At 46.1% G+C, this 72,089-nt stretch overlaps 1 protein-coding gene across 1 annotated transcript; it reads left to right on the top strand.

The window, feature by feature from the left end:
* Positions 1-64,908: 64,908 nt before the first annotated feature.
* NKX2-6 (NK2 homeobox 6) lies at positions 64,909-68,794 on the top strand. Its single transcript, XM_045852822.1, has 3 exons — positions 64,909-65,180; positions 65,941-65,945; positions 68,178-68,794. Exons 1-3 carry the CDS (start codon positions 64,909-64,911, stop codon positions 68,792-68,794), a joined length of 894 nt encoding a protein of 297 aa, XP_045708778.1.
* Positions 68,795-72,089: the final 3,295 nt, after the last annotated feature.

The following is a 72,089-nucleotide window of genomic DNA, read 5'->3' as shown; positions in this document are numbered from 1 at the left end:
ACAAGAAAATGTTGGTGAATATGTTAATATATTTCACTTTTTCTACATCTTTATAATTTCACTTCCCAGAAGTTCCATAATGCATACCCAGTGCTTTTATAACAAGATTCTAAGGCAGTATTTAATAATAGGTTGGTCTAAGTCTCATCACACTCAGAACAATCAGTTGTTAACTGTTTAGACTCAGATGAGTTCAGAAACTCTTTTGAGCACTGGAAAGGACATCCCAGTGGGTGTGCTGCATCACGTGGAGAGTACTTTGGAGGTGACTGAAGTTTAAACATGTAAGAATAAATACACCATTCTGTTATAAATTCCAAGGCTTGGGGGGACCCCCCTTGTACACTTGTAAAAAACCTTATCTCCTCTTTTGCATCTCCTGGAGTTTGGCTCTATTTTACAAGGTAACACCTGTTATTTTAAAACATTTCCTACCAATGTGCCTATGGTCAATAACAGTTTTCTACACCCTAATCCAAGGGTATTTTCATTTTAACAGAGAATAATACTTTTACCCACAAGTCATACAGATCTAGGCAAGTTGTAGACGTGAAAAAGAAATGAATGATAAACTCTAAAAGCTGAATATTATCATTTCCATGTTATAGATTTTTAAAGTTATACTATGAATATTTTAGGGATGTTGCCAGAGAGCCACCCACTCATGAATGGCAGACCTAAGGTCCCAATGACTGTTAGACTCTGTACTGCATGGCCCCACCCCTCTGGGTCAGTCACCACTGCCTCGGCCTCCAGACCTTGCATCCTCTCCCTACCCCGTTAGAGTTAACCTTTCCCCCAACACGGCAGCCAAGGAGCTTCATTGTGTTCCCTCTTCCCAAACGGAAGACTGCTCTCAACTCTTTTTTTCATACAAGAGTGTTCAACACTAGTAGATATTATCTGTCCAGTAGGTTGTACATAAAAGAGATCGAAGTGATCAAAAATAGGAAAGCAGTATGGAGACACCTCAAAAAATTAAAAATGAATCTGCCTTTTGATCCAGCAATCCCACTTCTGGGAATATATCCAAAAGCACCCAAAACACTAATTCACAATAATATATGCACCTTTCTGTTCATTGCAGCATTATTTACAATACCCAAGATACAGAAACAGCCTAAATGTTCATCAGTAGATGAGTGGATAAAACAGCTGTGATGTATTTACACAATGGAATATTACTCAGCCATAAAAAAAGAAAATTTTACCCTTTGTGACAGCACTGATGGACCTGGAGCACATTATGCTAAGTGAAATAAGCCAGCCAGAGAAAAACAAATACCATATGATTTCACTCATCATATGGTTTGTTCATATGTGGATTCTAATGAACAAACTGAACTAACAAGCAAAACAGAGGAAGACTCATAGATGGAGAGCAAATGACAGCTGGTAGGGGGGAGTTCGGGCGTGGAGGGATTGAGCAAAAAGGAAAAAGGGCTCATGGACATGGACAACAGTATGGTGATTGCTGGGGGCAAAGGGGTCTAAGGAGGCTAAATGGTAATGGAAAAAATACAATAAAGACTAAATAAAAAATAATAGTAATAAAGTCTATTTTAAATATCAGACTAGAACAAGGAAGAATTCCTCTAAAATTCCACCATGTTTTCCTCCTTTTATTGAAACTGACTCTGCCAAAATGCCTAAAGATTAAGAATGGAGAGCAAAATGTAAATTCTAGGAGCTCTGTCTCTCACTTACCTCCTGGAATCCCTGCATCTAACACGTTGGCAAGCACAAGGTAAGGCTTCAGTAAATACTTGCCGGTCCCCCGCCCCTTTGAAATGTTCTACAGGCTGGTGTAGAATTCCAAAGCTCCTTGCATGGTAGTACTGAACCTCCCGGGAAGGAGAGACCTGTGTGATACGAAAACCCAGGTGAACCTGTGCTCCAAACTTGACTTAGACCACTGACGAAAGAAATGAAAGGTTAGGAAATTCTCATTAAACTTCAGGACTCCTTGCACAGTCCATGGGCATGTATGGAAAGCCCCCCATGAGGCCAGCACTGTGAGAGAGACTGAGAGTAGCAGGATAAATAAAACAGGGACCCTGCTCTCAAGAAGCTCACAGGAAGACTTATCAAAAGATCACTGTATGTGTCAGCCTTGGCTGGCGTAGCTCAGTGGATTGAGCGCGGGCTGCGAACCAAAGTGTCGCAGGTTCGATTCCTAGTCAGGGTACATGCCTGGGTTGCAGGCCATAACCCCCAGCAACCGCACATTGATGTTTCTCTCTCTCTCTATCTCCCTCCCTTCCCTCTCTAAAAATAAATAAATAAAATCTTAAAAAAAAAAAAAAGATCACTGTATGTGTCAACATTAAATGGATCCTGTCCTCCCCCATTCCAAGGAGAAGGCATTTTGGAACTAAGAAAAATCTAATAAAATCTGTTGCCAACTGGCCAGGACTTGAAGGCTTTTGTAGCTACCATACTGCTTAACAAACCAATGGTAGGTTTCACTGCTTTTGCAACAGGGTGGCGAAGAAACAGACTTTCCTCAAAGAAGCCTTCATGGTGTTGCTTATCTTGGCAAGATGGACTTGGTTTTACTTTAAACTGGTGGGGAGACTACACTGAAATTTGAGCACTACTTCCTCCCTTATTTTGAGAAGTAGAGCCCATCTTCACTCCAACCAGAGGTAGCAATAAAAAACTGGGAGGACTCCAGCAGCATGCAGCCAAGGCGAGAGGCATTCACGTCTGTAAGGCACAGGAGTGAGGCCCACACTTCCAGCGGGGGAGAGTTGCAACTGTGAATGGGAATGGCAGGGGACATTCAGAAGGCAGAGGAGGAGAAAGTGGGCTGGGAGACAGGAAGCAGCCACATTGGACACCCTCTTTTCAAAGGCTTCCATCTGCAACGCCCTTCCTGGGCATGGATGGGAGAACTCACCAATTAGATACACATGTACTCTCTACTCAATTGCTTTGTCCTGGTCTTTCGATGGCTACACAATCCCTCAGTAAAGACTTATTCTTCCACTGCAAGGCAGTGTCTGGTTTGGAGAAGACTAGAAAAACTCTAGGGAGACATGGGAACCACCCTGCCATCACACTGCAGAGCCCGGGATGGAGGGGCATCCATTTCTTACCCTTCAATACTCACTCAGCAAAGCTGTCACCACGAGTTAGCAACAGCTGCCTAGAAGAGCCCTATGTCCATGAGCAGTAAGACTAGACTCCCAGGTAATCCTTCATGCATTAATAAAAAGAGTTATAAAGGATGAAAAAAGATCTCTCCCACACCTGGGTTATATAAAATATTGTGGTAGAGACAATGGTACCCATGCAAATTACAACAATAGCTACCATTACTGAGTGCCTACTGTATATCTGGCACTGCATACTCATTATTTAAGATAGTCCTTCCAATATTCTCATGAGTTAAATAATATTATTTTGCCCAAAACTGAGGGTCAAAATGGAAAGTATCTTGTCCAAGGCCCTCCTACTGACGTCCAGGTGAGTCTTCCCCTAAAGTCCTTGTGCTTTTTATCAAACCAAGTGCTCGCATGTGTACCAACTCCAGAGGACTCCAGGCAGAAGCAGTCTCAGGGCTCAAGGGAGGCTTCCTGGAGAAGGTTTCACCCGAACCAGATCTTAAAGGATAAGTATGAATTAGTCAACAGAGCAGCAGGCAAGGGAAAGGGACCGTCTTCACCAAGGAGACAATCAAAGCCAAAGCAAAATGCAGGCAGGAGTCCGGCATGGGTGGGGATGCCGAGGTGGCCGGCACTGTTGGAGCACAACCGTGAGGCAGGCAGGCGGGAAAACAGGGCGAGGCAGAAAGGTCCAGAAGGCTGGTTGCGCTAGGCCTCACCTTGTGTTAAGAAATTTGAACTTTATACTGTAGACAGTGTGGAGCCATGCGAATTTTTATAAAGGGTTTTAAAGAGATCACTATGGCAGATGTGTGAAGATTGGCTTTAATGGGAACAAGAATAAAGGCAGGAAGCCATTATAACAGCAAGTTGAAAATTGAAAAAGATCTGAATTAGGGTGTTCATAACAGAAATAGAGATGAGGGGACAAATTCAAAACCTAAGTAGAAAGAAAACTTGTCAGGTCTTGGTGATTGTTTAGATGCGTCTGAGAGAGGGGCGCACCTGGCCTTCACGTCCCCAGGAAGAGAGCTTGTTTAAGGAGATGCATCAAGAGCTGAAGAGGTGGAGCTGAGGTGTCTACAGGAGCTCAAGCAGAGACACAAAGGCGCGTGCATGTCTGGCACTCCCCAAAGAGACTGGAGGCACCAACATCTAGGTGGCAGCCAAAGCCCTGGATACAGATGAGTTCTTCCAGGAGCCACGGCAGTGGGCAGAGGACAGGGCCCAAGGAAAGAGGAACACTGAAAAAGTGAACAGAAGAAGAGGAGCTCCTGAGGAGACAGTTTATAAATGACTGGAGAGATAGAAAAACATCAGCAGACTGTAGAGTTCTGCAAGACCACAGCATCCTACATTAAGAGAGTGAGGATCACCCATAGTCTCAGATTCTGGATAGAGAAATCACAGGACAAAAACCTGATGGCTGGCACATTGGATACTGCCATTAGGAAGGCATGAGTGTCATCAAAAAAGCAGTGTCAGTGGCCATCTGCAGGAGATGGGAAGTGGCCAAGGGGGCTCAGAGATCAAGGGAGAGTTTGAGGGAGCTGGTGTTTTTAGAATGAGAAAGAACAAACTATGTTTATAGACTGGGAGGAAGGAACTGTTAGAAGAGAGAAAGGCTGGGGATAGTAGCCAAGATGTGGAGGAGGGAGAGGGATGACTAAGGCAGCAGTGCCAGCTGTGAGAGGAGATGTGGTCAGAGCCACTGGCAAAGCCCTTGCACCTGAACATGAAGCACAAGTAAGCTCTAAGAAAATAGACCTTTTCCCTTGCAGAAAATAGCAAGGGAAGGATAGCTGTAGATTGAGTTAGAAAAGTTTATAAGAAAGCCATGCCTTTTGGCCTCAATTTTTCTTGATAATATAGGAAGCAAGCGCCTGTGAATTTGTAGGATGTTAACGCACCCAGTTGTGTGATTAGCTCCAGCAGGACTCAGGAAGCAAGAAATGGGGCAGGGAGAGGTGGGCGCTGTGCAGGAAACTCTGGGAGATGCTAAACGTTGGGAATCCAAAAGTAGGCTGGAGAAGCTCCACGTGGGGCAGCCACAGATGACAAACTTCATTTTGGTAGAATCCCACCTCAGCCTGATCTTAGTCCTGAAGGAAGATGATATTCTTAGAAATACCCTGTCCTCAAGTAAATTGAGCTTAGTCATGCCAATCAGAAGCTGCTCACTCTGTGTTAGCCATTTAAAAAGTATTAAACTGAGAGGGCTGGTCGGATTCCAGCCAACCCCACAGCATGGAAGCTCCCTCATCCTGGCCTCTGTAGAACCAGTTTGCTTGTTTTCTGAGCTGGGGCCTCCTCGGGGTGAGCTTTAGGAGATGCATTACACTTTGCCCTTGTCCCAACCTCATCTGGAGCTCCATTTCTCCTCCAGTAAGAGAAAACATTTCTGCCTCCGAGTTTTTAAATCGAACCCTTAAAACCAGGAAGTTCCATGCCTCTCAGCCATCCTAGACCACGCACTGTGCCCCTTCTCTGCTCCCAGCTGACTCACCTGCTTCCTGTGAACCTCCCCACCCTCAATGCTTCCACAAGGGACCCTTTGGAAACCCTGCCTGCATCTTTGAAAGGTGCTCCCTCCCCCAATGGGCCTCGTCTGATGCTGACTCCTGTCAGGACATGACTCTCCTACCCCCTAGACTGTGGAGTGCATACATTTCTATGCCCCATATTTTAGATCTCTCCCAGTGTTTCACTGTCAGTTTGATCCTCCCTTTGACTTTCGTGCTGTCTGGCTCTACCACTCTGCCTCCCCACGTGGCACTCACGTCCTGACCACCTCATCAGTCTCAGGACACCCATCAGACCTTGGACATTGGCTCACTAGCTTCTCCCCACCATTAAGCACCACCCTGATCCTGAGGTACAACCCTCCCAGCACCCTGGCCTCTTGTCCCCAGGTCCGTTTTCCACACCAGGATTGCCAAAATCTCAGCCTCCTAGGCTCTAGGGCTGGGCTCCAGGGAAGACACCTGCCTCTGACGCTCCCTGGCTCTCTTGTTCCTGACCCTACACTCCAGCTCCACAGAGCGCCCAGGCCCTTGGAGGTCTTCTCTGAGTCTGTGCACACATCTCCACTCCACTCCCTCCTTGTCTAGTCCGACCCTCTGTGGCAGAACATCAACCCCCTCTTGCCCTAACCTCCAGCTTCTCTATCCTGTCCTGTTACATGCTCATCTAGCAAACCCCAATATCCCGACCCCCAGGCCATGTCCCCCAGGTTTGCAGAGATGACTAGAGAAAATTCACAGCTGGGAAGATTTGCCATTCCAAATGTATAGTTTTCAGTCTCGGTTCTTACTGCTCCAGGTCAGCTCTCTGCCCTCACCTCTGCAATAATGATTCCAACTGTTTAAAAAAGATACTAACACTATCCCTAACGTTAACACTCTCGTCAAACCATCTCCCTAACAACGCCTTCCCTGTGACAACACGCCATGCCTCTTATTTTACTGAGAAAATAGGCACCCTTGAGTGGGCGCTCTGTCAGGTTCCCAAGTGCATCTGGGTCTATATCCAGCCTTCCTTCTCTGGACCCTCCATCCAAAGTTAATCCGTCATCTACCTCTGCTTCAGATCCTATGCCTGCAATATTAATTCTCTCTTTTTTTCTGTTTTTTTTTTTGTTTCTATCCTTCCCCTCAGCATTTAGCTTATAAATACTCCTGAGCTTCTCCCATCTTTAAAAAAAACTATGTCACTATAGCTCAAGACCTCCCCTCCCGGTGGATGGCCTTCATGGCCTAGTTGTGTAGTAAACACTCCTCACTTCCTATTTTTTAATCAAAGTAATGTATAGGCAGAGCTTCTGAAATCAAACAATGCTATAAGGCTTAACAGTATTTTAAATATTTTTCCATAATCTCCATTTTTCTAAATAGCACATGTAAACTCTATTTTAACATTTTAAATTTTGACATTATCTTTTGTTTTTCTACTGTGGGAGACAAATGTTCAGCTCTCTTTCCCAACCCATCCCATCCCTCCCGGGCACACCACAGCCCTTTCCCTGTCCCCACCCTCCGCATACGGCTACATCGTGATTAGTGGTGAAATTATCATTCAACATGCATCTGAATGTCTATATATTTTCATATATTTAGTGTACTATGATTATGCTTTTCCTTGTACACATTTTGTTTTACATAATTTTTTAATCTATCCTTCAATGTATTTGTCTATAATTCAGCCCCACACTTTCCAAAAGAACAGTAAAACTCTTGGTCAAGTGAAACACATTAGGAACTCTACCGCATGGGGTGTTTTTCTCATGCAATCCTTCCATCCTCACTTTTACATAGAAGGGCTGCTCTCCAGGCCACGGCCCCACTGTGTCCTGGGCTTCCCTTCACCATCGTCCCTCTAAGTTTTACCCTCGGTGTTATTGCCCCTGATTCCTAGATTCTAAGCCTTCCTGTTTCTTGGTTTATATCCTCATTTTGGTGGAGAACATCCTATAGTAGTTTTCTGAAAAAGGATGCAAAGAAAGCATTTTTGGTTTTGAGAAAAAAAAAATTCCCATTCATTTACTTGTCAGGGCCACTGTCTTCACCCTTGACTGGTCATTTTGTTAGGACCAGCATTCTAGGTTGAAACTATTTTCCTTTGGAATGTTGAAGGCGCTGCTACACTGTCTCCAAATTTTGAGAAGCCCCATGCCGTTCTGATTCCTGGTCCCCTGTGTATAACCTGCTGCATTTCTCTCTGGCAGGTTTCGGAAGGGTCTCTCCATCGTTAGGGTCCTGATATTTCCCAATAATACTCCTTGTGTGAGAATTATTTTTTTATCCATTATGCTAGGCACTTACTGGTTCCTGTTGGACTAGAAATCCAGGACTTTAGAAACTTTGTTCCAATTTCTTTGATAATTAATCCCCTGTTTTGTTTCTTCTTTCTTTCTGGAGTTCCTAACAGCCAGATGTTGGACCCTCTGGACTGATTCTCTACTTTTCCTACCTTTTTTATTTTCCCTAACTTTGTCCTTTAGTTCCACACTCTGGGAGGTTTCCTCGACATTATCTATAGATTTTAAAGATCTCTGCTCTCACGTTTTAACTTTTGAAAGTTCCTTTTTATTCTCTGAATGTTTCTTTATATAACACTCTGTTCTTATTATTTACAGTTATATTTCCTCTATCTCTTGGATGGCATTAATAATTGCATTTTAAATTTTTATCACACCCCCTACATTGTGTCTTTGTTTTCCCATTCATTTACTTGTCAGGACCTCCATTCTACCCATTCTAATCTTGCCTCAAATCTTTGATGAGTCTTCATCTCTTCTTTGCAGGCCTAATGGTGAGGAACTAAACATTTGCTAGAGGTTCTTTAAGCATGGGCAGGGCTAATTGTCTGGTGAACTTCAACAGAGCTTGAGGGGACCTGCTAGTCCGTCTGGCCTTTTGCCTGGGGCAGGACAATGTTCCCAGAATGTCATGTCCATTCTCCTCACCTGGCTGCCCTGTCCAAGTGCAGCAGGAGAAGGGGCTAAGTGAACTCACCACTCGGAGTGCACAACTTCACTTAGAGCCCACTTTCCGCACATGCCTGAGTGTCAGACTGCATCACAATCATGGGGGTGGGAGGTGGAGAAGCAGCAAGTCGAGAGGCAGTTGCCTGGTGGCCTGAGGAGAGAATGAATATGAGTACCCCAGTGGTCTTCATGCAAACTTTCCACCAGCCTTTCCGGGTTTTGTCCCCTCCTAGTACCTCACGGCTCAGAAGTGCCTGGTTCCTACGACTCCTAAGCCTTCCAGGGTTTACACAACAAGAAAAGGCATGCTCCTTACTGATTTCACACCTACCCCACTCCCACTGTTGGGTGTCAGCTTTCTCTGAAGGACAGAGGAAAGGAGAGAGGGACAGAGGAAAAGTGGAAAGTGAAGGAGGGGAAGGGAAGAAAGGATGGAGGAGGCAGAGAAGAAACATTCTGATCATCTGTTATGCACCCTGCCTGTGCTGGGCTCTTTACGTAAAGAAACATATTGTATCCCACTCCCATCGGACCCTTGAAACATTGTTCACAGAGACTAGTTAACAGGCCCAAGGTCACACAACTAGCAAATGGCTGCATTCAAACTTCAGGCTCTGTGAGACCCATGCTCCCCTCCCCCACCTCGTGCTGAAAGATGCTCACAGCCCTGGGGTCTGCAGGACCCCCAGAGCCATGCGGAGCAGGGGCCCTGCCTCTCCCTGCCATCCTGTGGGTCCTCCCCTGACTTACGGCCCTCTAGGGCAGCCAGCGGAGCTTTTCACCTTCTCACTGGAAAGGGACCAAGGCACTGTATTCTCAGCTGCTTGGGCTGAGATCTGACGGCCAGACCCTGGCACTGACGTCACTCAGCGTGCCCTCCACTGCCACCGAGCCGTTTATGCTGGCACGTCCAAGAGCAAGGCTGGCAGGAAGGGGAGCAGCCCAAACAGGATTAATAAGAGGCAGCTGGGCTTTAAAAGCCTTCTTGACAATGTAAAGAAACGAAGTCAGATGTTTTTGGAACAGGCTTTTAAATGAACTTGTCCAGCTCCTCGTCTCTCTATTGCCACTTCCCCACTTCCCCTCCGCTCACTGGAAGCCAGCTTTCTGTTGCCCTTTTCAGCATAATGGATGATAACCCGATTCGCTAAGGCCAGACAGTGGCTGGAGGAAGTTAATGTCCCTGAACTGAACTGCACCCATGGAAAACCAGGGAAGCAGCCTCTCACTCTCCTCTCTGCCCACCCACCAAGCACCATCAGTGCTTCTCCCACCCTCATCACTGCCCTGTGGGGCAGAGGCGTAGATATTTGGGTGGATAAAGAGGAAACGGAGAAACCACAGGGAGACCCAATGGGGAGCAGTAATTCAGAGCACTAGGGAGCCTCAGGTGTGGGGTGGGGGTGGGGGCCGTGGTGTTGCTAAGGAGGTCTTTGTGATGCAGTGTTCCAAGGCATCTGTAGCTAGAACCTCAAAATCAGCCCCCCACCTCACCCCACGGGCTGTGCATTCTCCACCATCCTGGATGCCCTTGCTAAAGCGGCCAGCAGCCCTGCCACCAACTGGAGGTGGCGTTGCAGCAACATGAGCTACTACTAGATACCAATGGTGATACATATACTGCCTGGGAGTTACCCAGGAGCATGTGGCTGGGTCCCAGGAGCCCCAGGTTACCCACCAAACATCCACCATGCCAACAGCCAGAGCTGGGTGGCACAGGGAGCACTGGAGCCATGCGTGGGTGAGCAGCACAGAACCAGAGAAGCCCGCTGTCCGTCAGCTGCGTGGTGAGCTGGCCTCAGCACTCCTGGAGCACACGGAGATCTCATGGAAGTGTATCTGTGACTACAACCTGATGCTAAACCCCTGTGACAGCCCCATCTTGATTATCAGCCAGCACTGAACCCATTGGCCTACTGATAACAGATCCCCAAAGTGGTGTCTGAGCATTTGGGGGTTCCTGTGTCTATATGTCCAGCCAGTGGCTTCCCAGTTGGCTTCGTGATGACTTCAGGCCCTAGGCTTGCTCAGTGTACACCCACCTTTGAAGGTTGTTCTCTGCCTCAGAGTGTCCAGCAGCTAGTTTGGCTGGCCTGGCCCTCATCAACTACCTCATGATGCTGTCGAAGGGCCATGCATGGCACCATCCTGCTTAGTGCTGCGGACAGAAGGAGGGTCACAGGTATTAAGGAAACCTCCTGTTACGTGGCAATGAACTATGAAAAGGAAATGACCAGAGACCCAGTCATATAGAGAAAATTTACCAGCTATGTGACGGGAAGAGGACCATGCTCCGTGGCCAGAGGCCCTCTTCTGTCCATCCCTCACGAACCTGGACAGCCATGGCATTAATAACATGTGCTTCACCAGCACAACAAACTGAGACACAATCCAAGGAATTCCTTTTTCTCTAATATCCTTGCCGGGGGATCGACTGCATTCCTGGTTTAGATGAGTGGCTAGTTAAAGACACAGCAAATGCAGTGCCTGCCAATACCCCTGTGCAGGTTGTCACTCCCCCGAAAGGAAACATCGGTGTGGATGGGAGGCTCAGTGCTCACATCCCTGCCTGCCTTCCAGGACATGCGGATCATTCACTGCCACAGAATTGAAAGAAGTCGGTCCCAACATAGTTCACCAGAGATGCTCCTGAATACAGGTTAAATGGTTGAAGAAAGTGTTTTGAGTATGTGGGCCAGAAAACTTTGGATATTGTGTTTCTGGAAGAACAGACAATATGTCAATAATTGGAATGCCTATTCCTCTGTTGCATTTCTATAGTAGAAGAAAATAATGGTGAAGCCGTCCAACGATAGGTGTTTAGAGAGTGGGACCAAATTAAATGCTAAAAGAAACATTAAAAAATAAATAAAAGAAGATGTGGACAGAGGAGGTGGGCAGGGATTATGCCCTCTGTGGATCAGCCTAAAGGCCGCACTAGAGACCACAGCAGAGGCAGTTGTTACTGAGACTAACACAGACCTTCAGGGACTGGAAAAATCAAATTCAGATATATCAGGTGCCCACTACACACTGGGCAATGTGTTAGGCATTCTCACACGCTCTCATGCCCAGCCTCATCCAGCCCTGCCCGGGCTGTGTTTTTCCCACGCTGTTCCTAATCCCCCCCACCCCCGCCTGCACAGGAGAGGTCCTACTGCTTCCTCTGTGAAGCTTTCCCTGGCCAACTCCTCGCTTAGAGGTCTCTGAGACTGGGACCTGCTGGAATTTTCTGTCCACCTAGTCCACTCTTCATCACATGATGTATGTTGAGGGCAATCTTCCATATATATTAGTCTATGATTCCCAAGCAGGGCCCCATGAAGGAACTCAGTGCCAAAGAACCCCCTCCCCCATGAAGAACTAGCCTGTTCTCTCTTTTGTGAGGACATCTTTGGAACTCATCATGCTTCCTTCTTTGCCTACTGGGGAGCTCCAAGAACAGGGAAGGCCTAATTCAGGTTACGAATTCAGCAAGTTAGTGTCTCTATAGGGAAGTGACACTTAATCTGAGACCCAAACTATGAGTAAGAATTAGCCAGATGGAGATTGGAGGGAACATCCTTCCATTCTGCAAAAGCCTCACGTGCCAAGGTCCTGAGGCAAAAAAGACAATGTCCAGTGTGGCCAGAACAGGCTGAGTGAAGATGACAGTGGCATGAGTGACACTGTAGAGTGGGTTTCAGACTCTTTGAAGTCTCTGGAGAGAGGAGGGCCTCCCTCTGGCCTCTGGGAACTGAAGCAACTCCATTTCACCAGCTTTCCCAGGAAGCTTTCTGCCGGCTTCAGGCTACTCGCTGCTGGAGGCGTGGGCCAACGTGCACCAGACTGAAGCAGTTACATAATTCCCAGTCAGGCTCCCAGAAGCCTCACAAAGCCGCGCTTTCAGAATAACTGCAGCGAATGAGCCCAAATAATACGTGAAATTGTACCGGGCCTGCCACACCTAGAAGGCACACACAGAATGGGAGGGGCACTCCCCAGGCCAGCCCATGACACCTGAGATCTTCTCACCACCAGGGCCATTAGGAAGGGATTAAGATTAAATAGACAGGGTGACTCCAGGGCATGAGGCCAGAGTATGACTGGCAGAGAGGACAGCAGGGCTGCTAACAGCCTGTACACTTAGGGCGGCCACCGTCTATGCCACGAGCTTTGCCTGCATCATTCTTTCTTTTCTTATTGTTGAAGTACAGTTGTCTCCATTTTCCCCCCACCATTGCCCTACACCCCAGCCATCCCCACCTCCTACCCCCCTTTGGCTTTGTCCATGGCTCCTTTATACATGTTCCTTGATGATCCTTCTCCCTTTTGCCCCCATTATCTCCTGCTCCCTCCTTGCTGGTTACTGTCAGTTTGTTCTTTATTCCAATGCCTCTGGTTATATTTTGCTCGCTTGTTTGGTTTGTTGATTAGGTCCCATTTATAGGTGAGATCACATGGTATTTGTCTGTGTCGTGTCATTCAGGCTCACACCGTGCTATGCAACAGCTCCTGAAGACACCAGGCTGCAAACTGTCCCACAGCCCGCCTGGGACCATGCAGTATCAGGCCCTGGACATTTCTCTTGTCCCCAAACCCAGGCTGTGGCCACAAGGCAGAGGCTGCACTCCTCAGGGAATCAGGTGGCATTCTGAAAGATGGCTCAATGGGGGGAGTTCTCTAGATCCCTCTCTTTTTCAAGTTTTCCACGGCAGATATTTTTAAATATTCTGTTTATTTTTAGAGAGAGGGGAAGGAAGGGAGAAGGAGAGGGAGAGAAATATCAGTGTGCAAGACACACATCAATTGGTTGCTTCTCACACACCCCCAACCAGGAACCTGGCCTGCAATCCAGACATGGGCCTTGACTGGAAATCGGACCAACAACCCTTCAGTTCACAGGCAGGCACTCAGTCCACTGAGTCACACCAGCCAGGGCCCATGACAGATTTTAAAGTCTCTCAATTCCAGTCCCAGTCCTCATTTAACAGCTCAGAGAGAAAGGAAACAAGAGACGATGAAGACGGAGTCCCAGGGAGGGTGGTGGAGGGAGATCAAGCAGGGCAGCCGGTCTCCGGCCTGCATGTGCCAGCTCCCCCAGCAGAGCTTGCAGGGGTCCCACTGCTCTTTGCCCTCCTCACCCTGCCTCTACCCCGCCCCGTCTCCAGTCCCACCTCCCTTCACATTTCTGCCAAAAAACTCCGAGACTATTAGAAACACTGTCCGGATCCGGATCTGAGTCCTGGGCCCTCACAAACTCACCTGCCTTTCCCCACCTTCCCCGCAGCTTTTCACCACCAGCCTGAGCAGAGTGGACTCCCCTTTTCCAACCCATGCAGGACCCCCGAAGATGCACTCACAATCCTGCCTCCTGTCACTTCTCTAGTTTTGAATTCAGCCTGACCCTCTCAGCGCCTAATCCTACCCATGTTTTATTTAAAACATCATTTAACAACCCCAGTGTCCACGCACAGGTGAACAGCTAACAAAACAAACATCTATATTGACTGTGAGATTCTTAAAGGCCAACCACAGGGTACCTTCCAAGTCTTAGAGCCCCGAGACCTAACTAGCACTTATCACGTGGTAGGTGCTCAATAAGGGGGTGGGAAATGAACTACTGAGTCCCAAGGACTTGGCTCATATTCCTGGTCCCCCTAGTCCCGTCCCTTCTGTGAAAATCAGAGAAAAATGAGCAAACAGCCAGTGCAGGACATGATTTAAGGGGGATGGGAGACAGGGAAGAAGGGAGGACTGGAAAGGAAGGGGGTGGTGGGAGGCTGGAGGAGAAAGGAGGGAAAGTGCAGTGGGGGGCTGTCTACAGAGCTGGTTCCTTGAAGATGTGCTTTAGTTGACTAACAAATCCTCCCAATGTCATCTCTGCCTCCCAGAGGATCTGATTCTGCAGTTTGATTCATTACTTTGGGGGACAGCCAAATAACTCCCCCCTCCCCTAGTAGGCAAGATCTAGGACAGATCTTGTTGCAGAAGGAGAGGCACTCAAGAGTCATCTTCACTTGTAATTACCTATCCAATTAAATCCAGGCACTCAGCCATCCTCCCTAACGGGCAAGGGCGGCGATGCACGGCAGATTTGTGAGCTTGCAGCCGCATAGATCAGCAGCTGGACTGTGTTTGTTTAGTTGGGGTGTTTTGGGGAGGTGGGTGTTCTTTAAAGGAGAGAGAGAGAGGGAAGAGAGGAAACTGGGTAGATGCTGAGAGATCAGAGTGTCCCCGTGGATACTGAGTACCAGGGGGAAATTACTTTCCTGATGACTCAGAAACAGGAAGTGGTGACCCAGAGGCATCCCACGGAGGGGAGACATGCACACGTGTATGACTTCGATTCCTATTTTTATGAATGTGGGGGTATGTGAGTGGGAAAGGAGGGGGAGAAACATCAAAGGGATAGGGCAGTGGCCTCCTGCGTGTTCTTGCTCATATCCTCCCATCCGCAGCCCCTAGTCCTGCACTCTGACGCAGGACCAGTGCCTACAACAGCTTCCTCTCTTTCACCCTTGGGCTCTGGCTCATGTTGAGCCCTTCTAACCAAAGACAGAGCTAGAATTACAGGGAGGTGCCCTCCAACTTGCAGATGTCACCAGGCTGCTGATGGGAACTCCCTTCCAGTGAGTACAAGAAACTATGATGTACAACGCTCCAGTCCTCCACTGGGCACCACACCCCACTCCATCCCTAGGAGCATGGGCTGCTATGTGGAGCAACAGCCGGCCCACAGAGCAGAGTGAAGATGGAGAGACCCAGAATATACAGTGGTGCATCCAGAAACTCACCAAAATATCTGGAAGGTTTGTGGGATCATGGAGGACAAACTGAAGAGCTGGGGCATTGTGTACAGGACTAGGTGAAAACTGAGGACCAAATGGCCCTTCTTGCTCTTCTTTCCCAAAAATGAGAACAAAATATCCTAGGCCCAATGAACATGCTGGTTTTGTCCCATGAGACCAAGCAAAAGAGTTGCCTCAGCTCTCAGACTCTGCCTGGGTCCCTCCCACGCTGCCTCCACCATGACAGGGAGCACCTCTGTCCCAAGAATGCCCCGACCCTGAAGAAGCTGCCCTGCTTGTGCTGTTTCCTCTGCACTCCTGGGGGCACAGATGGGGACCCCCAGCAGGTGGAAGGAAGTCCAGAGAAGGTAATCAACATTGCCTGCAGGCAACCTGTTCTGCCTGCTCCCTCCTCTCCACGGGAGCTCAGGATGAAACAGGCAGCCCCTGCTGTAAATTTTGTGAAAGGTGCCAAACCACAAGAACGGGCATTTCAGGCCCCCCAGCAGACTCCGTGGGGGCTGCTCTGTGTCTACCCACACTTGTCCTTCTCTACCATCTCTTGTGGGGAAGACCTGACCACTAAGAGGCATGGTCAGCTTTCTACATGAGCAAATCCATGTCAGCCAATCCATGTAAAAAGACAAGCATCTCAACCAACCCAACCTGCAACTAAATGGCAGCCAAGATGTGTGTCTCCAAAAAGTCACCCTAGAGGAACTGGAAAAGGAGGAGGCATAGTCCAGCCTCGTCTCTGGAAAGGACTGATGAGAAATCGGGGACCATCTCGTCCTAGGGTATCATTTTGTCCCCCTGGTACCATCACAGTGCCCTAGCTCTCCAGGCCCCTCTTCCCCTGGTGCCTTAGCTCACCCATCCCTCACTGGGAAGATGCCCACCAGGAGCAGAGTGGAGGTGGTAGCTGGGCTGCAGTGCCTGGAGGACCATGGCACCATTGTGTCACCGTGCAGTGAAAGGGGCTCACAGGACAAGGATGAGGTAAAAGGAGATAACTTCACTGGGACACTGGAAGGTGTCTCCTGTGTGTCATCTTGTCCAGTCCCCACACTAACCCCATGGAGTCTTATCACTGAGGAAACTGATGCCCAGAGAAGCTGGTCACTAGCCTTCACACTCAGAACTAGTACAAGCAGAGGCAAAACTGGACCGAGGACCCCACTGTTCTCTTTCTCCAGCGTGCTCTGCTCTCCCTGCAGACCTGCTGGTCCATGCTGGACCCGCAGACCTGGGGCAGCGTAGGAGGGGTCTTGGAGGCCTGCCTCAACCAGCCCTGCCTCGGCTCCTGTCACCAAACCTGAAATGTGAAATCGGACTACTGTGTTGCCATTCATGGGATCTTAAAAAGGTTTTAGAGGTTTCACTCAATTTATCAACACAGGGAGATCGGACTTCTGCTGCTTGATCTAAAAATTGAAAAGTAAATAAAAATAAATCTTAACAAAAGATCCTAAATCTGTATAGACCTGAACAGATGAGTGGTTGTCTTAGGCTGGGGGCTGGTTTGAGTGGGGAGTGACTGCTAATGGGAGGGGGTTCCTCTTTGGAATGATGAAAGCATTCTAAACTTCTGCTGTGGTGATAGTTTCACAACTCTGTAAATATGCTAAGACCCATGGAACTGTATGTTTCAAATGAGTGAATTCATTAGTGTGTGAATTATAGCTGAATAAAGATCTTTAAAAGGTAGAACCTGCCCTTGAGTTTAAAATGCAATCATACTATGAAGACATATGCATAAGGACAGGCTGTACCCAACAGCCCAAGGTACCAAAGGAGTTCAGAGTAAGAAGCATTAGTTCTAGTCGGGGCATCAGAGAAGGTGGGATCGATTTTATTTTGGTAGATAAAAGGGAAAAATCTATTTTTCCAAGTTGGATTTGCAGGTTGGGGGCATTAGGAGGTGTGAACATGTGAAGCGTGCCTGGGAAGTGGGGAGTCAGCAAATGGACCCCAGTTTCTGTCATGCCGACACAAGATGACCAACAGTACTGTACCAGCAACTACTGCGGTGACACACGGCCCAGAGCTTCGTGGCTGGGGCGACAGCAACCATGGAGCTGTCCGGTGTAGATTCCATTCTGGGTCAGGAGCATGGTTTCTCTCTGCTCCTCCATCAGCCCATGGTCCCTCAGGACTGGACAGCCCAGGAGGGCCTGACACATCATCTGTCCCCTGGGCTGGGGTGACTGCAGCAGGCCAGTTGCTAGATGTCCCTCTCCTCATGGTCTGTCACACTGCAGGGCCTCGTCTCCTCAAGAACTCACATCCTCAGGGAAGCTGAGCCAGGTTGTCCTGCCTGGCAATCAAGACAGGAGGGAGTAAAAGCAAAAGCTACAATGCATCTAAGGCCAAGGCCCCGAACTGCCACAAGATCACTTCTACCAGACTTTATATGTCCAGGCAAGTCATAGGGTCAGTCCAGATTCAGCGACGGAGGGGACTACACAAGGTACAAACATAGAGGGGCAGGATTCTGTGGGTGTGTACCACAAACACCAAACAGTAAATCACACACCGGCCCAGAGGAGCTTAGTGCCCAATCACCTGGCTATCTCAAAAGGCACACAAAGGGGAAACAGTTCTAGGAATGTAAGACAGGGAACAGAGCAGAGATGACACTGAATAAAAAGCCAAGGAGTTTAGGTTTCATTCAAGACTTCTTAAAGTGCAAAAATCCCTAGGAGAAGTGATATTTTAAGCCTTCATCAGCCAACATCTCAGAAGAACTTGATCTCATACGCAGGTAAGACAAACTAGAACCCCAGGCCTCCCTGAGAAATCAGAGGGTCTCACACACTGTGTGTTCCGTTGCCTATGTGAGCAGTACCACCTCTCTGTCCAGGGGTGCAGGACAGCAGCTAAGGTTTAGCCTGCCTGTGCCCTGCCGTCACGACACACACCACAGGGGGAGAGAGAGACTGCTCGCCTGTCAGCCTTCAGTCCCTGCTCAGCTCTCCTGCCCTTGCTTTGTCAAGGTAAGACTCACTGCCCACTATCATGTGGAAATTAACAACAAAGAGAAAAACTGAAACTTCAGACCCAAAGTAACTAGTTACCTGGATAATGATGGTTCCTTTTCTAATCATCTCTCTCCTCCCTTCACATTTCACACCTATAAAACCCAGGGGACCAGCAAGCCTGAGCCTGCTCAGGCCCCCAGTTCCCCTGAAGACCTACTTCACCTGCAGATGACCACCTGCAGCCCCCAATGACAGAACGAAGCTGCAAGATGTTGCCAACAACGCCTCACAGTGCGGCCCACCCATGTTCACCAAGGGGCAACCCAGCTTTTCTCCTCCGAAGACTGAGTTCCCTCCACAGTCACCTCCTCAACATAGCAATTCCTGGGAAGAAATAAGATGCATGCAACGTGGGGACCATTCCTGTGGATGTGTCTCAGGAAACCGAGCAAAGCACGGTGAGCGTCCCTCCACTGAGACGCTGCTCCCAGGGTGTTCTTTTCAGGCTGGAGTGTCTCATTCAAACAGGGGCCAGTAGCACTCAGCATACCCTGGCCCTTCCCACCACGGTGCCTTCTGCCCAGTCCAGCACCCCAGTCTTCACCCACCTTCCTAAAGCCCACCATTTCCCACCAGAACACCCACCTTTGAAGTGTCCTTCCCCGCCCCCAAAGTCTCTCTACGCCTCTCAATCACCCTCTCACCTCCAATATTGGAATTCTGGTTCCCGGATCAGAATGGTTTCAGCTCACCGTGTGCAAATGGACACATAATTACAAGAAAGCTCTGGTGGCATCTCAGTAAGCCCAGAGAACAGACATGGAGACACTAGGAGGCTGTGATGGAGCAGGATCTCAAGGCAGTTTTCTTGTCTAAAGAAAAGTTGGGCCAGGCAGAGAAAGGGAGGAGGGAGGATACAGACTCTATCCACCTGGACTCCGACACCATCACCCCTCCCACCCAACCCAGTCACATCACTGCAGATGTCAACCGCCTGCTTGCACACAGAATTACTGATCACCCAGTCAAGTGACGATGAATGAGAGCCACAGGTCACACACATAAATAGGTCATACCTCACATTCCTACCATAAACCACTTTGGAACACCCAGAGGTGAGAGATCTTTCCATTTGAAATCACTTCTGACATCACTCACCAAGTCTGAGAGTCCTAACTTTCCACTGAGACAGTGGGCACTAGCTCCTGGCCCGGAGGCCACCAGGAAAGGCCAGCAGATTTGAAAGAAGGAAAAAAGAGGAAAAACAAAAAGAGGGAAACACAAGACGCTCACACTTGACAAGTAGCACCATCTAGAGGATTTATAAGGTAAAGCTGTTCTTCTGGCTAATATTTATCTTTGACAGTGAAAGCTAAGTGCTAACCTCAGCCTGACCACGATGACAGCAGCCCAGCTCTAAGATGACCTGTGGCCAGCCTGGGTAGCTGTGCCCAGGGCCAGGCATCCATCCATTCAGCAAGTCGGAGCAACAGGAAGATAAGTTGCCATAATTTCTGGCTGTAAAAACCAGTGGGGGTTGGGGCAGGAGAAGAAACTTCAGGATTCTCAGGGACCTCTTAGGACTTATGCAGACTCACTCCCTCTGGGCTTCAGCACCAGGACAACAGCTGGAAGGGCACCACTGGCATACAGGGAGAAACTGAAGTGACTGGCATCGGGGCAAGTGCCGGGAAAGTTTCCTCCTGGACAAAACTCCAGAGGCATCAACATTTTCCCCTTTCTGAGCCCTCCCGTACCCAGAGCCACAGAGCAGGGACAGGGGCTGCCCTTCCCTGATTTCCTAAGGCTCCACCACATCCAACTTACAGGTCCACTGTTCTACAATAGGCCACACTACTAAGACAGGGAGTCAAAGCAGCTCTACCTGATACACAGAAACAGGGAGGTGGCCAAATTGAAGAGACAAAGAAACATGGCCCAAATGAAAGAACAGATCAAAACCCCAGAAAAATAACTAAATGAAATGGAGAAAGGCAATCTATAAGATGCAGATTTCAAAACACTGGTTAGCAGGATGCTCCAAGAACTCATTTGGGTACTTCAACAGCATAAAAAAGACCCAGGCAGAAATGAAGTTTACACAAGTAAAATAAAGAAAAATTTACATGAAACCAACAGTGGTAGGGGATGAAGCTGAGAATTAAATCAATGATTTGGAATATAAAGAAGAAAAAAGCATTCAATTAGTATAGCAAGAAGAAAAAAGAACCCCAAAACAAACAAGGATAGCCCTGGTTGGTGTGGCTCCATGGACTGAGCATCAGCCTGCAAACCAAGAGGTCACTGGTTCAATTCCCAGTCGGACACATGCCTGGGTTGCAGGCCAAGTTCCCAGTTGGGGGCATGTGAGAGGTAGCTGATCGATGTATCTCACACATCGATGTTTCTCTCCCTCTCTTTCTCCCTCCTTTCCCCTCTCTCTAAAGATAAATAAATAAAATTTTTTAAAATCCCATTTTTAAAAATAAACAAGGATAGGTTAAGGAGCCTCTGGGATAACTTCAAATATACCAACATCTGAATCATAAGGGATGCCAGAAGAAGAAGAGGAAGAGCAAGAAATTGAAAACTTATTTGAAAAAATAATGAAAGAAAACTTTCCTAATTTGGTGAAGAAAATAGACATACAAGTCTAGGAAGCACAGAGAGTCCTAAATAAGATAGACCCAAAGAAGACCACACCAAGACACAGAATGATTAAAATGCCAAAGGTTAAACATAGAGAATTTTAAAAGCAGCAAGAGAAAAGAAGAGAGTTACCTATAGGAGAGCTCCCATAAGACTGTCAGTTGATTTCTCAAAAAAAACTTTGCAGGCAAGAAGAGACTAGCAAGAAGCATTCAAAGTGATAAAAAGCAAGAACCTACAACCAAGATTACTCTATCCAGTGAAGCTATCCTTTAGAATGGAAGGGCAGATAAAGTGCTTCCCAGACAAGGTAAAGCTAAAGGAGTTCATCATCACCAAGTCATTACTATATGAAATGTTAAAGGGACTTACTTAAGAAAAGAAAATCAAAACTATGAACATCAAAATGGCAATAAATTCGCAACTATCAATCATTAAATCTAAAAAACTAAGCAAACAAGCAAAACTGAAATAGAATCATAGATATGGAGCTCATTTGGAGGGTCATCAGTTGGGAGGGGGAATGGAGAAAACGGGGAGAAAGTGCAGAGATTAAGAAGTACAAATTGGTAGGTACAGAATAGGGGGAGGTTAAGAACATTATAGGTAATTGAGTAGCCAAAGAACTTATATGCACGACCCATAGACAGGAACTAAGGGTGGGGGGAGTAGTGCTGGAAGTAATGGGGTATACTGGATAGAGGAGGTAAAGGGAGAAAAATTGTGAGAGCTCTAATAGCATAACCAATAAAATATGTTTTTTTAAAAGGCCAAGTTCATATATCATGGTGGAGAGGAAGCTGTGGGAAATAAGGCAGAGTTCTGTGGCTGGAGCATATGGCAACACTTAACTCTGTGTGCATGCTTGCCTCTGTCTGTGTGTCTACCTAGGTCTGGGGGTAGGGGACTGCTGCAGAGCTGAGCCCATTTAGAGGGCTCCTACCTGGCACTGAACCTGCAGTTAATGGGGCTTACTCTGCAGAAAATGCCAGCAGGGGGGAGTGAGGAAGGGTTAAGGCTGGTTAGGATTAGATTTGAGTTAAAGTGGGGCTAGGGTTAGATTCAGGTTAGGGCTGACAGAGGGATGGGAGGTGGTGTGGTAAACAAACAAACAAATAAAAAATGTCAGCAGTGTATACTTCCAAAAGCATATGGAGATTATAAGCATCTTCAGACTTGATTGCTCAAGGAGGGCGGGTTGAACCTCCCAAAACCACCTTCTCCTTGTCCTTGGGCCTGGCAGCCCTTGCTTCCCAGTCTTCAAGCCCATGTCACTGACCCCAGTGTGGAAGAAACATTCGATTCTCAGTCAACCCATGTTTGGGCACTGTCAGTACCTATGCCACTGAGCATGCATGACACAGAGCTCTGTGGGATCAGAGGGTCACTGGGTAAGTCACCGGTCACCATCCCACAACTACACGGGAGCACATACGCATGCAGGCATGCCCACCCACGTGCATGGTGCTATCCAAGGCCCCACTCATTCCTTTGCACTACTGAAGTGTAGTTAAAGTGTACAAATGTGTCCTAAAAGACATCACAGTCAGTCGGTACTTGCAGTCCAGAGGTCATCTTATCAAAAGTAGATGTGAGGGAGAGCATCCCCCTGCTCCCCAGCCTCCCATCCCACTGCACATGTCCCATTTTTGGCTACCTAAGTGCTCTGGTCACTGTCCCACATTAAACCACTGGAATTTTGTTAGACCTGTACTAGGAACAGGGCTGCTTCCTGGCCCAGACCTAGTGAATGGGCCTGTCTCAAAAAGGAAAGAAAAAGATATTAAAGGTTAAAAGGGAGAATTCCTTAGAAGGGTCCTCTTTTCCCCCAAAGGTCCCAAGTGACTGTGATATGGCCTGGAAGCCCCAGACAGCAAGCTACTTTGGGTGAGATCTACTTTGCAAGTGTATTTATTATGCCCCTTATAGCCTCTGCTTAATTCTCTTTGCTCTCCATAGATTGAAATCTACTGTTCCTTTAGAGCCCCAGCTTATCCTAGTGAAGAGAAAGGAGAGGGAAATGCAAAGCAGCAAATTCCTGAAATGGGAGATTCTCCCCTAAGATGACTGTAATATGAGGAGCAAGACTGAGATCACTTTGTCAGTGACCCCCTCCCCCACCAGGACCTGCCCCTCTCATGCACAAACCCTGGAGATTCTGGAGTTTGTCCTATTAGAGGGGGGACTATTCCTTTGTCGTGGACTTGGAGGTAAGAGACACAGAACTACTTACTCCATTGTCTGTTTTTATGCCAGTACCACACTGGTTTGCTTACTAGGGCTTTGAAACACAGTTTGAAATCAGGGGTGTGGACGTCTCCAGCTTTGTTCTTCTTTCTCAAGTATTTGAATACTTTTGATATTTTCATGCACATCAAGGATCTAAAGTCTCTTTGTCAGTTTAGAAATACACTGTGCATAAAGTAGTTTTCTCATAAAATGCTCATTTGGGGGAGTCACATTTTCAATGTGAAGATACTGGGAAAAGAGGAAAGACTTTATTTTTTATGAAAAAAAAATTTTAAACTTTGAAATTAGAAAATAGGCAATACTTTTACTTAGTGCCTTTGTTTCTGTACACCCTCCCCTAGGGCAGGGAGTGAGTGTCTCTGCAGTGAACACGCCCCCACAGCACTGCTGGGCACTGCTGCGGCCTTCACTCGCCAGGGTTCCAGTGCCATTGTGCCTTCCAGCCACCCTCCACGTTGCCATTCATGTTGGAGAAAGAAAAGCAGATGGTTACCAGATGCCAGGAACTGAGGCTAGATGCTGCACACAGGCTTTCCTGCTCAGCCTGCCCACTACCCTGTAAGGGGAGGTACCACTTTAAAGGCCAGGAAACTGAGGCTTAAAGATTTGCTCTCTCCAGTCCAAGATCTCACAGTGAATGAGCGGCAGAGCCTGATTCTGGCCACGGCCTCCAATTCCCAGGCCTGTGTGTAGGAACTTCCCAAGGAAACGAAAGTAAAAGGGCTGGATTCCCAACTTATTGGTGTAGGATCTCCAGGACCCTCTCATGGCTCAACTGAAGAGGTGAACCAGAGGGGCCAAAGTCCAGAAAACTCCCAGGTGCACCCAGAAAAGGAAAGGCCACAGGGATGGGAAAAATCAATCCTGGCAAAATGAGGTTTCAGGGCAAAAAACTGCAACAGGGTGCCCCCTGGCCCCCCAGCCAAATGTCAAAGGAGGACAAGGGGAAGAATCAAAAAGAATTTTCTAAACTAGGAATCAAGGGAAATGACTTCTAGACCTGATTCTGCTTTAAAACAACAAACAAACAAACAAACAAACAAACAAACAAAAAACCCCTCCTATGAAACCCTGCACAACTAACTTCCACGACCCGTTTACAAGGCTGCGAACAAGAATCCGTTGCTGACTGTTAGCAACACCTGGGGACTTTCCTGGTCCCAAAGGCAAACCTGCTCAACTCGGTTCTCTTTGGGTGCAGCCTTTTGACGTTAACCCAGGTTTGAAGGTCCCTCGGCTATACCCCTCCCCTCAGCTTCCCTGCCCTTTCAGGGCCTCTGGCTATGCATCCTGTCCAGGTACTCCAGGCACCTCGCTCTTGGCAGCCAAACCAACCAAGCCAGTGCATGACACAATTTTACCAGCAGAGGGCAGTGCTGTCTCAAAGTTTCCCCAAACATCTTTCTTTGGCCTTAGTTTTTCATCCTGCCCTACAGAGTTGTTTTCAGGACTTCCACCCCAGCATCCCCCCCGCCCCGCCCCCCGCGCCCAGGCCGCGCCCCTGCCTTTTTTTTAATAATTAAGAAAAGGTACCAAAAGTTACCCATAATCCCATCACTTGTTGTTTGAATTAGAAAGTACACTCACCTATTCACCCTCCACACACAGTTAGTGACTTGACTTTGCATTTGCACCCTTCCTAACTTGTTTCCAAGTTTAAACACAAACTCATTGTGCATTTACACATATCCACACACATTTTTTTCTAAATATGGAATTATGATTTTTTTAGTTTACGACTCAGATTTTTCGCTTAAAATATTTCATACACATCTTCCTTCCAAATCCACACACTTTTTTAAATGTCCACATGCCATTCTATCATACCATCACCAAAATGTCTGTTAGTGACTAGCGAGGCTTCTGCAGTTTTCAGTTACAAATACGACTCCACTTACCATTCTGCAGCACACATTTCTGCGTGATCACGCATTCTTTCTGCAGAACACAAACGCGAGCTACGTCAAAGGATAGATTCATTTTTCTCATTTTTTGTAGATTTGTTTTTTAAATCAAGTGTTAAATAGCTTTAAAATATATTTCAATAATACAAACAATAAAAATTATACTAAGTACACAGAGGACAAATTTTTACTTCAGCTGATTGTTGATTTTGTTATAATATTGGTTTAAATGAGTTATTTTCCCAATTATGAGCATGTTTGAGACAGGAATTTTCTCATGGTTATTAAACCACTCCATGAGTACAGAACAGTATTACTCACATTATTTCACCATCAAAATAGGTTTGTGTTGCTCTGGCTGGTGTGGCTCAATGGATTGGGTGCTGCCCTGAGAATCAAAGGGTCATGGGTTCAATTCCCAGTCAGGGCACATGCCTAGGTTGCAGGACAGATCCCCAATAGAGGGCACTCAAGAGGCAACTACACAGTGATGTTTCTCTCCCTCTCTTTCTCCCTCCTTTTCCTTCTATCTAAAAATAAATAAATAAATCTTTTTTTTAATACAGTTTTGTTTTTTTCTGTCTTACCAAAGATTTAAAAATTATAAATATTTACATCTCTGTTACACTTCTTACATTAAAATCAGGAAACCAAATTCACAGTCCCTTGGTCTCACTGTGATGCTGAGATTACTTCTAATAAAAATTACAAGACAAAGATTTCACCCTGTTTGCTGGGGTCCAGACTCTGGGGCTTCCTCTAATTCCTTCTGTTCTGATTGGGTGAAAAGGGGTCATTGAGTTCATCTGCGCCTGCCTCTCCTACCACACATGGAAGCCGAGTTATCGCCAAATCAGACCCAGGTTCTAGGCCTCAGCAAGGTGCCGACTTGAGGCAAAAGTCTAGATATAAATGTCAGTGGAGAGACCCTTTGTTTAAAGGGCCATTTGGAAGGTTAAGAATTCTTCATACACACACCCAAAAAAAAGCTTTGTTGAATGTGATGCCACTAACTCAAGGGCAAGCAGGCACAAGACAAAGAAAGAAAGGGCTGGATTTGCACTCTTTGGTGGTGGTGAGGGTCAGCCATGGCACCAAGACTTCAAAACCTGCAGTACCTTCTGAATGCCCAGCACTGCAGGCAGGCATTGTAGAACAAAAATAAAATAGGAGTGCATAATTTTGAACAAAAATAAAACATGGGTGTGTGATTTCAAGAGGAAAAAATCATGAATAAGTTCTGAAGATATTGGCCTTACATCTAATCAGATTAAAAGTTATATGGAAATTTAAGGTGATACTGAATTTTGCAAAAATATCAAAGAGTGGTGGGTAGCAGAAAGCCTCAGAGGCAGCAGGAGCTGGCTTGATTTCTTCCTAAAGATCAGGATCTGGGGATTCCCTGGAGAGAAGCACAGTCCTACTGGTCACCTCCTGTGGCCTCAAGTTCTTCATAGCTCGTGACTCAGCTACACATAGTTAGCCTCACAGCTACAGCACGGCTTCAGTTTGCTCACTAAAACTCGAATTCCTGCCCTACCATTGCATTTAATTACAAAAGAATAAAATAAAATATACAAGGGTAACACACAGGAAGTAAGAGGAAATTTAGATTATACCTCAATCCCTTTTATCATCACTTTGTTGTAAAGTTAATTTTAACCATTACTCTTGCACATAAATCTGAAAGAGTAATACTCTGGTCAACTAGAAATATATGTCTACAACTGCAACAAAAGAGTAATACGACTTCTGGCCAAGATGGAAGCATAGGTAGGCACACTGTGCCTCCTTGAATAACCAAAAGAAGGACAACAACTATTTAAAAACAAAAAACAACCAGGACTGACAGAAAATTGAACTGTATGGAAGTCCGACAACCAAGGAGTTAAAGAAGACACATTCATCCAGACAGGTAGGAGGGGGGAGAGGGGCAGCTGGGTGGAGAGAGCTCATGGCAAAGCTGCAGCTGGTGGACTCAGGGAAGCTGCAGATTGTGGAACCGGGTGCAGCATGCAAGGCAGCTGGGGGAGCAGGCGGTCCCACATTCAAATGCAGATAAAATAGGCAAAACTAGGGAGCGGGACAAACCGCATGACACAGGGTCCCAGCTCAGGAAATCAAGCCTCAAAACACCAGTTGAAAATACCTGTGGGAGAGAAACTCCCAGCCTCACAAGAGAGTGTGTTGGAGAGACCCACAGGGTCCTAGAACATACACAAGCCAACCCACTCGAGAATCAGCCCCAGAAAGGCCCAGTTTGCTTGGGGAAAGCGGCAGAAGGGACTGAAATCCGGTGGAGAGCGGAGCAAGCGCCATTGTTCCCTCTTGGACTCCTCTCCCACATACAGTGTCACAGCCAAGTGACTGGATTGCCCTGCCCTGGTGAACACCTAAGGCTCTGCCCCTCATACATAACAGGTGCATCAAGACAAAAAAAAAAATAGCCCAAACAAAAGCAGAGATCAAAGCCCCAGAAAAAATAAAACTAAGCAACAAAGATATAGCCAACCTATCAGATGCACAGTTCAAAACACTGGTAATCAGGATGCTCACAGAATTGGTTGACTTTGGTCACAAATTAGATGAAAAAATGAAGGCTATGCTAAGTGAAATAAAGGAAAATGTACAGGGAAAATGTACAGTGACAGGAAGGAAACTGGGACTCAAATCAACAGAGTGGACCAGAAGGAAGAAAGAAATATCCAATCAGAAAAGAGTGAAGAAATAAGAATTCAAAAAAATGAGGAGAGGCTTAGGAACCCCCAGGACATCTTTAAACATTCCAACATCCGAATTGTAGGGGTACCAGAAGGGAAAGAGGAAGAGCAACAAGTGGAAACATTATTTGAACAAATAATAAAGGAGAACTTCCCCAATCTGGCAAAGGAAATAGACTTCCAGGAAGTCCAGGAAGCTCAGAGAGTCCCAAAGAAGTTGGACCCAAGGATGAATACACCAAGGCATGTCATAATTACATTACCCAAAATTAAAGATAAGGAGAGAGAATCTTAAAAGCAGCAAGAAAAAAGGAGACGGTTACCTATAAAGGAGTGCCCATAAGATTGTCAGCTGATTTCTCAAAAGAAACCTTACAGGCAAGGAGGGGCTGGAAAGAAGTATTCCAAGTCATGAAAGGCAAGGACCTACATCCAAGATTACTCTATCCAGCAAAGCTATCATTTAGAATGGAAGGGCAGATAAAGTGCTTCTCAGATAAGGTCAAGTTAAAGGAGTTCATCATCACCAAGCCCTTATTATATGAAATGTTAAAGGGATTTATCTAAGAAAAAGAAGATAATCAAAACTATGACCAGTAAAATGACAACAAACACAACTATCAACAACTGAATCTAAAAATAAAACAAAAGCAAACTAAGCAAACAACTAGAACAGGAACAGAACCACAGAAATGGAGATCACGTGGAGGGTTATCAACAGGAGAGTGGGAAGAGGAGTGGAAAGAGGAGAGAGGGGGGAAGGTACAGAGAATAAGTAGCATAGATGGTAGGGAGAAAATAGACAGAGGGAGGTTAAGAATAGTATAGGAAATAGAGAAGACAAAGAACTTATACGTATGACCCAAGGACATGAACTAAAGGGGGGGAATGTGGGTGGGAGGGGGTGTACAGGGTGGAGGGGAGTGAAGGGGGAAAATAGGACAACTGTAATAGCATAATCAATAAATTATATTAAAAATATTTTTAAAACTAAGGAAAAAAGAATAATATGAGCCCTGGCCAGGTGGCTCAGTTGGTTGGAACATCATCCCAAACACCAAAAGGTTGTGGGTTTGATTCCTGGTCCGGGTACATACCTAGGTTGTGGCGGTTTAGGGACATTCTTAGTAACCCTTGTGTTTGAAGGGGCCTTGCACCCAGACAGGGGTGGGGGTTCTGTTGAAGCCTGGAAAGCGACAAAGGAAAAAACATGCACGTGAAGCCTGATGCATTGTGGGGTTGCTGGGGAGAGGGAGGAGAGAGGGAAAGGAGAGGGGGCACAACAGGAAGAAGCTTTCCCAGAGCAAACAGTCACTGTGACACTGGGCCTGTTACCCTGTCACCAGAAGGTTCGCTATGTGTTTCGATTAATTTTCTTAACTAGTAAACTCATTTCTCTTTAAAAAATAACAATGAACCCTAGCCAGGTGGTTCAGTTGGTTAGAGCATCACCCAGTTCACCAGAAGTTTGCGGGGTCATTCCCCAGCAGGGCACACATTGAGGTTGTGGTTTGATCCCCAGTCAGGGCACCTCTCTCCAAAATCAAAAACCATATCCTAACACAAGGAATTTTTTTTAGATTTAGAAAAATAATAATAATAATACAATTTCTGGTCCATTGGGATCAATCCTGGGGCTTCATACAGTGGATCTTGGACATATTTTGGAAGATTTATTTGAAATATTTTTCTTTTTTTAAAAGATTTTATTTATTCATTCATTCATTCATTCATTCATTTTTAGAGAGAGGGGAAGGGACAGAGAAAGAGAAGGAGAGAAACATCAATGTATGAGAGATACATCAATCAGTTGCCTCACACACCCCCAACTAGGGACCTGGCCCGCAGTGGAGGCATGTGCCCTGACTTGGCATTGAACCAACATTGAACCAGTGACCTTTCCATCTGCAGGCCGGCACTCAGTCCACTGAGCCACACCATCCAGGGCCATTAGGGGTATGTTATTTCTTGATCCTATTATACTGTACGTGGTTTATTTTGACTTCATTTATCTTTGTTGCTAGTAGACATTAATGTAATTGGTTTTTTTACACCAAATTTACACCTAGCGACCTTCTAAACTCTTATCAATTCTAAGAAATGATCTGTAGAATCATTCAGACTTTTTTATGTACACAATTATATCACCTGCAACTAACAACTATTTTGTTTCTTTTTTCCCATTACTCGTGTTTTGTCTTTTCTTCTTTTTTATTCTTATTTTTTTTATTTCATTTTTCAACTGCAGTTTACCTTCAATATTTTTTGTATTAGTTTCCATTGTCTGCTTTCACCAACGTTCCTGCCCAGGTTAGGACGTCCTGCCTGATGCTGGATGGTTCGGATGCGGCGGAACACCTGCCTCATTCCCAGTGTTGTGGGGCTGGCTTCCCTCGCTGGGTCTTTAGCTTTACACTGTGAGCGTCTTGTGAATACACTTTACCAGGTTATGAAAGTTTTCTTCCATTCCGAGTTTGCAAAGGCTTTCATTGTGAATGTTGACTTAGAATCAAATATATTTCTGAATTTACTGAAAAGACCCATTAAATAATAAATTCCATTCACTGACATTCTAAGGTTAACAGGAGCTCGCACTCCTCGGGTAAACTCAGGACTCACTCTTGACTCTTATAAATGTTTTGGAATAGTTTCTGCAGAACTGGAGTGACTTCTTCCCTGAGTAGCTGGAAGAAGTCTGCCGTAGTCACTGGGACCGCTGTTTTCTAGGAAGGACGGTTGTCTTACCTACTCACTGAGGGTTGGCCTCAAAGCTAATCCACCTGCATTTAAATTCCAGTTTTGCCTCCACTAGCCATGCCACCTCAGGAAGTCACCTGATCTGTGACTTAGTATACTCATCAATAAGTAGGGATGAGTCCTAATACCACCTACCGGAAATGATCGAACATGTCTCAAGCATTTAGAATCGTGCCCATACCATTGGGAGGGCCATGCATTCACTATTATTATCACTGACTTGATTTTTCTAATAATTATAAAATCACTTGAGTTTTCTGCTTATTCTTTTTTAGTTCTTGAATTATGATAAAATAAACAACATAAAATTTATGATCCTAACCATTTTTAAGTGTACAGTTCAATAGCATTAAGTACATTCAAATGGTGCAACCATCACCACCGTCCGCCTCCAGAGCTCTTTCATCCTGAAAAACTGAAACTGTCTCCATCAAACCCTCACTCCCCACTCCCCACTCCGCCCAGCCCCTGGCAAACACCACTCTACTTCCTGTCTCTATGAATTTGATCTCTATAGGGACCTCATGTAAGTATTTGTTTTTGCAGTACTGCTCTTGCAGTATCTGTTTTTGTGGGTTTTTATGTGTATGGGTGTGACTGGCTTATTTCATGTATTGCCATGTCTTCCAAGTTTGTCCATGTTGTAGTATGTCAGAATTTCCTTCCCTTTCAAGGCTGAATAATATTGAATTGTATGTATATACCACATTCTGCTTATCCATTTATTCATCAATGAATATTTATATCACTTTTTGACTACTGTGAATAATGCTGCTATGAACATGGTGTGCAAACATCTCTTTGAGACCTCACTTTCAATTCTTATATAGTCAGAAATAGAATTGCTAGATCATATGGTAATTTTTTTAAAACTTTTTAAATCTTCATGTTTATTCATTTTTATAGAGAAAGGAAGGAGGAAGAGAGAGAGAGAACCATCAATGTGAGAAACACCAACCAGTTGCCACCCATACAGGCCCCAACCAGGGATCAAACCTGCAACGTAGGTATGTGCCCTGACTGGGAATTGAACCTGCAACCTTTTGTTGTACAAGACAATGATCCAACCAACTGAGCCACCCAGCCAGGGCTATTTTTAATTTTTTTAAAGAACCACAGTAGTGCTGTTTTCCATAAAGGCCTTACATTCTTATCAACAGTGGACAAGGATTCCAATTTATCCACATCCTCATCAGCATTTCTTTTTTGTTTGTTTGTTTTTTATTTTTGGTTGTCAAATGATCTTTAATAGAAATATTTTCCTTTGTAGCTCTTAATTAGCTGGGCATTCCACTGCACTGGCTATTGTTGTCTGTGATGTCATGAGGGTGGCAGCCAATGACACTGCAGCCTACAGACTGGGCCGTCCCCAGGGTCCCTTCGATAGGTCCAGGGAGTTCTCTCCCTAAAGATCAGTGTGGCATCTGTTGGACAGTGTTGATTATGTAGTCAAAAGTGACATTTCCACTGTGCTTCCTGGGGTTCTTTTGGTTTTTTGTTTGTCTGTTGTGTTTTGTTTTCTTTTTGTTTTTTTGTTTTGTTTTTCTTCTTCATCAAATTTCTTGGTGGAAATCTGAGGGCTTTGACTATCAGGGCAGAGGCAGAAGATCTGACCTCAATCTGGGCCTGTCTGCTCTGCCTGGTCAGTTTCACTGTAATCCCCAGACACTTCCAATCACCAGGTGCTCTGGCAATGTGACCACCAACCTTTTGTGGAGACAGACCCAGGGGGCCAATCTTGGGGGCAGATGTGGCACTGTCTTGCCCACTGGTGCACCTCAGGTATATGAGCTTCATTTGGTTGGGGTCAAACTTGGGCAGCTGATGTCATGTGAACCTGGAGGCAGGTGACCAAAGAAAATTGCACCTTAGCGTCCTCCAAAAGCTGAAAGCCAAAAGCACCAACACTTTTTATTCTCTTTGTTGATTGTATCCATTGTGATGCATGTGGGGTGGTATCTCCTCGTGGTTGATTTTCAACTTCTTAACGATTAGTGATGTTGAGCATCTTTTCATATGCTTATAGGCTATTGGCATATCTTCTTTGAAATGTCTTTACAAGTCCTTTGCCCTTTGTTGAGGCAGAGATGTTGTTTTTGTCTTATAGATTTAAAAGTTTTCTATATATTGTACAAACAAAATTTTTTCTAGAACAATTTTAATGAGGTCCAATTTGTCTATTTTTTCTTTTATTGACTATGCCTTTGCTGTTATAAGTTTTCCCTTTACTCTGGAATCAGTCTGGATATATTGTATTTTTTCAAGAATGTGACTATTTTATCTGTTTCCAAAATTATAGTATCCTTGTATTATTTTACTAATCTCTGCAGCATACGTGGTTATGGTCCCATTTTTCATTCCTAATTCTGTTTGTTTGTGCCTTCCCTTTTTTCTTAATCAGTCTTGCCAGAGGTTTTTTAATGTCATTAATCTTTACATACAGCATTTTAACTCTGCCGGCATTGTCTTTCATATGGTTGTTTTCTATCTCATCAAGTTCTATTTTTCTATCTTTCTTTTCTACTGTCTTTAGAATTCTCCTCCTTTCTTTTTCAAACTTAAGATAATTGCTTAGCTCATTTATTTTTAGCCTTTCTCCTTTTCTATTACAAACATTTAGGGCTATATATTTTCTTCTATGTTCCACACATTCTTGTTGTATTTTGTAATACTTCAGTTGTAAATATTTTCTGCTTTTATTTTGATCTAGTCTTTAACACATGAATTCATACATTAGTATTTATGAGTTATAAATAACATGTGTGGCACTAGGAATGATAGTGACAGAGAATACAACTCTGGACTTAATTCAATCTTCAGTGGCTATGGATTTGAAAGCAGATTAGTACATAATGAATTAACAGTCTGACAGAGCTTATTTACATAATTAAGGCAAATATAATGAGGGCAACCTTCTCTCATTATCAAGAGTAATCTTTCTTTGAGATTATTGTGATGGAAGAATACTGCCATGAACAATTTCAAAAAAATTTTAATGTGCCAAAAAAAAAAGTGGCCTGTCATGGGCATTTTTCCAGGTTGTCTCTGTTTTCATTGACTCTGAGTTATTTTATAACTCTGTAAGTTAAAGAAATTTGATAATGTTACAAAACATTTTGTCCATAGAAATGCAAGTTAGTTAGGTCTAGTTGAATGCAATTGATTATTGACCCATCTTGCATCTAAGGTGAAATTTATTTCAGCATCACTTATCTGCCTCTGTGTGTGTATGTGTGTGTGTGTGTGTGTGTGTGAGAGAGAGAGAGAGAGAGAGACCTCTGCCCATGGTTTTGGTCCTTGAAATAGTACCTGTGCGAACTGTGAGTCTTGAAGGTGGGCCCCTCCACTGGACATCTGCACGTGCTTCCATCAGGACACTGAGGCTCTGCAATCTGTAAGCATTTTTTAAACTAAATTATTAGCTTGATGTTCAGACCATATGATAATGTGAATAAATGCAGCAAACCTATGTGAGTGCCAGTTTTGCACGTGACTTCTCAGGTAACCTGTGTTTACTCTCTGCCTTTATCAGCAGATTAATTTGCCACATCCTCCAGAATATGGGGCTTTTCTAACTCACACTTGCACACAGCATGTCGTGTCCAGGGGTCCCAGATTTATGTCTTCTATTAGATGTTCCCTGGGTGGGCCTGAAGCTTCATCACATGTGTCCAGTACCATAAAAAGTCAAGTTTAACAGGCTTTAGCAATGACTCCTGAGTGAAGGCTGCCTCCAATGTTCTACTTACCTCTTCAGGTTCCAATGCATTTGGGAGTTTTGTCAATTTATTTTTTTTATTTTGCTTACCTCTGAGGATTCTAAACTTATTTTATCCAGAACTATCAAATGAAATCCCTATAAACACACAATAAAACCCTCACCTGTGTACGAGGAACTAGGCCCGGCAGTGTGCCGTAGCTCAGGCCCAGCATCATTTCCCTGCATCTCTTCCCTGAGGTGTGGGATGTCTTAGACCTTTTGAGTTAGAGGGTCCAGGGCTCAGCCCCACTCGTCGTCCAATGGAAGGGGAAACTGTGTCTCAAAGAGTCAGTTTGGGTCACCTCCAGTGAACCCAGGGCTCAGGTTGGGACCCAAGGCTTGTGTTCATTCCCATCACTACAAACTGCCCACCCACACATGACATTCAGGAAATATTTCTTGGACAGATAAACATTGGGCCCATTCAATCTCACAAACTCCTAAATAAACGTATTTTGTTCATTTTTTTCTTTTGTTTTGTTTTGGGAACTGGGCTATTAAGTTTTTTCCCTCTCTCTTTCTGAACTTGAACACTAACAAAGAAGAGAGACCCACCTACTGGCTCTGAGGTAGGAGGGTGTGGAAGGAGTCCTCCCAAGGCCTCAGCTGGTCCTTCTACCTGTAAGACCTGGCTGGCATGCAGCAGAGACTAAGAGGACAGGAGAGGAAAAGATGGGAAAAGATGAACTGGATCAACAGGTAACTTCTTCTAAATGACAACAGGGACCCATGGAGAGTTTCCAAGCAAGAGTGATCTTACTGTCATCATGTTTCAGAAAATGGTCCTCATTGCTGCAAGTAACAGTGACTCAGAAGTGGCCGATGCTCTGCCGCTGGTATCTGCTGTGTTTGCCTTTCAAATATATTATCTCAGTGGATCCATACAGAGAACAAGCACATGTGGATGTGATCTGTATTGCTCACATTGTTAGAAAAATTTACTTTCACATGCATTATCCCAAGTAATTTTTATAGCCGCCCTTAAAGGCAGAGCTTGCAGGAGCTGACACTTGCGCAGGCTCTGACAGAAGGATGAAGCAAGCAGGGTGTAAACCAAAGGCAGGAGGCAGCTGGGGCAAAGTTAGAAAGCATGCCCTGCTGAACAGTGTGGCTGTGCGTATAAAACGCTTCCTTTCGTGTAAAGGGGTCTGGGCGAGGCCTCATAGTCACGGTTTATGCTTGGTGGGAAGGAACTTAGGAAGACTTTCCGAAAGCAGCAAAGTGATCTCATGTGCATGAATTCTGGTGGTGCAATGGGGTGGAGGAGAGGTGGGCAAAAATTTCACTGTAATGCCTTTTGATATGTTTTTATATTTTTTGAGCCACATGAATATATCCCTCAAATTTTCAGATTAAGAAAAATCCATGTTAATAAACAAGTAAGAACAATTGTTTAAAAGATTGTCATTCATTGACTGTTTTATCATGTGAAAATGTGGCTAGTTCTTGCAATTGTCAAGAACAGTCAAAAATTGAGATTTAGGATTCTCTTCACCCTTCCTAATTTAAGGAAATGTTTAATGTGACAGGATTTAAATGCACAGAAAACTGACAATAAGAGTATAAAAAGTCCCATGTACCCTTCAGCAAGTTTCCCCAAACATTAAGATTTTATCACATTTGCTTTATTTTTTCTGAGTGTGTGATAGATACATACATATATAGGTAGATACATAGACAAATGTTTTTTCTAAACTGAGAAGTTAAAGACATGATACCCCTTTCTCTGAAAACTTGCATATATATTTCCTAAATACATACATTCTTACATATAATGACAGTGCAATTATCAAAACCAGGAAATTAGCACTGATACTCAGTTTTCACCAACTTTCCCAATAATGCCCTTTATCACAAAGGAAAATCCTGGACCATGCTTTGCATTCAGTTTTCATGCCTGTTCAGCCTCCTTTAATCTAGAACAGTTATCCCATCTCCCCTTGGCTTTCACAAGCTTGACAATTTTAAAGCTTATAGGCCTGCAGTAGACTGCGTTGTCCAAAAATGGTCAAAACAATATTTTTAGTCTCACTTGCTCTTCTATTACCTTCTTATTACTCTCCATTAAGAGGTGGGGTCTCATTCCCCTCCCATTGAACTTCAGTGGAATTGTGACCGCTTGAACCTGCAGAGCATGGCAGAAGGGATGCTATGTGACTGCTGAGGCCAGGTCATGAAAAGGATGTAGATTTTGCCTGGTTTTCTATCTCTGTCTCTACAGCTTTTCCTCTTTCTAGCTCTCTACTTGCCATTGGAATTCAGCCACCATGCTGTGAGTAAGCCATGCCAGCCACAAGGAAAGATAAAACATGAGTGTTTCTGCCAACACTCCCAGCCAAGATCCAAGCCAAAAGCCAGCCAGCATCAACCACCAGGCAGCCAAGTGGGTGAGCCTGCAGGTCTCCCCAGCCCTCAGACTTGGGGCCTCGCAACGGAGGCCCAGACATGCTGGAGTAGAAGCAAGCCATCCCTTCTGTGCCATTTCTGAATTCCTAGCTCACAGAAGCCACAAGCATAGTAAGTGTTTTATACCAATAATTGTTGAGGTTATTTATTGCACAACCACAGTAACCAGAACAAAGCCTGTTTTATTTTATCAAATGTCCCTCCATTTGTATTTGTCCACTGTCAGATTTGTTTTTCAATATTTTAATTTTTTTAATATTGGCTTAAATTCAAAATTTTAAAATATAGTGTAGTCCAGGTGACGACTTTTTAGGTATAACACTAAAAAACACAAACCGCAAAAGAAAAACTAAGTTAGACTTCATTACAATTAAAACCTCTCTGTGAAAGACATTGTTAAGAAAATGAAGAAACAAGCCATAGACTAGGAAAAAATATTTGCAAAATATACATCTGATAAAGGGCTTGTATCCAAAATATACAATGAACTCAAATCTCGACAATAGGAGAACAAACAATCGATTTAACAATGGGCAGTAGGTCTGAATATATACCCCTCACCAAAGAAAACATAGAGATGGGGAATAAGTACATGACAAGTTTCCATTTGCAAATTGCAAGTAGAACCAACAATGATCTACTTATGGAATGGCTAATTAGCCAGAATGAGGCACCATCAGAAGAGCTAAAATCCAAATACTGACAACATCAAATGCTGGTGCGGATGTGGAGCAAACAGGAACTCTCACTCATTGCTGATGAGAATGCAAAATGGTACAGCCATTTCAGAAGACAGTTTGGTGGTTTCTTTTTTTTTAAATATATTTTATTGATTATGCTATTACAGTTGTCCCATTTCCCCCTTCTCTCCCCTCCACCCTGTACCCCCTCTCCCATCCACATTCCCCCCCTCTTTAGTTCATGTCCATGTATCATACTTATGAGTTCTTTAGCTTCTACATTTCCCGTACTATTCTTGCCTTTCCCCTATCTATTTTCAACCTACATTCTATGCTACTTATTCTCTATACCTTTTCCCCCTCTCTCCTCCTCCCACCCCCCTATTGCTAACCCTCCATGTGACCTCCATTTCTGTGGTTCTGTTCCTGTTCTAGTTGTTTACTTAGTTTCTTTTGGTTTTGCTTTAGGTGTGGTTGTTAATAATTGTGAGTTTGCTGTCCTTTTACTATACATGTCTTTTCTTTATCTTCTTTTCTTAGATAAGTCCCTTTAGCATTTCATAAAATAAGGCGATGATGAACTCCTTTAACTTGACCTTATCTGAGAAGCACTTTATCTGCCCTTCCATTCTAAATGAGAGCTTTGCTGGATAGAGCAATCTGGGATGTAGGTCCTTGCCTTTCATGACTTGGAATATTTCTTTCCAGACCTTTCTTGCCTGTAAGGTCTCTTTGGAGAAATCAGCTGATAGTCTGATGGGAACTCCTTTGTAGGTTACTGTCCCCTTATCTCTTGCTGCTTCTAGGATTCTCTCCTTCGTTTTTACCTTGGCTAATGTAATGATGATGTGCCTTGGTGTGTTTCTACTTGGGTCCAGCTTCTTTGGGGCTCTCTGAGCTTCTTGGATTTCTTGGAAGACTATTTCCTTTGCCAGATTGGGGAAGTTCTCCTTTATTATTTGTTCAAATACATGCTCAATCTGTTCCTTTTTCCCTTCCCCTTCTGGTACCCCTATAATTTGGATGTTGAAACGTTTAAAGATGTCCTGGATGCTCTTAAGCTTCTCCTCATTTTTTTTAATTCTTATTTCATCATGCTTTCCTGCTTGGTTGATTCCATCTTCCTTCTGGTCCACTGTATTGTTTTGAGACCCAGTTTCCTTCCCTTCACTATTGGCTCTCCTCCGTGTATCTTTCTGCATCTCTTTTATGGTAACCTGCATCTTTTCATCTAATTTGCACCCAAAATCAACCAATTCCATGAGCTTTCTGATCACCAGTGTTTTGAACTGTGCATCTGATAGATTGGCTATTTCTTGGTCGCTCAAAAGGATGAGTCCTGGGGGACTGATCTGTTCTGTTGGAAACATGTCTCTCCCTGTCTCTCCTTTTTTTTCCTTTTTTTTCTGGTCTGGTTGCTCTTGTTATGGTGGGGGACGGAGCCTTATGTGTTCACCGGGGCTGGGCACCCCAGTCGCTAGATTGTGACGTTATATGTGGGGGCAGGAGCAGGAGCTGGGATGGGAGGGAACAATGGCGGTAGTTCCGTTCTCCTGGGATCTCAGTCCCTTCTCTGGGATCCTGGGCTGGGAGCTCTGCCCTGGTCCACAATCGCTGCCTCACTGGGTCCGCCAGCCACAGCTTGCATACTCAGGGTCCACCGCTGCATTCTTGCGCGCCGGATGGCTGTCACACCGTTTTCCCTGACCTCCAAGCGCCGCCGACCTGCGTCTGCCCGGCTTGTCCTCTCGGGCCCGCCTACCAGTCTGGATATACGGGTCTACTTCAACTTCTTGGCTGTCTGACTTCCATTCAGATAAATCCTCCGTCAGTTCTGGGTGTTATTCTATCTGTAAATTATTGTTGTTCTGATCTTGGTTGTGCAAGGAGGTACGGTGCGTCCACCTATTCCTCCATCTTGCCAGAAGTCCTGGTGGTTTCTCATAAAGCTAAACATACTCCCACCAGATGATCCAGCAAACGTGCTCCTAACACATTTACTCACATGAGTTAAAAACTATGGGTGCACAGCCCTGACTGGTGTGGCTCCAGGGGCTGGGTGTCCTCCACAAACTGAAAGGTTGCCAGTTTCATTCCCAGTCAGTGCACACACCCGGGTTATGGGCCAGGTCCCCAGTTTGGGGCACACAAGAGGCAATCGATCAATGTTTCTCTCACATCCATATTTTTCCCCCTCTTTCAGCATCCCTTCCCCCCTCTCTAAAAATAAATAAAACTAAGGTATTTTTTTAAAGAAAACCATGCATACCCCAAAACCTGCACAGTGATATTTATAGCCACTTTACTCATAATTGCCAAAAACTAGAAGTAACCAGGATGAACTTCAATAGATGAATAGGTAAACAAACTATAGTACATTCAGAAGATGGAATATTTAGTAATTTTAAAAAAGGAGCAATCAAGACATAGAAGAACCTTAATTCACATCATTGGGAAAGTAGTTAGTATGAAAAGGCTACCTACTCTGTGTTTCCAACTACATGACATTCTGGGAAAGGCAAAACTGCAAATGAAGACAGTAAAAAGATGAGTGATGGCCAGGGATTTAAGGAAAAGGAGGGATGATGAGGTGGAGCACAGGGGATGTTCAGGGCAGTGAAACTAATCATTATAATACTGTTATAGGGGATCCTTTTTATTATACACTTGTCCGAACCTACAGAAAGTACAACAAATACAAAGAATGAATTCTAATGTGAACTATGGACTTTAGTTAACAATAATATATCAATATCAGTTCATAAATCATAACAAATGTACCACCCCAATGCAAGATGTTAATAATGGAAGATACTGTTAAGAGGTGGTTAGTATAGGAATTCTTTATACTTTTTGTTCAACTTTCTCAGACATTAAAATTTCTCTTTAAAAAACATATTCATATAAAACAATCAAACAAACAGTGTGAGTCAAATATACCATCTCTGAAGATCCAACAGTTGGTAATCCTTGCTTAAAAGAAGAAAAGCAACAATTACTCTACAAACAAGCCCCATTTCCAAAAAAGACACAGATGTAATAAGTAGCCATTAACAACTACAGTGGTTAATGGCTGAGTCAAAACTATAACTCTGGCCTCCTTTTCCAATGCCAAGTTTTTTTTAGCCCACCTTGCTGGAACATTAGGGTCTTCAGCTGAGCTAAGGAGAGGCTCCAATAAAACCTGTGTCTGAAAATCCTATTTGATATAGCAACAAGAAAAATAAAGTATCCAGGAATAAATCTAACCAAGGAGGTAAAAGACCTGTACTCAGAAAACTATACAACACTAAAGAAAGAAGTCATGGAAGACACAAACAAATGGAAGCATGTACCATGCTCATGGATTGGAAGAATTAACATCATCAAAATGGTCATACTACCCAAAATGATTTATAGATTCGATGCAATCCCTATTAAAGCACCAATGACATATTTCACAGATATAGAACAAACATTTCAGAAATTTATATGGAACCATAAACAACCCCAAATAGCTGCAGCAATTTTGAGAAGGAAGAACAAAGCAGGAGGGATCGTGATACCTGATATCAAACTGTATTACACGGCCACTGTAATCCAAACAGCCTGGTACTGGCATAAAAACAGGCATATAGACCAATGGGAACAGAAAAGAGAGCCCAGAAATAAACCCAAGTCTCTACAGTCAATTAATATTTGACAAAGGGGCAGAAGCATAAAATGGAGTAAAAATAGCCTCTTCAACAAATAGTGTTAGGACATCTGGATAGCTACATGCAAAAAAATGAAACTTGATCACCAACTTACACCATACACAAAAATAAATTCACGCCCCGGCTGGCGTAGCTCAGTGGATTGAGCGCTGGCTGCGAACCAAAGTGTCGCAGGTTCGATTCCCAGTCAGGGTACATGCCTGGGTTGCAGGCCATGACCCCCAGCAACCGCACATTGATGTTTCTTTCTCTCTCTCTCTCTTTCTCCCTCCCTTCTCTCTCTGAATAAATAAATAAAATCTTAAAAAAAAGAAGATAATCTGAGTAGAAAGACTATTTGCTTAAAAATAAATAAATAAATAAATAAATAAATAAATTCAAGGTGGATAAAAGACTTAAATATAAGTCATGACATCATAAAAGTCCTAGAGAAAAGCATCAGCAGAAAAATCTCAGACATTACACACAGCAACATCTTCACTGACATGTCCCCTAAAGCAAGGGACATGAAGGAAAGAATAAACAAATGAGATCGTCAAATTAAAAGGTTTCTGCATGCCTAAAGAAAACAGCATTAAAATGAAAAGAGAACCAACTACATGGGAAAACATATTTGCCAATGATACCTTGGACAAGGGTTTGATCTCCAAAATATATAAAGAACTCACACAACTCCACTCCAGGAAGACAAAAAACCCAATTAAAAAATAGGCAAAAGAATTGAACAGACACTTCTCTAAGGAGGACATACAAAGGATGCAGAGACTTATGAAACGATGTTCAACATAACTAGCCATCAGAGAGATGCAAATTAAAACCATAATGAGATACCACCTCACACCTGTTAGAATAACCATCAAAAACAAATCAACAAACAAGTGTTGGAGAGGATGTGGGGGGAACCCTAGTGCACTGTTGGTGGGAATGCAGACTGTTGCAGCCACTGTGGAAAACAGTATGGAATTTCCTCAGAAAACTAAAAATGCAACTGCCTTTTGACCCAGCAATGCCACTGCTGGGATTATATTCTAAGAGCCCTGAAACACCAATCCAAAAGAACCTATGCACCCCAATGTTCATAGCAGCACAATTACAATAGCCAAGTGCTGGAAGCAACGTAAGTGCCCATCAGCAAATGAGTGGATCAAAAACTATGGTACATTGACGCAATGGAATTCTATGCAGCAGAGAGAAAGAAGGAGCTCCTACCCTTTGCAACAGCATGGATGGAACTGGAGCATTATGCTAAGTGAAATAAGCCAGACAGTGAGGGACAAGTACCACATGATCTCCCCTTTAACTGGAACCTAATCAACAAAAGAAAAAGCAAACAAAATATAACCAGAGACATTGAAATTAAGAACAATCTTAGAATAGCCAGAGGGGAGGGGGAGGGGGGAGGGAACAGTGGGGAGAAGGGTTTTTGGGAACTACTATAAAGGACACATGGACAAAACCAAGGGGATGGTGGAAAGCAAGGGAGGGAGGTGGGTTTGGCTGAGGTGGGGGGAAGTAGTGGGGAGAAAATGCAGACAACTGTAATTGAACAACAATAAAGTAATTAAAGATAAATAAATAAAAACTTGTCTCTGTTCCAAGCTGTGTGTTACTACAGGAGAAAGTCCACACAATAAAAGAATGAACATCACTTCCCAGAATGAGCTGGTACAAGTTCTGATGAAGCACCAAATGATCAAGCATGATGGAGAATGCCTGCCCATGCCAGACCCAGAGGCTGCCCAAGTAATCCCACCCAGTGGAAGGCTGGTGTGAGACACGGCTGGCAATGCCCTCACAAGCTGTCATTTTACTTTCTATGCCTTTGCCTTGGAATCTTGATAACTCATAAAATGAACCATGATCCCTACATCATTTTAAAGAATGTAGTTTTTGCTCTGGAATAAGAGTTCTGAGTGCACACATATATATTTAGCATCCCTTTTATTTGTGTTTGGCCACATCACAATCTGCTTTTGGAAATTACTACAAATACATAGAGAATAAAATATTGATGTTTTATATGTGGCCATGGCTTTGCATCTTAAAAAAGCATATGTGCGTTCCAGCATGATCCTCAAATAAACACAGTGATACCAGTTACTATGCCCATTTATAGGTGAGGAAACAGAAATTCAAAGTTATGTGACTTAGCCAAGTTCCCACAGCAAATGTAAGCCAAACTTATGGTCTGTTCTCCAAGACTCTACTCTTCATCACATACCTCATTGTTTTTCCAATCACCTCATTAGCAAAGGACCTGTCTCGGGCAAAAATAAGGTGTTGCAAAGGGAGGGATGTGGGGAAGAGCAACGGCCCCAAACTTTCTGCCCCTGGAGCCAGGAGACAGGTCTGAATTCTTTGGCAGCCTCCTAGCGGAAGTGTTGCAAGACCAGCTGCTGCTGAGAGTTTGTGGGAAAGGCGGAGACCCGGTCCCATGCTATTGAATCAGAACCTGCATTTCGGAAGGTCCCGGGGAATCCAGAGGCGCCTTAGAGTGTGAGAACTCCGAGACAGACACTGAACCCTTCGGAGTAGACGAGTTCTCCAGTCAGAACTGCCCGCTCAACAAGTGAACATCGAAAACCGAGAGGCGGGTGGAGCCATCCAGCGGTCCAGACAGCTGGATGTGCGGGTTAGAAAAGGGTCGTCTGGTGCCTGGAATTAAACAGACACACTGGGCGGTTGCGGCTGGACGTGCAAAGACGGCTCAACGGGGCAGCTCGAGGGGACACAGTGGAGTGTGGCGATGCTTTTGAATGGTGGCCCTGGGGCGGGGTAGGAGCCCACCTTAGAACAAAAGGCAGGCAAAGATTCCTCCCTAAATTTGTCTGCAAAACACTAGATACAGGCTCCTGTGCGCCATCAGATGGCGGGTAGATGGTCTCCAGCACGTCTCCCACCAGGCTGGTGGGGTGGCTGAGGCTCGGTCTCGGCGCCTGGGCGAAGACCCCGATGTCGCCCATCTGATCCAGCAACTCCAGGCCCCGGCGTCCCAGTGCCACGGGGCAGAGCGGAAAGGGCCGGCGCACCGGCTGGGGAGCAAGGAAAGGCGCGGACTGCGGCTGGCATCTGCAAAAGGAGGGCAGGTCGTCAGGGAAGCAGAATAAAGCGGTCTCTTCCGAGAGCCAGTGACACAATACTCTGACGGCGTGAAAGGCCCTGAGAAGTCCTACGTAGACGAGCATTTGTTTAAATGTAAGGTCATAATGCAATGTGCAAGGGCTGCTAACACAGCCCTTCAAACTAGTACTTAACGGATACTGGTATATAGAGTCGGGTCAAAATAAATATTTACGTTTCTAAAAGTGGGTCTGATAACATAAACTATTAAGTAAATAATAGTACGAAGGGAAATCCGGAGCCGGCAGGAAAAGGACCAAGGTCGGAGACAGGAGACAGGGAGTTGGGCAAACAGGACAGTTACACACCCCGGGAGGGCGTGCGAGAAAAGCCAGCTTCTCTCCTTCTCCAGCCTGGAAAGGTGGGAGAGGGCCCGGCCCCGCAAGGGCGGGGCGGGGGGCGGCGGCGGGTCTGGGCCCCCCAGCCCCCGCCCCGGCGCCGGCTGCCCAGAGCCGTCAACAGCGCGAGGTGTCGGGTTGCGGCTGGTGTATGGGCCGCAGCGGGAGGCGCTGGAGTGACAGCGACTGTCAGGGGCCAAAGGAAAACACAACCACACACACACACACACACACACACACACACACACACACACACGGCAGCGCGCCGCGGGGGGCGGGGGTCCACACCCCACCCTGGCGGACAGGGTGTCCGAAGGGAAGCGGGACGCAGGGAGAGCGGACCCCAACGTCTCGCCGACCCGAGAACCGCTCCAGTGAGGTGGCCAGGACCGCAAAGTTCTTCCCGAATTTCTTTCTTCTCGTTCCTGACAGCGTCCTCATTGCTCGCTGTGTGGCGCGGACTCCGCCACCAGGACTTCTGCAGCGCCCCCCCCGCGCTTTCCCGGCGTTTCCGGAGACCCCGGTCCGGTGCGAGCTGGGCCGCGGTGCGGGCAGCGCGGGGCCGTGGCGGGGGGCGCTGTTCTGGCTCCTGTGGAGTCACGGCTCCTCCTTCCCCGCGTCGGAAGAAGTTACTGAATGGAAACCCGGGGAGGTTTCATTGGGGGGTTGAAAAGTGGTGTCTTGCGGTGCTCAGAACTCAGCCTCTGGGGCTCTGACGCACGGACAACCCCGGCTCTCCTGCCTCAGCGCCGCTCAGACGCGCTGCCGGACCCCACCGGCGCCGCCCCTGCCGGCTGAGCGCGGCCACCGCCGTTAGCAGGGGCTAAGACAAGTTTCTCTGAGACCTAGAAAGTGAACAGGTTCTTTTTCTACAGAGTATTTGTGTGTGTTTCAATGCATATTCCTAAACATATACTTAAAGGTGTGGCTATTCTATTACACTAATAATAAAAGAAAATAACGTGGAAACGCAAAATATAGGTAAAGTTTATACAAATATTTTATCTCTTTTCATATTAAAAGTGAAACCATCCAGCAACTGCCGCCTAGCCTGCCAGTCCACCTTCTGAGCCTATGCTTCTGACTCCTTGTGCCTGATTTTCCCCCAGGATTCTTCCCCAGAAAGACGTCTTTGACTCAAGTGCTCCCTCCCTGGGAGCTCCCTCCCAATGGGTTTCCCAAGGGGAGGGGGAACTGACGTGGGGGTCTCTACTTCAGCGCTCCACTGGCTCAGGGGCTGCACCCCAGGCAGGCAGCTGGCTTCCCTAACTACAACCGCACCTGATTTGGGATTGGGACTTACTCAGCCAGTGCAAAGGGGATGATTAACTTACATCATCAGTGGGCTGATTTCAAAAAGTGATTTCAAAAAGCCTGTTTCAGGCTAAGCCTTCATACCTTCATTACAGTCCAGTTACATAGAAATTAGTCCTCTTCCACGGAATTAAAGTGGGACTTAGACCCCTGGTTGGTGTGGCTCAGTGAACTTCTTACAGAGCACAACAAGAGGGGGCCTGGGACTATATACTATTACTAAAAGGAACCCCCAGGTCCGTTATGTCCACCGTCTATAGGAAAGATGTCTCTCAATGCCAGAGATTCATGAAAAGGAAAGGAAATGTTTATTTAATGCTATACAAACTTAAAGTAGTGACCTAATGTTTTCATCAAAAATCCTAAAGTCCCTTAAAATACCCACAAACAGACACAGTCTTTCCTTCCCCCTTTTACCCAGTCTGGGGTACCGTATCTCAGGAAAGGAAGTAGAAGTTCCTAGCTCAGGCAGTCCCCAATTCTTCTTAGTAATCCATCTCGACTGAGAGACCTCCCTGGGTTCCCGGCACCCTCAGCTGTGTCGCCAGGATCTCTGCTAAAACTGGGTGGTGGTTTCCCCTTCTAAAGTTGTGGGGGTCCCCACTCTGGCAAAGGCATGTGGTCCTCTCTCCCAGGGCCACAGGAGTCCCCACTCAGCCAAAACCTTGTGCTTCTCCTCAATGGCTGTTGTGTCTGGGTTTAAATCCTCATGCCAATCTTCCTCTGCAGCCCCATTTCTGACTCCTCCCACACTCGGCCACACTTGCCCTCAATCTGCTGTCTTTTCCAACGTTTCTGGTCATCATTGTGGGTCTGGGCAGGTGTGACCCCATGTCATGGAGCCAATCTTTTCCGAGCTCCCATGCAGGTACTGCAACTAGGGAGACCTGCCCCCTAGTCACATCTTGGGGGGGATCCCTTTCCATCCCCCTGGCCTAGAGCATGGCCATAGCTATTTAGCATATCTAAGTGACCAGCCAAAGGCTCTAGGTATGTTAAATGACCATGCCATGGATTAGCTGCAAAGCTGCCCTGCATGTTCTTGCTCTGTGTGCCCCTTCCCCCAACTCACACCTGTGAAGGAAGGGATGAAGACATCTTAAAATCTCCTGGACACCTTGAGTTCTGGACCCCATTTCAAATGTCCATTTGGGGTTCCCCCGCTTGGATGCACCCTGTAACAAACTGAGCGCCAGCCTGTGAACCAAAGGGTCGCTGGTTGGATTCCCAGTCAGGGCACATGCCTGGGTTGCAGCCAGGTCCGCAGTTGGAGACTTACAAGAGGCAACCACACATTGATCTCTCTCTCTCTCTCTCTTTCTCCCTACCTTCTCCTCTCTCTAATGAAAATTAATAAATAAAATATTTTTTAAAAGAATTAAAGTGGCACTTAGAGAATCTCTACTAAGAAAGAGTGTGATGTCCACAGTACGATGCTAGGGTAGTTCACTTTATTGTGCATGCACAGCAAGAAACAGCAAAACTCTATCCTGCCACCCTTTCCTTGCACAAGAAACTAGTGAGGGTCTCCCCAATCCTGCCTTGGATCATTTCTATCATTTTTAAATTGGGTTGTGGGTTATAAAGTATGGCAAATATATAAAAATGTGTATAAAATGAATGTGCAAAACCTAATGACTTGTAAAACAAACACTAGGATAACAGCCACGCAGATCAGGACTCTCTCCAAAGCTCCAACGAGTCCCCTCTGGCCCACCCCTCCCCTAGTGGTAACCACTGCCCTGACTTCCATGGTGGCCATCTCTCTGCCTTTTTAGTGTACTTGTATTACCTAAGGATGCATCCCTACACAATATGCTATAGTTCAAGTTGGCTTGTTTTGAAAACTTTATACAAAGGAATTTACTTACTCTGTTCTGTTCCATCTGGCTTCTTTGGCTAACATATGTCTTTAAAAATTTTTGCTGTTGTGTGTATCTGCAGTTTATTTATTTTCACTGTTGTACAGCATTTCACATTTATTTTTTTACTTATTATTCCTTACCTACAGTATTCTGTACATAGTCTTTTGTGCCATTCCACACTGGGGCAGTAGCACAATTTGTTTTACTATTGGTGGACCTCTGCCTCATTTTCACCTGGGGGCTCTTGTGCATGGGGCCTCTTGCACGTGGGAACTCTATGAATCCTTCGCACACTGTCCTCTGGTACACTTGTGTATACAACTGCATGGGCTTTGTTCGTGAAAGAGGGATTTTGGTTCTAGAATAACCAGGCCTCCAGCTTATTAGATACAGTATACCATGTAGATTTCCAATTTCTGCTCCCACCAGCAATGCACATGCCTAGTTAGGCTTTTCAACTTCAGCCAAGCTAGCCTGTTGCGAATGGATCATCTTTTCTTCTGCTTATGGACCATTTAGATCTCTTCTTTGTGAAAAGAAAGTCCTTTGCCCATTTTTTTTCTCTTCTAGTGATTAACTCAGAAGGATATGTTCCAGGTTCCATGTTCCAGATTCTAGCCCTTTGCCATGATGTGCTGAGAACACCTCCCACTCTGGCTTGCTGTTTCACTATATGAACATCTATCTGGGTTTTGATGAGCAAAATGTGGTCCAGTTTGCCAGTTTTTCTCTTTGTAAATTGTGCCTATTGTAAGAAACTCCTCCCTGCCCCCCAAACAAATATTCTTCTATGTCATTTTCTTTTTTTATACGTGTTAACATTTTGTTTTTCACATCTAGGAATAACAGTGAGGTTTTGAGTCAGTGCCTTAAAACTCTAACTGCCCACGCCCTGGCCAGGTGGCTCGGTTGGTTAGAGAGCTGTGCCTTAGACCAAAAAGGTTACAGGATATCCCACATGAGGTCACATACTAGAAGCAACAGATTTATTTTTCTCTCACATCGATGTTTCTGTTTCTCTCTCTTTCCCCTCTCTCTCCCCCTTTCCCTCTCTCTCTAAAATTAATAAATGTATCCTCAGGTAAGGATTTAAATAAAAAGAATCAATCAACCAATGACTGCAGAAATAAATAGAACAAATTGACATTTCTCTCCATCTTTCTCTCCCCCTTCCTCTCTCTCTAAACAATCAATAAAAATAAATAAAAACATAAACAAATCAACAACAAGTGTTGGAGAGGATGCAGAGAAAAGGGAACCCTAGTACACTGTTGGTGGGAATGCAGACTGTTGCAGCCACTGTGGAAAACAGTATGGGATTTCCTCAGAAAACTAAAAATGCAACTGCCTTTTGACCCAGCAATTCTGCTGCTGGGATTATATTCTAAGAACCCTGAAACACCAATCCAAAAGAACCTATGCAGCCCAATGTTCATAGCAGCACAATTTATAATAGCCAAGTGCTGGAAGCAACCTAAGTGCCCATCAGTAAATGAATGGATCAAAAAACTATGGTACATTTACACAATGGAATTCTATGCAGCAGAGAGAAAGGAGCTCCTACCCTTTGCAACAGCTTGGATGGAGCTGGAGAGCATTATTCTATGTGAAATAAGCCAGTTGGTGAGGGACAAATACCATATGATCTCCCCTTTAACTGGAACCTAATCAACAAAAGAAAAAAGCAAAGTATAACCAGAGACATTGAAATTAAGAACAATCTGACAGTAACCAGAGGGGAGGTGGGAAGGGATAATGTGGGGAAGGGATAATGTGGGGAAAGGTTTTCAGAAACAACTATAAAGGACTCATTAATAAAACCAAGGGGGAGGGTTGAAACAAGGAAGGGAGGTGGGTTTAGCTGGGTGGGGAGGGGGAGTGATCGGGAGTAAATGCAAACAACTGTAATCAAACAATAAAAAATAATTTAAAAATAAGAATAAAAAATAAATAAACAAACAAACGTCTACCTGTCAGGTGTTCTATGCCACTCAAGGCAAATACTGTCAGGATTCTGGTTGTCTCCACTATAACCATTGGTTTTTCTTGGCCCCACACAGCCGGGGTGGGGAAGGCCCAGGCCAACTCATTTTCCAAAATTCTCCAGAATAGCCAAGCCCAACTCTGTTCTCAAAACCAAAGGACGCAGACCAATGAGCACAGCCCCTTCTTGGCCTCATGTGCCCCTAGGACGATTGGAAAACAGCGCGGAGGACATCACCTCTCCCTCTCGCCTGCTCCTCCACCCCCATTCTGCCTGAGGTGGAAGTGAAAGGGGAAGCGTCGCCCCACCACCGCCATCACCCCACCACCTGCCCCGGGCTGCAGGGGCCAGGCTGTACACGCAGTGAGCGCCCCTCCTGTCTCCAGCAGCCATTTCTAGGGTTAGGCAGTCTTTGAGGACCAAGAGCGAATGTCACGCAGCGAAACCCACCGTCCATCATCACTGCCTTCGTGCCTGCGCTTCATCCCACAGGATCATCTCCTCTAGAAACGGAGGTCGCCCAGGAATCCAGGGAAAGGGGGAGCTCCCTGAGGAGCCCCTAGAGAAAGAGCGAGGCTCGAGGCTTGGGACAAGCTCCCTCCGCTGGGGACGCGGTGGTGTGCAGGCCACACAGCGAGGCTTCTACAGGGGAATCTCTCAGTGATTTTTATCTTTCTGGCAGGTTCTGAATCCTTTCTGGAAAAACTAATGCCTTTTTCCTCTCCCGCCTCACCTCGCCCCAACAAACGTTATACCAGAAACCATCTGAGAGTCCTGCAAAGGATCTGCTACAGTAATGTTTACAATACTGTTACAAAAAGGGAAAATTTGGAGAAGCCTAAGTATTTCACAAAAGAAAACTAGCTATAAAAATCTTATATATCCATAGGATAAAATATTGTACAGTCACTCAAATCCTTATAGAGGAATGTGGGGTGATATGAGACATTTTTTCATAATATAACATTAAGAAAGGAGGAGGTTAACCCTGGCTGATGTGGCTCAGTGGATTGAGCACCAGCCTGCGGTGAACCAAAGAGTTGCTGGTTCAATGCCCAGTCAGGACACATGCCTCCCATGCCCGGGTTGAATACAAGATCCCCAGTAGGGGGCCCACGCAAAGCCACTACACATTGTTGTTTCTCTCCCTCTCTCCCTGCCTTCGCCTCTGTCTAAAAAATAAAATAAATAAAATCTCTTGTTTAAAAAGAAAAGAGGAGGTTAGAAAATGCATATCCAATCTCTACATCTTTAAAAAATTAATTATACATTTATGCAAAAATAAGAGTAAATGTATATCAAAATGTATTTGCTTAGTAATGGGATTAGGGGATTTGTGTGTATGTGTGTGGTTTCTTTATTTTCCTTTTTTTCCAATGAGTGTATGCTACTTAGAAATCTAGTTAATTTGGAAGAAAGGAAGGGAAGAGAAAGAGACATTTTTCCAAAATTGCTGTGCTTTCCTGGGGTGAGGATGGATCTGTCATCAAAGCTAGTTTCCATATAATCAACTCAGAGGCCAGGTCTGCAAACCCAGAAAACTGAGTAGAAGCCACTCCTGGAGTAATTCAAGCAGCACAGTAAAACAAACAACAAACTGCTGCTTCTGGTTTTGAGAAGACAGGAACTTCTTTTTTAATCCCAATTGTCCTCATATTAATCCCACATTTGATGGTGCTGCCCAGAGGTTAAAATGAAGGAAAAAATAAATGTACTTCTGATTCCAGTTGTTTTGTTTTTCCTGCTCATCCTCCAACTGAATAAACCTGCTTCTGGGAAATCAAAGCCAACCCATTTTCACTGCCTTTGGGGGTTGTTTGGCACCCCCTGCTCTCTCCTAGGGAAACCGCCGCAGATCAGTGCCACTGAACTGAAAACCAGAAATCCCCCCTCCCTCCCAGAGCCCCTCTCCCTCTGGGCTCCCTCAACACAGCTGGCCCCTCATGAAGACACACGTCTGAGTCAGCAGACTCATCTCCCAGGTCTCAGCCAGCAGAGGTGGCTGTCACCCCACACTCTGCCCAATTGCCCTGCCAAAGTCACCACTAATTCTGTGTTTAGGTCCCGGACGTGACCTGCCAGCAGCACTTTTCACTGTTTTTGGTCCCTTCTGCTTTGTCACTTCCTTCTCTGGGTTTCCAGGCCATCGCCCACATTGGGTTTCTGCTTTTCTTCCCTGAAGTCTCCTTTATGATTCTTTCTCTTCCTCTAGCCTTTTTTCTTCTGATTTTTTTATTTTAAAGATTATCAAATTTACAGAAAAATTGAAAGAACAGTACAGTGGATACCCCACATATCTTTCATCAAATTATTCAACTAACCATTCACAGCTGTTACCATTTTGCCACATTTGTTCTCTCTCCATAAGGATTTTGTTGAAAGTTCTATCCTTCATGACTTTTTATCCCAAACACGCCCAACAAAACCACTCGGCTCTGAGCGCATCTAAGAATATTAGTGTTATTTATATGGTATCATCTAATACCTATTCAAATCTATGTTTCCCCAAATGTTCCACAAATAAATGTCTTTGTATCTTTTTCTTACCCAGTATTCAATCCAAGTTTGTGAAATGTATTTATTGTCAATGTCTCTTTGGTTTCTTCTAGTGTAGAACAACCCAGCACAGTTTTTTAAATGACACTGACTTTTTGGGCAACATTCAGACCATTTGATTATGAATGTTTCCTGTTCTGAATTCCTGACCTCTTAACCTTTGGGCCACCAGAGAATTGGATTTTGGGCTTCTTTCCTTCTCCATTCACACCCATGCTCTAGTGATCTCACCCAGGAGTGTGGCTTTAAATAGCATATTTAAATAGAGCTCTCAAATGCATTTGCTCCACCTACGCCTGTGTCCTAAATTCTGGACTCTGTGGACTGGAGGTTTCATGGATGTCAGGTATTCTGTAATTGAACTCCTGGTTTTCTCCATAAACCTTCATAAAACTTCCTTTGGCTGTAGACTTCCCTTTTTAGTTGACAGCAACTCCAAATTTCCATTTGTCCAAGCAAAAAAAAAAAATACCAAAAAACTTAGAATCATTCTTGACTCCACATTCACTGTATCTTATACTCCACATCCAATGTCTGGTCATCCCATCTGCTTAATCTTCAGATTATGTTCAGAACCTGACCCCTTGTCACCACCTCCTTTGCTTCTACCCTGGACCCACTGTCATCATTTGTTGTCTAGGTTATTGTAACAGCCTCCTGACAACTCCCCTCCTTCCCATCTCTGCCCTGCTACAATCTGTCCTGAACACAGAGACCACGAGATTCTTCCAAACTCAAGTCACAGTCACTGCTCTTCCACTCAAAAGCTTCCAGTGCTCTCAACGTCCCTCCACAGTAAAAGCCAGAGTCCACCCCTCACCTGCCAAGTCCCCCTTACCTCTCTGATGTCATCTCCCACTGTTCCTCTTCTTCTCCCCTCTTACTCACTCTACTCCATCTATTCTTACTTAACACACTGATTCTCAAATATGCCAAGTAGGATCTTGTCCCAGGGCCTTTGCACTAGCTATTCACTCTCCCTCAGGATCCAAATGACTCCCTCCCTTTCTCCCCTCCTCCCCTTGGGTCATTGCTCAAGTGCCCTCTCCTCAAAGAGGCCTATTCTAACCATGCTTAAAATCATAGTTGGCCACCTGTGCATGTGCCTGCGTGCACACAAGCACACTTCTGATCCCCTGCACTTGCCTGTTTTCTTAACATCTATTTGTTTTCTTCATAGCAAATATCATCTTCTAACATGTTATATAGTTTACCTAGGTGTCACATGGAGTGTTTATTTTCTCCACCTTCACCTGAGTGCAGGAAACAAGGTGACCTGAGGAGACCAGAGCAAAGAAAGACCTGAAGGAACCATGAAGGCATCTGAAGGAGGAAGATAGTGTTGTGGGTAACAACCTGTATAGGTACATAAGGAAAGCCCATGGAAGGCACAGGGCCTGGTCATCACTGAGTGAGTATTGGCTGTTACTAATATTCAGTCTACCCTTTCATTCAAAGTGGAAAAGTAGAGCTGAGAATTCTGATGGTTTATTATTAAATCACTTGTACCTATGAAAGGCTACTTGGCAGGGACACTGGGTAAGGGGGTAAATATCAAAGGCTGGTACCTCACAGACACCTAATCAGGCCTAGTGGATCCAGTGGGGATCCTGGCTCTCCCAGGCTGAGCAGAAGCCCTGTTCCCTTGCCCCCAACCATGTGCTTCCAGGCACATTGTTCAGTTTCTCTGGGTTTGTCTGTAAAAATCAGGGAGGTGTTTGATAAAAATAATGCCTAGAGTTTGGTAATGGTCAGACATTAGTTGCTGATGCAGCCACCATCCTGGGAATTAGAAAATATCAACACCGTTAGGACTGTCAACTTCGTCCACCCTCTGCACTAACTTGGGTTGACACTCTCTGTCTTTTATAACAAGCACAGTTTTGACACCTCCCTTCCTGTCTCGGTTTCCAGACCCCCAGAGAGATCAAAAGGAAACTCAAAGCAAAACTTTAAAGATTTGGATATGTAACAGTTGTCCAGCCTGATCAGAGTCAAACACTCTATATCCTTTTCTTACAATCTGCTATTCTCCAATCTTTCCAGGTTTCCAGGATTTGAGAAAGGAGGATGTATTATCAGTTTCTCTTGGGATGAATTTGTTTCCCACCCACACTCCAAACTACCCCCAAACAAGCCCAGGGCCCTAGGGCTACAGATGTGCTCAGCTCTGCTTCAAGCCTCCTGCATCTAGGCCCTCCCTAGAGGGAAACCCAAGTGACAGCGACAGCAGAGGCCAGAGGGGCCCTGCTAAAGAAGCTGGATGAAGGGCTCATTGGCACAGTGGGAGCCTTCTGGGTATATTCGCTTGTGTAAAGTAGACTTGCTCAAAACAGGAGACCTTCCCTCGGTTGGCGTTTAAATGAGCTGCCCTATTCTCTAATGCATCTGCCCAGCGTCAGTCTGTCTGGGAAGAGGTGAAAAGGGAAAATGCACTTGGTTATCAGTATAATTTATCTACGTGGCACCAAATATCAACATGCCGGCTGTTCCTGCGTGCTCTATCTTTATCCAGGGCGGCTGTCCCTCGGCAGCCACACGCATATGGAGTGTGCCCACTGGGGAGAGGGTAATGGACTGACTTCTGAGGCTCCCCAGGCCCTGGCTCTCCACCAGCACATCAGCCCACAGGCCCTTTCCCATGGGCTTTTAGGGAAGAATCCACAAGTTCCCTGGGGGAGAAATCTCAAAAGAGTTTCCTCTTTCTTTAGTGTCTGACCAGGGTTAATAATCATGGAAACCTGTAATTATATTACACACTAAATTGCTTATATGCAAGCCCCCCCCCCCGCCACCCCCAGGAATGGTGGGCCCCACAAAGGGCTGTGGACAGGGGTATAGCCTCAGAGGAGATAGACTATGAATTCCTCAGGACTCATAATTTTGCATAAAGGCAGAGGATTCTGAAGGAGGGTGAGATACCCCATTCACACTTTCATCCAGGTGGCCTCGGAATCTGGGATGGATGGTATTTAACTAACAAACTTACTTTACAATTATTTCCTTCTCCTCCAGTCCTCACCCACCACACCTTAGATTGTTTCTCATTTTCCTAAAGAGAGTATTTAATTTGTCTTCTAAAAATTAAAGTCATAAAACACAATTCATTTATATGTATTATATAAAATTTTTTAATTAAAAGCAATTTCAGAAGCCTGGCTGTAGCAAGCAACAGAAGGACCTGGATGGTGAGTTCTGGACAATCAGTTGTCAACTTACAACTATGTTAAAGAAATAAAGAGGATTTTGATGTTAATTTTCCCCCCACAGTGGACACCCTGTACACATGCACCCAGTTAAGAGGTGGTACCATATTATGTCCATGTTCAGTGGGGTGCTGACATCTTTTATCTTTGCAGGAAATAACAGTATGATAGTACATCTTTTATAGCAACTTGCAGCTTGGTGACCTCTTAAGGAAGGTGCAGCTCAGAATCCTGGACTCGGCCTCCAAAGCCCCAGACCTGTCATGCCCCGTCACTAGGCAAATGGCTATAAACAAGTTACTGGACCCCTGTGCCTCAACATCCGATCCCTGAAATTGAGATAACGACGTCTGTCCAACTTATCTCAAAAGGACATCAGTGAGATCATGGATGCCCAAGCTGAGAGGACACCAGATACTAGAAACAGCCCAGAGAGGGTCTGTCTGACTCTCAAGGTCAGGTAGGGTGCGTGAAACTCCTCTGCCGGGCCCTGGGGATGCAGGGATGGCTTTGGGTATATCCCCGAGGGCTGCCCATTCACTAAAGAGGAGCTGCGCGGTTGCGGAGCCGGGCACCGAGCTGCAGCGGTGCGCGCAGGGCTGGGGAGTTTTCGCTGCTCCTCGGGCACCGGCTTCACATCACCGGGATGGGAGTCCCAGAACCACGACCGAAACCCGCCATCCCATGAGGCAGCGTGGAAGCCTCCGGAGGGAGCCCCCTCCCCCGCCCCCCCCGCCCCCGCCCTGACACACACACACACACACACACACACACACACACACACACACACACACCCGCTGCTGGGGCTGAGAGTTTATTTGTCTAGAACTTGGGGCGTGCTCGCGCAGCCTGGCCGCCGGGCACTATCAGCTGGCGGGAGGTGGGCTCTGGAATGTTAATTGAGTGGAGCGGGGGCGCCACGCAGATAAGCGCCGTCCAGCAGCGCCCCGGCCACCCCGCCCGCGGCTCAGACAGGACAGCCCCACCGTCTCCCGGGCCCGAGGACCGTCTTCTTCACTCCGGACGCGCTGCGGGTGCATGAGCGGGAGGCACCCTGTGGGGACCCCGCGCCCCGGGCCGGCGGGAGAGAGAACTGACGTGTCTCTGCAGACAGAAGGCGCGGGAAAGGGTATTGTGGGGAGATGGCTAGAGATGCGGAAACGCCGGCTGATTTTCAAACAATGAAAGATATCCCTGAGCCTGCTCCAGTCTCTTCATCCTCGCTCTTCCCGTGAACCCTGACATTTTCAAGGACTCACAGAGAGCGCCTCTGAACCCGACTGCAGACAAACGGTTAAAATGGCCCCGGGATAGCGGTTTGGGCTGGGGGGGGGTGGGGATTTTTAGATTCTTAACTCACACCATATACTCAAATACACTCCTAATAAATAACTGGAAACGAAACCATGCAAGTCCTAGAAGAAATGTGGGTGAATTCTGTAACCTTGGTGTGGAGAAAGGTTTTCTCACTACGACTCAAGTCCAGAGGCAATAAAAGAAAGATTAACGCACGTGACAACATTTAAAATTGCATGACAAGAAAAAAGCAGTATAAAAGAAGTCAGACAACTAACAAATTGGAATAAAATATTTACAACAGACAGCCAGTATCGCTGACATATAGAAAACAATTAAAAATGATAGAAAATGAGAGAAAGATACTATTTGGGGTTTTTTGTTTGTTTGTTTTATTGTTGCAAAACTATTAATCCTTTTTTGTTTTGGTTTGGTTCTTGTTTTATTTATTTATTTTTTAAAGATTTCATTTATTTATTTCTAGAGAAAGGGGAAGGGAGGGAGGAAGACAGAGAGAGAAACATCAATGTGTGGTTGTCTTTCACATGCCCCTCACTGGGGACCTGGCCCACAACCCAGGCATGTGCCCCGACTGGGAATCGTACCAGTGACCCTCTGGATCGCATCCCGCTCTCAATCCACTGAGCTATACCAGCCAGGGCTGGTTTTTTATTTTTATTGTTGACATGATTGCAGATGTCCCCATTCCCTTCCTCAGGGCCCCACCCCTCTTCCCGGTGGCCATAACCACACTGTCCTCTGTTATGAGTTAAGCATATATGCTTATTGACTAATCCCTTCACTGTCTTTCATCCAGTCCCCCCTCCCCTCTGACAGCTGTCAGTCTGTTTCATGTGTCCATGCTCTGTTCCTATTCTGTTCATCAGTTTATTTTGTTCATTAAATTCCAGCCACATAAAAGCAAGAATATATAGAATTTGTCTTTCTCTGACTGATTTAATTCATTTAGCATATTAATCTCCAGGTCTATCCATGCTGAAAAGATACAGTTTAAATGTATGAATATATGTATTTGTACTTATACTTGTACATATATAGGTATATACATACACATATGTACGTACCCCTTGAATCTATAAAAATGTTTTATCCCACTCATAATTAGAAAAAATCAATTTAAAACAATGAGATACCATTTCTCACCTATGAGATTGGTGAAAATTAAAAGGTGCCACACACTCCACTGACCAGGCTATACTGGGAGGCAGGTACTCTCCCATGTTGCTAGTGGAAAGCAAAACCTGCAAACCACTCTGGAGGGGACAATGCCTTAACAGGTGGTAATGCAATTACCTTGGAACCACAATCCCACTTCCAGAAACATGCTCTGAACATACACTTCTAACAATGCAAAAACACATGTCATTCATTATCTTATCATTATTTGTCATGGCAAGATACTGGGGAAATCTAAATGCTCATGCATAGGAGAGTAGTTGAAAAAGCTATTGTATATTCACCCAGGGAAGTATTAGGTAGCTGTACAAAAGGATAATGAAGGTCTGTTTGAACCAATAGGGTGTGGTTTTTAGGATATGTTGTTAAGCAGAACAAGAAAATTGTGGAAGGTGTAAGCTTGAAGCAGACCCTATTCTGAAGTTAGGGCCTGTGCTGATGAGAGGTCCTTACCTGTGGGCCTGCAGGTGTGCCTGTCTTGTAGCAGAAAAAAAAATGTGCTAGTGGTCAACCAGTCTCTTAAAGGTGGTCATCAGATCCACATCACAGATTTTAATGATGATAATATCATTGTAAGTAAAATGTCGTCCTTCACCAAGGGGGTGAAATCAGACACAATAATGCCAGTCTACCAGGCATTAAATATGTGCTGGTGACATACCACAGTGAAGGTTCCCCTGGCTTCTCCCCTAGTGGACCAGGTACTCCTGGGCGCCCTGGAAAGGTGCTACAAACCTGTGCATCCTGAGTGCCTTATGTGTAGGGTGAGCAAATGTTCTGGTTGGTCTGGAACATGTGATCTGTGCCTGACCTCCTATCCAGTTAGTGTTTCTCCTCTTTTAAAAATACCCAGGCTTAGCCCTGCCTGGTGTGGCTCAGTGCATTGAGCACAGGCTTGTGAACCAGAGGGTCACTGGTTCTGATTCCCAGTCAGAGCACATGCCTGGGTTGTGGGCCGAGTCCCCAGTGGAGGGTATGTGAGAGGCAACCACACACTGATCTTTCTCTCCCTCCCTTTTTCCTTCCCTTCCCCTCTTCTAAATATAAATAAATAAAATATTTTTTAAAAAAATACCCAGGTTTAGATGGTAGATTATATGACCAGCTTTCTCTTAGGTAATGGGCACTCAGAAAATAGCTACTGAGTTGAATGGAATAACTCAGAAAAGACTGAAGTAATAGTTTCAGTAACTTTTTAAAAAATGTAGTGAATTTTTCCTAGAAACAAGGATGCTAAGAACTAAGTAAAGAAGTAGAAAGAAACATAAAGAAACATAATGAAAGATGATCAGTAAGCTATGGACCTTACTTCAGACACAATAGTGTGTTCTAACGGAAAGGACAGTATACTGAGCATAAAGAGACATGAGACACAAAACAGGTTCCTTACCTTTTCTTAGTCTTGGTTTCCTCATTGGTAAACTAGAAATGATGACTGTTTAGCACACAGTTATTTGGAGACTCAGTGAGGTAAGGTGTGAATGTGCATTAAAACTAAAACAGGAAACTATACAGAAAATAGTCCAGTTCTTTATGCCAAAGTGTCCCCAGTTATTTTCGAAATCTTCCTTTCACCTCTTGAGGGAATTGCAGTGGGAGCGGGGATGGCAGAGATGAAGGGAGAGGCTTCCCGTTTGTGACACAGGAGTGTGGGAGAAAGAGAACCAGCATCCGTCTCGAGAAAACCTGGGTTTTCCTCTGCAGTGTGACAGATGTATGGCTTTGGACCATAAACAATTCTGTGTTCTTTATCTGTAAAATGTAGATAATTAAGCTACAAGAAAAAAAAATAGAGAAACTATCATTTAAAGGAAACTTTTGAAGAGAAAATAGAACATTCGATGAGTTGTTTTGAAAGGATTTTCTTTAAAATTCTAGTCATGCACTCTGTGGAAATAAGGTGATGAAAATCTGTGCCAAGTCACAGAGAGTGAGAGATTCCCGGTGCTCCAGGTTTGCACAGACATGAAATAGCTTATTCTAAGCCAAGGGCAGAGGAGTGGAGAGCACATAGACATTCTGGCAGCTGTGACATCCTGGTCCAGTGGCAATCAGAAGCCTAATTATCAACATACAACTCTTAGTAAGTGTCACAGCTTTAGAGCAGTAAGAAAGAATTCCCATTTTATCCTACCTTGTCATATAAGGAAGAAGGGAAAATAGTAAAATAGACATGCATTGGCTCATTTGTACAAAAGGCACAGAAAAGATAAAAGAATAAGATTGGGAGTCTGTAGGGAGCAGGAAAGAAGGTTAATGGAAAGAACAGGAGCAAAAAGGATGAAGGTACAGTAGCTGCTTCTCTGAGTTTATCTTTTTGCAAAAATTGTACTCTAGAATTATGTTAGTTTTACATATTCAAATCATAAACAAGTCATAATGATGTTTTTATGTGGGTGCCAGCAAGAGACCGTGGGAAAGCAGAAAGTGCCATGGTGGAGTGACACAGTCTGCTAGTCCCAGGTGGGCCAGGCACCTCTGGACCAGTCCCCAGGGTATCTAGGGACTGTCCCCAGCCAAACTAGGCATATTCCTTTATCCAACAAATCCCTACTGGAGACCTACTAGGTGCTGGTTACTAGCCTAGACCCTTGGGACACAGCTGTGACAACAGACTCAGAGTCCTAGTCTAGTCTAATGGGACACTGTGCTCAGGTTACACACATCAGAGACGGTTGGTTCCTGCAAGCCCCCAGGGCCCAAGCTGTGGATGTGTATTGAATTTTAAAGGGGGAATCCTTAAGTTTTAGGAAAGTCTGAAAGCAATGAGCAGGAGGGAGAAGTTTTGTCAACTATGGATGGGAAATTTCAAAAATATTGTACACAAATTCCATACGATTGTGTAAAGTATCACACTGGATGGAAGTAATTTAAAACTTGTCTCCTGTGCAAGGATGGGAAAAGATAAAAGGGCTGAGACCCCTCATTTCCTGGTACTTAGAGTGTGGTCAGAACTGGCCCACATAGGCCCTGAAAACACCATTTGTGGACCTAGTACTGGTGTAAGCGTTTCATCGTGTGACCTGAGTAGAGTGAGTCAGATCCACTCACCCCAGCAGGGCCGCTCCATCTCGTTTCAAGAACAGAGATGATGATGTCTCCACTGGTGAGCAAGAAATGAACATCTCTCTCTCTCTCTCTCTCTCTCTCTCTCTCTCTCTCTCACACACACACACACACACACACACACACACACACACACACCACCTGACAACACACAGTCTGAGCCGCTCAGCTCAGCGTCCTGCCTACGAGAAACATAATGAATGATGATCAGCAAGCAATGACACTCATCTCAGGCATATTAGTGTGTTCTAATGGAAAGGACAGTGTACTGAGCACAAGGAGACATATGTGACCCAAAACAGGTTCCTTACCTTTTCTTTGTCTTGGTTTCCTCATTGGTAAACTAGAAATCATGACTGTTTTTCTGCTTGGATGGCTGGCCTAGCTGCTTCCTTGCTTCTCCCAGACACTCAGGCTTGGCAAGTTAGCAAGTCATTAGCATATACCTCGCTGGCAGGCAGGGCAATCTCTAATGAGACAGGGCAGTCCCTAAAGTGGCTGCAGTGCCTTGGAAGGAGCGGGATCAGCGTCATTGGTTCCATTCTCCTGGGGGCGACTCTCAGGGTGCCCTTGAGCTGGAAAGGAAGGAAAAGGGAGGTGGGGGTGAGAATGGGGTGACACCAGGGCCTGGCCGGTTTGCCAGGACCTGCCAGCCACGGTAGGTGACTCCAGGAGGGCCAGTCCTGCCCAGGGGAGAAAGCGCTGGGAGCAGAAACCCCAGCGCAGCGTTGCCTGTCTGCACAGCCTCCCTTCCTGCAATGTTGGCCTAGGGAAATTCAATGCCTCTCTCCAGGTGTGTCCCTGCGTACCGGCGTCTGAGCCGAGGCCGCCCATTTCCTAATGAAGATTCCCGTTTGCACCGCTTGGGAAGAGTTAGAAAGTTTTCACATCCAAAATCTCATCTGACCCTTGCAGCAAAGCAGAAAAGAAAGGCAAGGCCGGGGACACGAGAGCTGGATTTGAACTTAGGGCTCCTGATGCCGTCTCTTCCGAGATGTCCTTCCTTCTATGACTTCATAGAGCGCAACAGTCTGCTGCAAGAATACCACCATAGAAAGAGGCACTGGTGTGTTCACAGTTTACTGTTTCTATCTGGGTCCGCCCGCGGCCCTAGCTTGGAAAGTGAGGGCCCAGCCGAGCTACTGGTGTGGAAAGGGTGAGCGCCTACTGGCGTCCTCTGCATCGAAATACCCTAACTTCGCTTTCAGTCCCTGTGGGGTGGTGGTTTTAAATAGCCCCTACCTGTCCTTCACCCACACCTTGGCCAGGAGGAGGTATGATTGGAGTGTACTATCTTTCTAGGAAGTCTGGGGATGTTTTATGAGTATTAAAACATTTGATTAATTGATGTTTATTTTACATATTTATCCCAAGGAAATAATCCAAACTGTTAACAAAGATGAAGTCACAAAGGCGTTCCCTGATCCTTACAGTGTCAGAAAAAAAAATGGGTATAATCTAAAAGCATAAACACAGTCTATTATGGTCTATCCATAATATAAGCTCTTTCATTTAAAAATATATCTTTAAGAGCTCTAATAAGGTGCCGGGTGAGCTTATGATATAAACTTAAAATTTACAGCTTCACATATACCCATATGTGCAAAATATGGAGAAGGAAATGCACTAGAATGTCATCCCTGGATGGATCATTTCTTTTCAATTTTTCCTTATGTTCATTTTTTCAAAGTGTACATGACTTTTACAATCAGGAAAAAAATTAAATGTAAGTAAATATATGGGTCATTGTAAGATCTCAACATCTCTGAAGACAAAGTGATGTCTCTTTCCAAAAAAAGGAGGCGGATACTGTCTTGGCAAAGCCGGAGTCCGTGGCACCCTGACATTGGTGAGCTGGAGCACCTCCAGAAGTTCGCTTAACCTCTCTGACCCTGATTCCTCGCTGGGAGGAGGGGTTGCTGGAAACCCAGGGGTATAGCTATGATATAAAAATCAAATGATATGATGTATAAGCAATCATTACTTGAATAAACCATCCAATTTGCCAAACTTTTACATGAGTTTTTCTGAGAATTTTTTCAAGAATTTTTGCACCCACTATTCCAGGCAGATAAGCCCAGTTTACCTAGATATCAGTGAATAATAATGCCCAGGCAGTCCTCGTAACAGTGCATTTGGCTTAAAAGATTTATTTAGGAAACATTTGATCTAAAATCCCCAAAAGAACTCTAGTGAGACCTCATTTTGATTTTAAAATATTTTAAAACTCCTGCCCTGGCTGGTGTGACTCAGTGGATTGAGCGCTGGCCTGTGAACCAAAAGGTTCCTGGTTCAATTCCCAGTCAGGGCACATGCTTGGGTTGCAGGCCAGGTCCCCAGTAGGGGGTGTGTGAGAAGCAATGGATTGCTGTATCTCTTGTACATAGATGGTTCTCTCCCTCTCTTTCCTCCTCTCTTCCCCTCTCTCTAAAAATAAATAAATAAATTCTTTTAAAAAATAAAATATTTTTAAACTCCTTAGACTGTGCTGAGACTACTGACGCATTCACGTTGTCTTAACTGAACCATGTGGCACGAGAAATTACAACAGTGGACACTGGTTCACAGTTTCATACCCTTTATGTCAATTAATTCTCACAACCGTCCCCTGATGGGCACATTGTTATCTCCAGTTTCGATTCAGTTAAAGGTTAGAGAGATGAACACTTTGCGCAAAAACCACAACTCATGCAACCCAGAGCAAGGCTAGACTTGTTGACGCCACCTGGCTCTGATAACCATTCTACCACACTGCTCCCTTCCTCAGAAGCTTTTTTATAAGGAGTTAATGTCCATCAAAACTCCTCGACCCTTGAAAAGTGTTGCGTTCATATTTACACTCGCGCACGCACAAGGCAATCAACTTCAGGGGGAATAAAGGTGGGGGGGGGGTGGCCGGCGGGGGTGGGAGGGGCTAGGTGAGCCCTTGTCTAGCACCTGCGCGCAGATGGGGCTTTTACCTTTCTTCCTCTCCGCCCACTGAAGGAGCCTGCTGAGAGCCTGGGGGATCCCCCAGTACAGCTCCTTTGCTTTTTCTTTTCTCCCGGGTTGACACGTTCCACCTGTGAAGTGTCGGGTCCAAGCTCTAAGTGAAACATTTCCAACCTCCGTGCAGGTCAAAGCAGGTCAAGACTCGCTCCTCCGCAATCCAACCTCTGCTCCCTAGAAGGGGCTTACCGCCGCCTGCCCCCGCCTAGCGCCCACAAAGACTCCTGCCTGGTACCTCCATCCCGCGGGTACCCCGCGATCTCCACCTGAGTTCTTCTGCAACAGGAATGGAGAATTAAGCTACCGCTAGGCCGGAAGAACTGGCTCGGGTTGCAAAGCAAGGGCTCCGTCCCCCATCCCCGCACATCCTATAGGAAAGTCCCCGCGGACCTGGGGTTGACCTCGGAAGCTCACGCTGGTACCGTATTCACTGAGATACAAGCTTTGCGCAGCACTATCTCCTCCGTTTTCCCCTCGCTTCTGAGAACAGTCGATACTAACCAAACCTTCCCAGAAAGTGGTTGGGGCTGCAGTGGAATTAGAAGAGCGTGGGAGGAAAGCGCTTGGGGAGGAAGGTGCTGCTGGATTAGCACGTGGTTTCTGCAGGAACCAATGAGATTCGGCAGTCTCCTCACTCAGCCCTGGTCACCCTTCCCCTAAGGGTGTCTCAGAGGAAGGCGCAGTCCGGGGACGCTAGGCATCTGCCCCAGACTTTGGCTCTGAGGTGCCAGCAGCGACCAGACAGAAGGGTCAGGACGCTGCGTTCTGCGGAGACTGGGGACGCTCCAGCCCCGCTCCTTCCGCCTTCGGGATGCTGCAGAACCCCGCCACCTCCACCCCATTCTCGGTCAATGACATCCTGAGACTGGAGCGCGAGCAGATTGGCCTCGAGGCCTTGCAACTCCAGGGGGCACGGAGGAGCCCCGAAGGCTCTCAGTATCTGCGACTGGTCCCAGAACCTCGAGAGTCAGAGGTACCCAACACCGGTAGCTGTGATGGAGTCGACAGAAAGCAAGATGGGTCAGAGCCCCCTGGGGATGCCAATGAGCTGGTCACAGAGATGGACGCGGAACGGGTGGGTAAGTACACGCTCAGATCTTGACACAGACAGGAGATCATGAGAGTAGGGATGGGTCATTACCAAGTGGCGCGTGGGAGGACAGCATCTCCTGGTCTCCTCAGTTCTGAGGGCCTAGCCCGAATTTCCCTTCATCTGAGGGGTCCAAAATGCAGGGTCTGAGACCCCTCTGCCACCCCCACCAACCCCCCAGTGTGCTTCACCTCCCATAAGGAAAATAAGGTCCTGAATCTTAGGGGTATACTATTGTACTATTTCCACAACATTTCCTCATATTCCCACAAACACATCATCCTGCTCACAGCCACAATTCCAGGAACTACAGCTTCTCTTTCTTATATAAAGACCAGCTACACCACCTTAGCTGTGCTCCTCACTGCCCATGTTCCCTGCCACCCTGCGGCTCTCTGCACTAACCCATCTGCCAAAGGTGTAGCCACATCAGAACAGCTGGACACTTGGGGAAAGGCAACCCCGACAGCCCTGGGGTCAGTCTCAGGCTGGCCTCTCTGGGGCGTGCTAAGCGGCCTGGCCAACCAAGTCAATCCTTTGCCTGGTTACTTGTCTCAAAAGTGAGAGGTGTTGACCAAACCAGGTGAGGTCTGAGTACCTGGGCGAGGATGCTCTGCGGTGGTGAGCTCTCCGAGTCTGGGAGCACAGTATAGGTAGCACAGTTTGAGCTGCTTGGAGAAGCCAACGCTGTGGAGTCCCCGAGCAGTTTTGGCGCCTGGTCTCTGAAGGCCCAACCCGTGCTGGGGCAGCAAGGCCCGGTCCCTGCGTCTAGCAGCAGACAGGGATTGGGTGGTAGGGAGTTGTGTCACATTGGCCCCAGCACCAGGAGGCTTGTGCTGGAGAGGCTTGACCTTCCAAGGGGATGAGACAGCCACTCTTCCTCTCGGCCAACATCTGTGCCTGGGTGCACAGCCTCCATGCAAGTCCACAGCCACTCGAGAGGCACCTGGCAGGTCGGGCCTCCTCTGCCAGATAGTAGCATGGCCCCTCCGTTCAAGGCACAAACTGACCAAATAAAGAGACTATTTTGAAGTAATTCGTTGATTTGCAGGCTTATTATTCACCGACTCCAGAGCCTGGAGAACATTAAACTTCACTCTGTTGGCAAAGAAGCCTGTGGGTTTTCTGCAGCAGATCCTAAACTCTGAATTCCCTCACGCTGCTCAGGCAACTGGGCTTCACTTTGGCTCTGGAGAGAAAGGGTCACACTCCTCGGACCACGGCTATCCCCTCACAGCAGAAGGCACCCTCAGCGCCTTCCTGTTCTGCTGCCAGTGAAGAAGGGTCCGAGCCTAGCCCCCGGAACTAAGCCCACGGCAGTGATGGTTCAGAGAAAGGACCTTCCTGGGTTACGTCGGCATGCCCCATTGGCCCCCAGCAGACCACCTTGCTTTCAGGGACACAGAGGTTCCGAATTGTGACCAGAAGGACACCGGGTGCTGACACTCGTGGGGGCCCCTGAAGCCCTTCAGCCTTTGAGGTCAGTGACTTTCCAATGGGGTCCTGCTTGTTTCTCAGAGTCGCTGAAAGTCAGTTGTTACTTTTTGATTTTCTACGAAAGCAAATCCTCCTCACTAGTTTTCCTCTTTGCGAGGAGAGATATCCTCAGTTTGCTGAGCACAAGCTTCTCTGAAGGAAGGCAGTTTTTACTCCTTCAAACTTTAAATGCCAAGCAGCCCATCCCCCAGGAGATTGTGCTGGAGCGGTTGGCGATTTGGAGTCGGGTTCCAGCCCACACCAACTCTAACCAGGCACCTTCTGCTCCTCTGTGCCACGAGCTTGCATCCCTCCCTGCCTTGTTCGCTCCTGCTCCTGGCATGAGCTGAGCTTCCATGAAAACTCTGCGTTTCCTCTCCACTCACACTTTGGTAAAAACAGAGCTTAAGTCGAGACAGCAGGGAGGCGAGGAAAAGGGCAGAAGGTTGCATCTTGGTGGGCTCCAAGCACAGCATCTTGCATCGGCGATCTTTAGCCTTGTTTCAACCCACTCAGTTGGAGCCGACTGGGTGTGTGCAGCGAGGGTCCCGCCTTTGGGGAAGAGAAACTCGGCGGAGCCAAACAACGTGCCCGCTGGCCACAGAGACCCCAAAGGAGAAAGAGGCCAATTACAAAAAAAAAAAAAAGCCCAGATGTGGATCTCAACTCTACCTATACCTCCAAGAGAACCTCAGTTTTTCAGCCAAGAGTTGGAAATCAAAAAATGTTGCTTAATTTTATTTTGTTAATTTGGATTACAGAATCTTGCGTCCAAAAAATATGGGGTCCGTCCCTGGTGCCAGTGGAGCACTTGATGACCAAAAAGACAAGGGTTCAGGCCAAGGTAGGGTGAAGGCAGCAGACACTAGAGACCCCCAGCTTGGGGCAGTTATCTCACAACTTGTGCATGACCACGGAGGGTAGATAATCAGGTGGACAGGAACCTCCAGCAAGGCAAGTGAGTCACGGAGTCTCTTTCTCACCCTCTCTCTGTCGTCCTTCCCATCCCCCTCCTCTCTCCTTCCACCAAGGGCAGTCCAAAGTCAGCCCTCATCTGGGTAGGCCCTCTACTTATTCTTGATCCTTGCAGCAAAAGCTTCCTCAAACTCAACAACACTTTAGAATAGAAATCACAGCAAACCGCTCCCACCCCACCACACACACACACACACACACACACACACACACACACACACACATTCTAAGAGGAAAATGAAAATGTCTTAGACAGTTGATCAAGAGTCTGCATTTTTTGAAATGGCTGTACACTGTGCACCGGGGACCACAGAATGTCACAGTTTCCGTAGGTTCCAGCAGGTACAAAGCAACTGAGCTGACTGAAAGGAACCTCCAGGCCGGCCCAGGACAGGAGTGTGCTGTCAGCAGAAAGGAGAAAGGGGGCTCAAAGTAAAGGCTACCCAGGGAGAGGGCGTCCCTTGAAAGCCATGAAAGAATTGCTCGTGTGGGCCGTGGGTTGGATGCTGATGGTGTTCTGTTCTCTCCTGTGCGTTTAGAGCCGCGTCTCCGCGCAGCCTCTCCCCTCCGCTGCGAGGCCCGGGTGCCGGAGCCCTGCGCCAGCAGCAACGGCGACGCGATGCGCGCGGAGCAGCCCAAGGCGCGGCAGCCTCGGAGGCCGCGCGTGCTCTTCTCGCAGGCGCAGGTGCTGGCGCTGGAACGGCGCTTCAAGCAGCAGCGGTACCTGTCCGCGCCAGAGCGCGAGCACTTGGCCAGCGCGCTGCAGCTCACGTCTACGCAAGTCAAGATCTGGTTCCAGAACCGGCGCTACAAGTGCAAGAGACAGCGCCAGGACAAGTCCCTAGAACTGGCGGGCCACCCCCTGGCACCGCGCCGGGTGGCTGTGCCAGTGCTGGTGCGGGACGGCAAGCCCTGCGTGGGTCCTGGCGCGCCGGCCTTCCCGGGTCCCTACGGCGCGGCTGCGACGCCCTATTCTTGTTACGGCGGCTATGCGGGACCTCCCTACGTCGCTAGCTATAGTGGAGGCTACGCGGGGGCACCAGCCGGCCCCGCACCACCTGCGCCCCTGAGCAGCACGGGCCTCGGAGGGGATGGCCCGAGCGTCAGTCCGCAGGGCCATTTGCCCGCCACACTGCAGGGTGTCCCGGCCTGGTGAGGCACCCTGGCTCAGACACACCCACCAAAGCCAGGTGCTCCGACCCAGCTTTCCGCCAACCGGGAGAGGCAGAGAAGATGGGATGCCGCATTGGGGGGAAGAGGCGACCCAATGGCACTTCTCCCTTGAGCGACTCCTGGGACTGTGAATCGCCCCCTACGAGCCTTCCGGCTGAAGGCCTAGGAACCTTCTTCCTCTCAGAGACAGAACACGGGGCCTTCGCCAGCCGCCCTCCAAGCTGCGCTGGAGGGAGGAGCAAAGGCGAGGGTGGCAGGGCAATGCTAAGGCAGGTGACTTCGGGTGTCAAACCTACGGGACTGGGACGTTCTTTAATTTGGGTGCTACAGCCCTGGGCATTTAGAGGAGACTATGAAGGACGGGTGCGCTAGAAAGCCTCGATCCTCCAATTAAGGGCAACAGGTGGGGGAAGGATGAGAAAAAAGGGTCGGGTGAGGGGAGGGGGATGAAGAGCCAGCCAGGAAAAGGAGGACCCAGGGGTTTGACCCCCCCTCCCGTCTGCGACCCCTGGAGACTCCAGATTAGCCAGTGGAGCGCTCTTTTCTGGGGTCACACTTGCTCTCCACGAAGTACCCTCCGGTTCTTCCCTCCATGTCGGTGCATTTGATCACAGGTCAGAATCTTAGGGAAACATAACATGTTTCTATACGAAACATAACATGTTTGTGTTCGCATGTGTGTAGTCTATTAGAATTTACCCACCTGTCGGTTACCTCGGAACAACTTTGAATTTAAGTAAAAAACGAGGCCCGGAAGTCCTGAGCCCTCAGTACACACAGACTCCCTAGGGAGACCTGCCGGGTTTGGCCGCGGAGTGGAGGTCCCTGATGTCCTCCCTCCCTCTTCTTCTGCGGTTCTCTCTCGGAGCACAGCAGGTTTCTAAGTTCCAATCTGGAAAGGAGGCCTCCACTTGGCCTTGAGTCCTAACGGGAGGGGTATGGAGCCTGAACAGTGGGGGAAATTAGGACTCTCAGACCCAAATACGTCTGGAGTCATGCAGACTGAAGACTGAAAAGAAACTCATTTTATTGACAGGAACGTTTGTCTTCAGCAGGCGCTAGTAGAATAATCAGGATTTCTAAAATAACATATTTTGTCAATGAAAACTCTGGTTCTTCACCCCCTGGACCACTACCTTGTCAAAAGTTAAGTTGTATATTTAATAAATTCTAATGTTTAATTGAAATGCAGTGGCCTAGCACCTCCGAATTTTCGAATGTGCCCTGGTTGTTCTTCCCGACATGGGGGGTGAGGGAGACTGCTTGGTCCCTTGTCGACGGTGCCTTTTTTACACAGCTTCCATCTCTTAAAGTTTATATGTTTAACCTAGGAATGCGAGTAATTGTTTATATTTTTCCTTTACTACCATTTCCTTACATTTTTTTTCTCCTTTTGCTTTCTCTCCTTTCACTTATTGACTTGCATGACATTCTCCCAAGAATCTAAAATACTGTACATTAAGTTTCAAGCCCTTTGTTGCTGTCCTTTGGGTAAGGGCCTGACCGTGGAAATGCAGGCCATCACAGTGTGGATCTAGCAAAGGACTTGGCACAGAGTAGAGCGTTAATACATGCACTCCCTTCACCCTCCCACCGGCTTCGGACCCAGTGAGCAGTCCCCTGACATGCGCCGCTTTGAGCGAGGCTGCGAGCGAAGGAGAAAGAGGCTTAGTCTCATCATCAGTAACTCAGTCATCACTGAACATTTCCGCTAGGGACACAAGAGAAAATAAGATTTGGCTGTCGCCTTAAGGAATTTATTATCTAATTGGATACCAGAGACTGACAAGAGAAAGGTATCTAAAAATACAAGGTGGTATATGCTGCCTGTCAAATAGGCAGACAATGAGCTCTCTAGGAAGAAAGAAAATCTGGTGTTTGCGGGGTGCTCGGAGAAGGCGCTCAGAGGGGCTGGACTGAGCCTGGTGATGAAGGGCCAAATGGCGCCATTGCCTGGCCGAGTTCCTGGGAAGGTCTGGGGCTCAGGGATGCAGCAAAGTGAATGGGCACATGCTGAAGCCAGAGTTGTCTTTTAAGGCGGTCTTTTAAGGCGGTCTGAATGCAATTCAAGGCTAGCTCTTGGGAATTTGTAAGTTGTATTTAGTTGGCTGAAGGTGGGGCATTATAGGCTAGAGCGGGTGTTGTTTTTATGTCCACCTGAGATCACTTTAAATGTTCTGTTGACCTGCGACATTGTCTGTTTGTCCCTCCGGATTATTGTAGCATCTATATTTGACAGTCTGAACAAAACAAAATAAATGAACCTATAAAAAAATCTTGTACAAGTGCACTCCATGTGGATTTTTGTTGAGGGGAGCTTGGAAGTTTGAGATTCACGGGACAAAAGGAAAGAAAACAAAAGGAGAACTCTCCTCTCTCGTCTCCCCCCATCTGCCTGTCAGGATCACTTTGAAACGCATTCCCGCCCTCTCCCGCTCGCTCCCCAAGCCCGGCTGCCCATCTTCCGTCCTGTAATCTCCCCTCTGCACTGAAAGCTGCCCCCTTTTGTGTGCGTCTCCTCCACCACAGCTTTCACCAGGCTCTGTAAGCCATCAGCCTCTTATCTGCATCGTTCAGGCCCGTCACTCCAGTCACCTCTTAATGTTCACGAGTTCCCCAAATGGGAAGTAATTGACCTCTAAACAAAACAAAAAAGCTCTCAGAGAGATAGCAGAGGTTCCTTTTGGGACTGTCCCAGGGCTAGGGGTCTCACCTAGGCCAGGTGGATAAGTCAATAAAATTGCAGACTTCCTGGCTCCCTGTCCTTCCTTTCCCCCCTCCCAGCCCCTTCAGGCCAGTCTCACCCCATTCCATCTGCAAATCAGGCAGAGCAGTCATGGAACTCTAGATTTCAGAATTGCCAGAGATTTCTGGTACTTATTTTTTTTGTAATTTTATCATTGTAATGATGTAACTTTGGGGAGGGGGGACATGCTTAAATCTTTTAAAATTCCATTTGAAAAATGTTTACAATCCTGAGTTTATACCTGCTCTTTAGTATATTAGCCCACTAACTTGTCTTTTTTCTTTTTGACAAAACAATGGAACTCCCAGGCAGCAAAGCTGTGCCCCGCCCCACCCCCATCACCTTCCCCTAAAGAGGCTTCTTCAGAGAGATGGCAGGTGGTGAAGGAACACGGAGCCAGGAGCTGCTGGACCTCACGTCATCCAGGTTCCACTGGTGACTCACTGTGTGACCTTGAGCAAGCCTTGTAACCTCTCTGGGCTACAGTTCCTGATTTACAAAATTGAGGGGGTGGAGCTCTCACCTATTATTC

The sequence above is a fragment of the Phyllostomus hastatus genome, unplaced genomic scaffold, assembly GCF_019186645.2.
Source record: "Phyllostomus hastatus isolate PE091 unplaced genomic scaffold, TTU_PhHast_1.1 phas_contig_98, whole genome shotgun sequence".
NCBI classification, from domain to species: Eukaryota; Metazoa; Chordata; class Mammalia; order Chiroptera; family Phyllostomidae; genus Phyllostomus; species Phyllostomus hastatus.
This window is presented reverse-complemented; position numbering and strand designations above follow the sequence as displayed.

Bases quoted from the DNA above. Each gene is read 5' to 3' on its own strand.
- NKX2-6 (XM_045852822.1), top strand. From the start codon at position 64,909: ATGCTGCAGAACCCCGCCACCTCCACCCCATTCTCGGTCAATGACATC.